Genomic DNA, 62,649 nt, shown 5'->3' with positions numbered 1-62,649 from the left:
GGCCGGCAGGGCGGGACGTGTTCAAACAGAGAAGGCGGGAAAGTGGCGGCGGGGGCCAGGGGCGGGCGCGCGCACGGGGCCGCGCGAGGCCAGGGCAGCCCCGCCCCCCCGCGCCTGCCCAGTGCCCGCCCCCGCCGCGGGGGGCGCCCTGGAGGCCGTGGGCTTGGGCGCTGGATCCGGGTGGGCGCGGGCAGGCGGGAGGGGGGCAAAGGGAAGGCGCGGGGAGGGAATCCGGAGCTCAGGGAGTCCCGAGCGGCTCGAGCCCCGGGACCTGGAGCCCAAAGGCATCTTGGGCCATCCAGGCCAAACCTTTCCCATCTTACAGATGGGGAAACTGAGGCATGGGACAGGGAAGGCAGGGAGACCCCACCTGTGAACCCAGAGAGGCATATTCCCCAGACCAGAGCATCCCAGTACACCAGAGTTAGACCCTGAAAGGACTTTAGAGGTCAAGTACAATTCCTCTTGTTTTTACATGTGGAGAAAATGAGGCAGGAAGAATGTGCCTGTGAGCCCAGGGAATCAGACTCCGGAGTGTAGATCATTTGAGAATCTTTGGCATAAAGCCCAAAAGTACTTAAGGGGCTATCCAGTACAACCACCTCCCCCCAATCTACGTATGGGGAAGCTGAGGCACAGGGAAGTAAAAGGGTAGAATGCATCCATGAGCCCAGGGAGGCAGACTTCCCAATCTAGAATATATGAGAACTCTATACATAGAGCCCAGAGGGACCTCAGGTCATCAGAACAAACCCCACCCCCACCCCAATCATACAGATGGAGAAACTGAGGCACAGAGCAGAGAAGGAGAATAGAATGGATCAATGAATCTAGGTCTGTTGATCTTCAGAGCATACAAAGGCACCAGACTTAGAGCTGGAAGGGATCTTAGAGGTAAAGTTCAATTCCTTTTCTTTTTACATATGGGAAAACTAAGTCACTAAGAAGGAAGTAAATGGGATACATCAGGAGCTCCAGGTATAAAGAATGCTACAATCTTAGACTAACATCTGAAAAAGATCTTAAAGACCATCCAGGCCAACCCCCTCACTTCATAGAGAAGGAAACTGAAGTGTAGAGGGGCCTACAGGTCCAAAGACTTAGAGCCAGACAGATCTTAGAAATCTTGAGGTCTCACCTTTCGATTTAAAGATGGAGAAACTGAGGCCCATAAAGGTCAAAGGGTTGTCCACTTAAATCTGGAAGCACTTTCATCACTATCTTGGTCAACCACTTAATTTTACAGACAAGGAAACTGAGGCACAGGAAAAGGAACGATTATGGAAGAATCAGAGAGTCCAAGGCTTCTGGTGCCCAGCCTAGATTATAGGACTAGAAGGATTTTACAGATGAGCAAATATGAGACCCAGTGAGGGATCATAGATTTAGAACAAAGAAGGGATCTTAAAGGCCTTCTGGACCTACCTTCTCATTTAATTTATGGGGAAACTAAGGCCCAAAGAGATCTTACATTTAGACCTGGAAGCATTTTACTCCCTCATTGTATAGATGTGGAAACTGAGGCTTGGGGAGGTCAAAATCAATTTGCCCAAGGCAAAATGGGTAGAAAGTAGTGGTCATATTTGAACCCTGGACTAGCAACTAAATCCATTTTTCTTCCACTAGACCACAGGAGGAACTAGAGTTCAGCTTTTCTAAAACCCAGCCCAGAAGGTAATAGGATCATAGATTCAGAGCTAAGAGACCTTAAGGGTAATCTAGCCCAGACTTGTTTTTCTGGTGAAGAAACCAAACCTAAAAGGGAGAAGAAAGAGAGTTAAACAGAAATGCAGGGATTCTGATCCCCAGGCCAGCTGATGGACCATAGGATTGGGAGCTTAGAGCCAGGAGGGACTTTAAAAATCGGCCAGTCCAACCCTGTCATTTTTTCAGAGGAGAATACAGTCGAATTCCCCTTACACTTTTAAACAGCTTTTATGTACTAAGCCCTGGAGATACAAAGACAAAAAAAATCAGTCCAGAGAGAAGGACCGAGAACTGAGGGCTCCTCCCTAAGCCGATGTATCAGGGAATCAAGCATAGATTTAGAGCTAGAAAGGTCTAGCGAGGTCATCTCAGGCCACCCACTTTCTAGAACGTGAGGATAACAGCCTGAAGAGGGGGCAAAATTCAAACCCAGGGATTCTGAACCCCAGTCTAGGGGATCACAGATTTAGGGCTGGGAGAAGCCCTAAAGGCCATCTAATGAATCCCCTTTTTACAGATGGGCAGTCTAATTCAATAGGCATTTATTAAGCATCCACTATGTGCAGGACTGTATTCTATATGCTAGGAGGAAACAAAGCCAAGAAGACTGGGCCAGACTTGGGAAGGTATTTTAATTCCCTTTCAAATGGATCATAAAGAACATAGATTTAGAGCTGAAAAGGACCTAATATAGATAATCTGGGCCTATCTCATAATTTTACAGATGAGGAAACAATCTCATAGAGATTCTTTCAGAAGAAGAATAATGCTCACACTGGCCCGAAGGGGGGACTTCGGTGGCCATGCCTAGTGCATCAATAACTAATCAGGGGCCTGAGAGAATTAATGCCATCCCCTCAATGGCTTGTCTGGGGTTATTCTAAACAATGTGCTGTGAGTGATGGTCTTGTCTACAAAACTGGATTAGAAATTCATGAGAATCATCACTGGGGGGAGCTTAGAGGTCATGAGCACCTTCGTTCTAGGGTTCACTCAGGAAGGAGCACCCCAGGATAACTCAGTAACATCATCTTGGTGTGCACATAGCAGGCACTTAGCATCCAGGCCCTCCAAATACAAATCTTGACAATTTTGTCTGCCTCCCCGATGAGTAATTTGTGAGCAGTTTTCACCCCAGGAGAGGCAGCAAGGTACAAGAGAAAGGACTGTATTTGGAACCAGCTACTCTAGGTTTGACTACTTCACAGATGCCCAGAATCTGAGGGTTAGGAGGGAATTCAGAGAGAAGAGAGGCTAGCCTGGAGCTGAGCTTCACTGCCTCTGGCATCCTATTCAGTGGCTGGCCAGCCAGCTATGATGAAGATCCCCAGTCAGGGACTGCCCCAGAGGAAGCAATTCATTCTTCTCTGAGCAGTTCTTATTACTACTAAACCCCCAACACTTCCATCCTTCTTGGGGTTTTTGAGTGCCTTTGGAGGCTTGCTTGTTGATCTGTCCTCACTTTCCCTCCAGGCCTACTTCTTATTTGCCCTTCCATTAAAAACATTGTATCTCTTTATAGAACTGGGAGGAAGTCCTTTGGGCAGTTGTTAATCTTTTTTGTATCATAGATCCCTTGGACTGTTTGGGAATACTTTGTTCCTCTTAAAACAAAGTTTTTAAATGCACAATATAAGAAACTTTGTATTAAAACCAATTATATTGAAATGTAGGGGTAGTTTTTTTTCTACCCAGTTTCCTAGAACCCTTAAAATCTATCCACCAACACCTTTGCCTAGTTAAACTCAATTGTCCAGCTTCATTCATTGAAGCCCTTTGTTTCACAGATTGAAAATAAGACCTGGAAAAAGATAAATGATGTGCCTAAAATCATAAAGGGTTTAAGTAGCAGGACTAGAATTACTTAGGTCCGCTAATTCCAAATTGAACACTGACCAGCATGCTGTGTCATGTTTGGATAAGTCAATTTCTCCTGCTCTTTGGTTTCTTCATCTATAAATTGAGGGATTGGGGTAGAGTAATTGCAACCAACATTTATTAAATGCTCCCTACTGGCAAGGTAGCTGTGACAGGCTGATAAGAGGAGAGGGCATGTTGGAGCAAGGGGAAAACCTCAGATGATATATGCAAGAAAAATATGAAAAAAGAGCCCCTGAGTGATCTGAGATCCTTCCTCATTCCAAATTCTGATTACCAATTGATACCTTAATTATACTACACCAAAATGTAAGGCAGTGGTTTTAAAAATGTTTTGATCACTTTTTCAACATAATTGGTTTGTAATCCTATGCTTTTTATTTTATGCATTTTTTTAACCCTTACTTTTCTGTTCTACTAACAACTCAAGGACATAGGAGCAAGAGCTAGGCAAATGGATTTAAGTGACTTACTCATAGTAATACAGCCAAGAAGTGTCTGAGGTCAAATTTGAAGCCAGACCCTCCTGTATTTTATGCATTCTAAAACATTTTTATAAGAAGTAATCCATAACCTTCGCCAGACTATCATAGGAGTCCATACACAGAAAAAGTTAAGTGCCCTTAATGGTAAGACAAGTCACATCCTTTCTCTGGGCCTCTGTGAATTGAAGAGGTTGGACTAGGTAATTTTTAAGGTCCCTTCCAGATCTGATGTTCTATGATCCATAAGAACTGAAAGGTTCTTTTGTCTGGCAGTTGCCACAGAGGTGTCCACCAAGCACTGCTGATTTGGCAGAGGATACAATCAATTGTGGCCTCGAGTATTTGTATAAATAATGAGTTTTGTGTTCATTTTAGTCTGCAGTGTGCTTTGAACATTCCTCACTTGTGGGATTGCCTATTTGTAGGACAGGAATCGTGTTTTTTATTTCCTTTCTCAAGACTGATATTGTGTTCTCTAAGGGAAAAGATTCCTGTTTCTACTTTCTGTTGGCCAAGCTGGAAAATGATTTCACATTCTCTTTATAGCTCAAAGAAACAAAACATTCTAAATTCTGAATGCAGCGCATTATTGATATTAGGGAGAATTTGTATCGATGGAGGTTTTTCAGAATTGTTTTTATAAGTACTATTGCCAGAAATTCTCATTTGCTTACTAATGGGTTGTTGCTTTAGTTAGTTGTGCCTCTTTCCAAGTATAAAGACATCTGTCCCTATCCCGACTTGTCTGTAGCTCAGAAACTTACAGAGCCGGTAGGGACTGAGAGTGCTGCAGAGACCCTAGGGGAAAGGCAATGGGGCCTGGCCGAAGGCTGAAATTCTGTGCTGGCATGAGAAGAACCTGGGACAGAAGGGAGAAGATGCCCTCCCAACCACTAAAGCCCTGGAACTCATTGGGAGCTAACAGATATTCGGGATGTGTTGGAAAAAGCATCTGTAGCTGTACTGGCCGATGTTCACAGCTTCCCAAAGACGAGCTTGGCACGAAAAGGAGGCAGTCTGGAAGACAGCATCTTGATTCTCAGCAATTCCTGGATCTCACTTAGAATGTCCAATTTATAGATTGGACTTTGTTCTTTTGCCATAATCAATTAGAACCCCAGGAAGAAGAAACTGTTTAGTGTTAGCTGGAACTGAAATGATTTTTTAAGTCCAAGTTTGAAATTTTTAGCATTTTACATATGTGTTTTTCATTTAAAGTGGTTCTATAATATCAAATAACCCCCTTTCCACATCATGTATAAAAATGCCAAAGGATCCATAGAACTTCTTAAATATTTTTCAGAATCATCTGCTTGGGTGCTTAGAGTGCTTCTTTCTCTTCTAGAGTATCAGCTTCTCTCCTGACTTAAGTTGGGTCAGTTGTATTTTCTTAGCCTGCAGAATTAAGCATTCCTTTAAAAACCAGCTTCAACATTTTGATCTTCATTTCCATGTGTTTTGCTGTCTTAAAGGTTTATCAACCTATAGTCCAACTAAGCTCCCCATTTTCTTATAAGAAAGACAAAACTATTTTTTTAGACATTTTTCCTGAATTAGTAATTCTCAAGATCTGCCCCCTGAGTTTGACTCCCTATTTTTATTATGAAATCCAAGACCTGTTAGGGAACTCATTATATCAATTGGTTATAAATTAACTAGATTCCACCTTTTTTCACCCTGATCTCTAAGCCAACAATTGCATACTGGATTAATGTATTGTTTTTAAAGACCATTGAAATTAATTTCCCATCATTAGGGCTAAAACAGACCAGTGTGCATTTCATTATAGATTTCCATATTTAGACCATACTTAATTTAAAAAGTTGTTAAGCATCTTAGCATCTTTTTCTAATTTATAAGATTACTTCTGCATATTGTTAAGAAATCATTCAGCAATAGAATTCCTAGGAACATTGTACAAAGTAGTCTGTGCTTACCTCTCCCTGGATGAGTAGTTCCTTGTTGATCTCTTTCTCATCACAAGCGATTTTTTAAATCCACTGGCAGTTTTAAGAAGCATTCTTTTTGTAGGCCTAGTAAATTATCTCCACCCTCTTCTCTTATGCTTTCCTTGAAAACTCCCATCCCAACTGTGGAACCTGTTATATGGCTTATCAGATGCTGTTGGGTTTTTTGACATACAAACAAGGTTTTGAGTGTAATTTCTAGGCTCCAGCTTTGTCCCAGCTTTTAAAATTTAAGAGAGAAGAGGAGGCTTTGTTTCCTCTTTACATGTCAGTGACTATATCAGTTTTGAATATTTCATAATTGTTTTCTGTTCAATTTTTCCAGTTGACTCTTAGGTTCTTACTTTCCCCAAATTGCTGTATTTTCTTACCAATGAAAATCTTTGTCAGGAAAATTATATATTTCTGATAAATTCATCACCTTGGGACACCTGTTAATAAGTAGCTCTAAAATTTTTCAGGACTAAAGAGGAGATACATCTTTCATTACTCCATTGGTGCCATCACTAGCTAGGTGGAAAGGTGAAGAGATTGGGGCCTGGTTTAGAGCTAGGATAACCAGTACTGGCTTCAGGGATGTAGGAAACATTACATATGTGACTTGCTTTCTAGTGCTCCACCTCCCCCCCTTCTCCAAAGTCATATTTCCTCTTCTTTCCCAACAATAAGGTGAAGCCTGTAATTCCCATAGTGTCGGTCTGTCTGACCTCTCTGGCTTCCATTAAGTCTGTTCTTCAATTCTGCTTCCTGCTTTATAAGATAACAGAGATCTTTTTTAAATTTTTATTTGCTGACAAAATATTTTACTTATAGCTTATCCATCTCAGCATCATATTTAAATCTGCTAATACAAAAGGAATATATGTATATATATAATAATGTATATATAAAACAATTATGTAGGATTTTAATTCCCCTCTTTTTATCATGTGACCCCTAATATCTCCTTGATATTAGGGGTAACATGATATCCTTAAAATAGTGGAGCATCCTTAAAATTTCTAAGTCCTGTTTTACTATGAATGGGAATTTTTTTTTTTAAACTTCCAAGTCAGGGAAAGAATCTTATTTGCTGATTTCATGAGACAATTCCAAATATACCTAGTGTGTATTAAGACTTTTTGAAATCCCCTGAAAAGATATGAGTATTGTTCCTTTGTGACATCTTGTGTTCCCTAGGATATCTGATAGACTTCAGTTTTTTCTGTATTTAAATTTTAGTAAGACCATCTTTGATGTTTAAAAAAAAAACCCTTAAATACTAGCATATCTTTTTCATTTAATTCTCAACTATAACTCTTCCAGTTACTGTGAATGCTAGTAATACATGACAATCTTAACATTTTTTGCTGATTCAGATTCACCTACATTCAGGAAAATAATATCCTCCCTTTTTGCCGAGACAGTCCCAATTAAAAATCTTTTCACTAGTACTGAAAGATGCCATTGAGCCATTTAGTATGAGTCACTCACTTTCAACTGTTTTGATAAATTCTTAGCCTAACAAAGTCCTTTTATAAAAATTCTGTTCTAAAGGGCTACATAGCATTGCTACAGCGATATGCACCTGTCTGTTGAAATCGCAGTACAATAGATTCCTCTCTGTCACCATTTCAGCCAATGTCAGATCTTTTTACACTCTTTTGTATGTACAGTGTAATCTGCTTCTCCGACAGCCTCCTGGATCTTTGGCGTCTGTGACCATGAATGAACCTAGCCCACTGACTTCAGTCTTTTCACCCTGCTCAATTATCTCAGTCCCTCTTGACAGGCCTTTTTTTGCATAGGAATTTGTACTTCCAAGAAGCACAACTTTGAGTTATGAATCAAGCCACATGATTAGGCCTAGTGCACCTTCTGCACTTGGAACCCCTCTAGATTTACAGGAAACATGAGGAGGTGACAAGATGTCCCCTTATTTCTTGCTGCCCTTTCCTTCAGTGGATGACTGCTCATTTCCATCTGGAAGCTTTCATGGCCTCCGCAGTGATTCCCCTCACAGGAAGGTTTTCATTCTTTGTTTCTCAGGCCTGGTCCTGTAGCGGGGAAGGAGTCTGGAAACGGCGCCACATTCTCAGTCCTGCAGGACGGCCATGGCTTATGATGACTCCAGGAAGAAAGAAGGTATGACCCCTTAATCTGAGAAGCGTTCCAGTGGGGGTGCCCTCTTCAGTCCCTGCAGCCCACGGAGTGAGAGGCCAGGACTGAGAATCACATCTTGCTCCCTCCTAGGATGGTACAGAACACTGTTCTTAGGATGCCCAGTCTCTACAGCATTCTCAGGCTGGGTCCATGGAAATGAAAAAGCAAGACAGGGGGTTCCAGCATGAGAGCCACGAAATTAGCTTGTTTTCCTGGGCTGAGTCCCTGCAGCACTCTTGGACCTTGCCAGCTCCAATGAGCAAGAAATTGGGGATAGGAGTCACAGTTTGGCCTCCCACACAGAAGCAGATCATACTAATCTTTATTCTTCTGAGCCTGCCCTTTGTAGTGCTCTTGACCACTGCTTGATTGAGAACAAGAGACCCCACCCAAGGGTGGATGTTAGGTTTTTTTACACCTAGGAAGTGTCTTTCCCTCAGGTCTTGGTTCTGGTATTCCAGCTAGGGAATAAAAAAATGCCCTTTTTCCCTTGGATCCAGGTACTTTACTCTGATGAAATTAGCAACCATGATAATTATGGAGTAGAGAGGCTGCTGCTTTACATGTGTGGGGATTTAAAAGTTTTTCAAAGTTTCTCATTTTCCTTCCTCAAATACTTATGTGACTTTCAGATTGCTTTGATGGTGACCGAAGTTTGGAGGACATAGGACTGGCAGCTGGCCGGAGCCAACGAGAAAAGAAACGTTCTTACAAGGATCTTTTAAGAGAAGAAGAGGAGATTGCTGCTCAGGTCAGGAAGTCCTCCAAGAAGAGGCTGAAGGTAAGGCATTGGTCCTTCAGGGTAGGGCAGTTATGTCCTCTCTTTCATAGCTAACAAAGAGAAAGCTTCTAGGGAAAGCTTCTCTCCTGTGTTGTTGGGGTTTTTACCCCTTTTTCCTTTTTTTTATTTTTGCTTTTTTAAATTTTGTTTGTTTGTTTATCTATTTCTAAAGCCATGAATTGACAGAGAGCCAAGCATGATTTCTAAAGGGTTCTTTGCTTGTCTCCTTGAACAGCCGTCAATGCCTATTCCTCTCCCTTGGTTCTAGGAGAGAGATCTCTTCTCCCTGGGCACGGACACGCACAAGAGGAGGAGGAAGCATTCCTCCGGCGAGTCCTGCTATGGAGGTGAGGACAGGAGCGGGGCCACAGGAGTCGGGGTGAGGGAAAGGGGTCCCAATGTTGCTGACTCAGTGGCCTATTTAACAGGACAGTGGTTCTTGTTCTGATTGCCGATAAACCAGTGTGAAGGAGGAGAGAGGTGGAGGGCTGGGATTGTGGAGGATTCAGCATAGAAGAACAGTCTTCATTTGTGATACACCAGGTACCAGGTTCCCTCTCCCTCCCCACCATCCACTTGTCTCTTGCCCATTCCTCTCTAGCACTCCCTTTGCCACATGTGGTTCTCATGCCCTCTGGCCTGCACCTGTGGGTCACTTCTCCCTCTTCTGGAGCATAACTACATATCCACTCCTGACTAAGACCAGTTCTTCTTGGCCATGTAATAAGCACAGCTGAAGAGACTAACCCTTTTCCCCAGTGGGTTTGGCCTGGACACAAAGCCAGATGATGCTCTGAATTCTAAATTATAACCTACCTTAATCCCACAGCTCTGTTCCATCCTCCGGGGTGTGTTCTGTTTGGTTGCCTGTGAAGACTTATGAGTGGCCTGCTGCCTCCCAGGTCCAGAGGCAGATGGTCACATCAAGCCAGGATGTGCATGGGCATTCACTTCTGAGTGCTGCGATCCATTTGGAGGGTCCCCCCCTCTCCCCTTCCTATTGGCCTCTTTCTTCTTCCTGCTGGTGGGTGTCTGGTGAGAAGGGGGAGCACATTAGAAGTTGCCTCCCATCATTCTGAAACTCTTTATTTTGATGATTTTCAGATCTTTCTCATTTGGAGTCGTCACAGAAGAAAAAGAAGAAGGTGGTACCAAGTCCCCCATCCTCCGATACAGCCATGGACCTGCTAAAGGCCATCACATCCCCCCTGGCAACAGGCTCCAAGCCCCCCAGAAAGACTGGGGAGAAATCCTCGTTTTCTTCCTTTAGCTCCTCAAGCTACTCAGAAAGCAAAAAGGAGCAGCACCCCAGGAAAAAAGTGAGCAGCAGCAGTGGGGAGCTTTCCCTTGAGGACAGCGGCTTCCACAAGGCCAAAAAAATGAAGCCTCTTTATGTTAATACAGAGACCTTGACCCTTCGAGAGCCAGATGGCTTAAAAATGAAACTTATTCTCTCACCCAAGGAGAAGGAAGGTAGGACAGGTGATGAGGAACCTTTTCAGAATCCTCCTCAACAGGGGACAACCAAAAAATCCTCCAAGAAATCAGCTCGGGATGAGCAGGGCACTTTTCTCCTTGGGCATGAGCTGCACAGTTTCCTAAAAACAGCCAGGAAGAAGCACAAGCCAGCCCCAGACCAACATCCCTCTCCTGGACGGGAAGGCTTTGGGTCAGATGCTTCCATCTTTCCAGAGTCACACGCCGCTGACTATGAGCTCTCAAATGTTGAACCTGCCCTGGAGTCAGGCTCATCCTCCGGGGGTGAGCTAGAGGCCGGTGAACTAGTGATTGATGACTCTTACCGGGAGATTAAGAAGAAGAAGAAATCCAAGAAGAGCAAAAAAAAGAAGGACAAGGAGAGGCACAAGGAGAAGCGCCACTCCAAGTCCAAGAAGGGCCCTGGACTCTCTACTGCAGTCACCACTGTGGGAGAGGCCACGAGCACCAGCCCTGCACCCCCACCCCCTACCAGCACGCCTTTCCCTGGAGTTGTACCTCCACCACCACCGCCGCCACCACCACCACCTCCACCACCACCACCAGTCTTCCACACTGATGGACAGAGTGAGAAGAAGAAGAAGAAAGAAGAGAAGGAGAAAGAAAAGGCAGAGAAAGCAGAAAAGGTAAAGAATTGGCCGGCTAGGTTGAAAGTAGCCTTGGACAACTTGCTTGAGGCTCTCTAGGGCCAGAGGAGTTCCCTTATTAATCACTAACAGCTTCTCTGCACTCAGATGCTCTCCCACCACATCCCCATGGAGCTGCCAGGGCTGGCTCGGGCCAGTGCCGAGGATGGTTTCCATAACTCAGCAGTATTGTTGATGGAAGAGCAGTGTCAAAACAGGGACAGTTTTTAGAGGTCAAATGGAAATGGCCAGAAGTGATAGAATAGTAACTAGGCACATTAATGAAACTCTTTGATATCTTTCCTGGGGATTACAACCAAGGTAATATTCTTAGGTGGGAATTAGATGTTTTCTATTTAAATTCATTGTTGTTTGAAATGCAAAATCACCTGGAATTGACATTGGGACAGAATGAGAGTTCTGCCTAGTGCCTGTACAGTAGTCTATGATTGTATGATCACAAATTCCGATTCTCTGTCATTCCGTAGAAGGGGAGTCCAGTAGAAAGAGTTAAAGATAAAACTACCAGAGAACACAAATGACTTGTTTACCCAGAAAAACAACTAATATGTCAAATATTAGAGAGGAAAGAGAAATTTCATTCAATACCATAGTTTAGTACAATGTCTTTCTTGTAAAAGTTGCCTTTTTTGAACAACGAAGTTATTTCTCTCATAAAGAAAAAATCCTGGCTAATCTGAAAAAGTATTCACAGGGCATAGGTATGATGATGTGAGCCACAGTGGGGAAAGGCCACTTTGGATTTTAGGCACCAGTGGGACATGACAGCAAGGCTATCTGCTAGACAATTGGAAATAGAGCCCAGGAGAGTTTTGCCAGCAATGGCGATCGAAGACCTCAATGTGGAGGTAAGGTGTAAAGCTATGGACCAGCATGATCTCCAAAACAAGAGAAGGGGATGAGGAGAACACAGCATCAGAGACCCATCCCAGGAATGAAAGTTTCAGAACGGAGGGAGGAGTAATCAGTGCCTGGTACCTCAGGCTAGTAAAGGATAGGAAGTTGCCAGTGACTTTGGATAGAACCATTTCATGAGTGGCAGGAGTGGAAGCCACTATGCAAAACATTGGAAAGGAGATGGACAGTAAGAGCATGGTTGCAGGGCTGGGTCTTTCCTTTAGAAAAGAGTGGGGAGGAGCCAGCTAGATGGCTCAGTAGATAGAACTCCAGGCCTGGAAGCAGGTCCTAGGTTCAAATCTGTCATGTCACTTTCCAGTTGTACGACCCTGGGCAAGTCACTTAACCCCAATTGCCTAACCTTTCCCTTCTGTCTTAGAATTGTTACTAGGATAAAAAATAAGGGTTTAAAAAAAAGAAAAGAGCTGGGAAGATTAAGAAGACCCAGGGGAGCCAGACTATAGTTATTCCAAAGAAAAGATGTCACTAAGGAAGCAAGTCCTCAGATGAGATGAATTTCAAAGTTAGAAAGACAGGTTTAGCCCTGGAAACATAAAGGGAGAGAAGAAAATAAGGGAAAGAAATAAATCAGGTAGAAAAGGACTGTCAGTGTGACTTTAGGCTTTTCTCTCCAAGACTTACTAACTGACTAACAGTAGCAAAGACTGACCTAGTGCCTACTATGTGGCAAGGCAAGAGGTATTCAAGAGTATGGAGTTAAAGTCCCTGATCTCATCCCCTCCCCCCCTTCCTAGTTTGGATCAAAAGTATCTAGAAAAGACCTAATGAACTTGGGGAATAGAATCCTACAAATAGAAGAAACTTCTGAGACACTCCCTTAACCATAATTTTCTTCTGTCAGACTCCCAACAAATGGTCATCCAGTCTCTGCCTGAAGACCTCTAGTGTAGAGGCAGCTAATTGGCACAGTGGATAGAGTACCAGGCCTGGAGTTTGGAGGACCTGTGTTCAAATTTTTCCCCAGATACTTCCTGGCTATGGGACCCAAGGCAAGTCACATAACTCCAATTGCCTAGCCCTTGCCTTTGTTGTTACTAAGACAGAAAGGAAGGGTTAAAGAAAAAAAAAAACCTCTAGTGTGAAAGAATTTATGAACTCTCCAGGCAGTTTACTCCTTACAATATCTCTAGGTATGCAGAAGTGCTTCCTTCCTTCTATTGAGATGAAATAGAACTCCCAGTACTTTGGTAATTCTAAGAACATCTTAGGTCTGTTGACTATTTGAAGTTCTTACAACAGTACTTTTAGGTAAGCTAGACAAAAAGTTTTATCCCTTTTTCAGAGGAGGTAGTTTAGGCTTAGGTTAAGTGTCTTGAACTCAAATTTTCTGACTAATCCAAAGGCTCATTTAACAACTTTTGTGGTACCAGCAAGCAGAATGTCTCACTCCTCTCTAATGAGCTTTTCAAAAATACCTGGCGATATCTGCTGCATCCTCCCAAATCACCTTTTCAAAGTGAAGCATCCCCAACTCTTTCAACCAGTATCATAAAACATGGCTTGTTATCTCCTCTTCGTCTTGGTCCCTCATCTTTAGATGGCCTTCTGCTTGTCACTATCCCTCCTAAAGTATGGCATTAAGATCTGAAGGGAATGAGGAATGGCATTTAGAGAACAAATGTGCTGAGGGTTAGGGAAACAGGCAGTCCATAGGCTGGGCAGGAGCACATCCTTCGGGACTTCTCAATGGTGGAGAACTCAGCGATGAAATCCCAAGAGAAGCCCGTGGGGCAGCTGCAGCAGGGTAGAGATCAGTGAGCTCCAAGACCCTGAGGCAGAAGAGTCTTCACCTGGGACAGTGAAACATGGCAAAACAAGACCTGACAATGGAGTGGGAAGGGGGAGATAGGCCAGGGAGCCAGAAGTAGGTGAAGAAGCCAGCCACCCACAGAGATCAGAAGAAGGTGGTGTACACTTTTGGCAGAGAAAGGCCAGCAGAAAGTAGCTTTAGGAGAAGACAGAATATTAGGGAAGAAGGTGTCTTCAGGAAAGAGCCAGACTGGGGGTGGGAGTAGAGGAAAAGGTATATACAAAAAAGAGATTTGCTCTTGCCCGACCCCATGATTGAAGTAATGAGGTATTCTACAGGACAGAGTAGAAGGAAATAAGAGGTTGGTGGCGAGAAGAGATAAAGAGATAGAGGGTATATCTAAGCAGGGAAATGTACATTTTAGGTCAAGAGAAGATAGTACCCTAACCTAGTTTCTTAAAACAAGTTCAGTAGAAGTTTTAGGGTAGGAAGCCAGAAAGAGATGAAGGGGCTGGGGATATATTTAATAATTTAATAATATTTGATATTAATAAATATTTAATAAATCATTAACAGCCATAAACTTTAGAGATTAGCTTAAAACTACATGTATTACTTTAAGCCATTTCAGAAACATTATTAGCATTCTCTATGACTAGAGATAGCTCTGAGAGGTAACTAAACTTGAGATGAAATTATATACCCATTCAGGGATGAAACTGAGGCAAGAAGCAGTACGGTCACACAAGACGGTATTTCAATAACAAAGATAAAAATGGGTTCTAGGTGCCTGCTCTCCCTGGTCTAGGCCTGCCTAAAATCCATACTATCTCATGACTTAGATGTGGTTTCTAAAGTACACCATCTGTTGCCACCACTATATTTCTGACTGTCAAGGAAAGCGTTGTAAGACCCTGGAAACATACTTGAAAAACATCATATTTGCTATGTTTTCTTTTTTTAAAGTTCCACAAACTCTCATTAAACACCTCCTATCTGATGGCTGTCCTTCCAAGTAATTCTATTAGAGTATTCTCAGGAAGAAAGCACTGTACTTTGTTCAGCCCAATTTTATTAAAAGGTGTCCTACTATGTGCAGGGTGTTAGGCTGTGTGCTGGGGCAAATACAGACATGGTGTTTGCCCTTGTGGAGCTGATTCAAAGTGGATTATGGTCAGTTTGGAAGAGAAATCTTGTCTCCAGCCAAGAGGGAGAAATCTAGAGAGAAGAAAATGAGAGAGGTCTGCATGGAAGGTGTCAACTATCTCTGCCAAGAACTTACTTTGTCCCCTTGAAGCAAGTCAGCTCACCTCTTGGGCCCCTCCTATCTGAATAGAAGGAGCTGCAGTCAAGGATGACAGAGTCTCCTTCCAGCATAGAAAGGCCAAAACTGTGAGATAAGGGGAAAGAAAAGGCAAACCAGACATCAAGAATGGCATGGACAAAGGTAGAGAGGCAGGAAATCATGGCATACATACATTCATACAAAGAAAAACCAGGTGACCTGGTACCTCATGACTAAGACTGGAAGCACAAGGCAGTACTGAATTCAGAAGACCCGACATTCAGGTTATGACAGCATTGGAGCCTTATTTTATAAACACTAAGGTGTCTTCTAAGGGTTTGAGGCTGAAGAGGGGCCTGATCAGGTCTGTGAAAAAAAAAGATTAACTTGAAGCTTTGTTATGCATGTCATGGAGGAAGCCGTTTGCATCCAGGGAACACAAGGGTTTGAATTGGGACAGACAGAAGCAAGGCCTGTGACAGAGAAGTGACAAGACTTAAAGGCTAATTAGATATGGGCCATAAAGGTGTAGAAGAGTCCAAAGTTAGCACTAATGATACTAAAACTTAATTTATCCAGAGCCAGAAAGCAGCCAGCCAAAAAAGCCCTCTGAGCAGCCAAAGATGTATCGTTTACTAAGACAATGTAAGTTATAAGTAGCCAGTGTGAAAGAGAGGGGGCTGTGTGAAAGAGACAGGCACTCTGACAGCACTCAAAAATGATTACTTCTAGCAGGGAAGGAAAGAAAACCTCAGCCAGAGATAGCAGAACTCAGAGTATAGGATTCAGGTCCTTGGTGTGAGGCTGACTGTCCCAAGGGCCCAGCGCAGTCAACAGTGGTCCTAAAAAGGACTCTGGACCAGCAAAAGGGGGCTCAGGGCCAAGGGAGTAGGATTCTCATCCGTCGGGGCAGTGGAAAGAAGGAAGGAGGCAGGAGAGAAGAGGCATAGTAGGAGAATGGGTCATTTACACAGTGTAAAAGAGGATATAAAAATGATTTCTTTCTAGAAAAGTTAAAATTGTTTAATACTTTGCTACTTATAACAATTAGCTCTTAGCTTTCCAGTCCTTGGCCATCCAGAGAGGGATCCAAATTTTTACTATTATATTCCACATCTGGAAAACTCATAAAATCATAGATCTAGAGCCAAAAGGCATCTCAAAGGCTATCTTGGCCAACCCAATAAGGTAGTATGAGGCAAGATTTGAACTTGGGTCCTCCAGCCCCAAAGCCAATATTCTCCATTGTATCACAGACATGAAAAAAGAAGCTTCTAGAATATGACTCATTGGTCAACTCAGGTCTTAAGAGCTGCCTTCACAAACTGGACTCTGGATTTGCCATCAGGGCTGAGTGGCTTGAGATATTCTAAGTGCTGGCTATCTCAACCCCTGACCAGGTGGGTGTGCACTTCACCAGAAAGAAAAGCGAGAGAGTACATCTCTTGTTTCAGGGCTTCGGCTTCTGACACTCCTCTGGGTCTGCCCTGATCTTTGAGGCTGGGCCTGATTTGCTGCCATTGATAAGAAGTTCATTGTTTAATAAGCTACTTTGCTCTCCATTTTTTCCAATGTTTTTCCTTCTTTTTAGCCTTTTCTCACTCTTCCTTCCCCACCAAAGTATTTTAGTCTCACATGAATTGTTCTCCCAGCTTCTCACACCAGTAGTTGTGTTAAGTATATTTTCTACTTTGTATTCAAGACATGTTGCAAAGGCAAAATCAACTGAGCTTGGCAACAAATTGGCCACAATCTTGTCTCATTCTGGATTACACTCTGAGAATAAAAATTGAATTGAGTCTCCTTAGAAAAAGTTAAGGGGGACTCCGCTTATGATTTCTATTTACAGGACGTAGTATCTGAGGTAGTTTTCAGTAACTTTTTTTTAAAAGCTATATGTAGAGATCTGATACCTTTTTCCTTGCTAATAATTGTAATTCTTGGTACCAGGGTTAAAATATAATTACCAAAAAAGCATTGACAATGGCAAGCATGCATGTAACATATATATACAAACATACACATATAAAAATACATATGTTTGGGGCAGCTGGGTAGCTCAGTGGATTGAGAGCCTGGCCTAGAGACGGGAGATCCTAGGTTCAGATCCGGCCTCAGACACTTCCCAGCTGTGTGACCCTGGGCAAGTCACTTGACCCCCATTGCCTACCCTTACCACTCTTCCACCTATAAGTCAATACACAGAAGTTAAGGGTTTAAAAAATTAAAAAAAAAATACATATGTTTGTCAGCTAACTTATATAGCTCGGATACCAAATCTTTATCAGATTTTTTTCTGTTTGCCCACTTCCCCCCTTAGCCTAGATGCATTAATGCCTATGCAGAAGCTTTTCCATTTCATGTAATCATTTGCCCCCTCCCCAGACCTGTGAGAGGTCTACGATCTGCTTCTCTTCTTATTTATTTTTTAATGGTATGATCTTTAATGTTAGGGTCAAGTATCCATTTAGAATGCATTGGGGAGTGTGGTGGAAGGTGTTCGTCTAAACCTCATTGTTGCCAGCCTGTATCTCTCCCACTTTCCCAGCACTTTGTGTCACATAAGAAGACCTTGCCTAAATTATTTATGTTTTCTACTTCATCAAACACCACATAGCTCCATTATCTCTGATTCTCCTTTGTCTAATCTGTTGCATTGATATGCCTCTATTTTTTAACCAATAACAGTTTTATTGACTGCTGCTTTTCAGGGCAGTTTGAGGTCTGGAAATGCTTTTCCCTCTCTGTTTCTCCCTCATTTTCATTATTTCCCTTGATATTTTCTCTTCTTTCTCAAATGAATTTTGTGGTTATTTTACCAAGTTCTATGAAATATCCTCTGATAATTTTATTACTATAGAATTAAATGTTTAGATTTACTTAAGTCATTCCACATTTATATTATATTGGCATGGCCAAGGCAGAAACTATGACTATTCCTCCAGCTCCTTAAGTTGTTCTTTATATCTTTAAGGACCACTTTGTAATTGAATCTTTATCAGTCTTTTATGTACTTTGATAGATTGTTTCCTTTTAATTTTTACCTTCTGAAAGTGTAGATTAGCTTTGTTCCAAGGAATAGTTCCCAGAATGGGGAGGGAGAAGGGATCTATTCTAAAAAGAATGTGATGCAGAAACAAAAAGTAGCAATAAAAATGAGATAAATTTTAAAAGAAAGTACCAGGGCAGTCGGGACCACTTGTGGCTTACAAAAGTGATGATCAGTCTGAGATATGACCGTTTCTTGGGGTCAGAATCCTAAGTATCCATTAAATCTTTTTTTTTAAACACTTACCTTCTGCCTTAGAATCAATACTATATATTGTATAGTATTGTATTGTATATGATATAGAGCATATACAAGAGCATATAGAAGAGCAATAAGGGCTAGGCAATGGGAGTTAAGTGACTTGCCCAGCGTCACACAGCTCCGAAGTATCTGAGGCCAGATTTGAACCTGGCACCTCCCGTCTCTAGGCCTGGCTCTCAATCCTCTGATCCCCCATATCCATTAAATCTTGAGATTCATTTTCTCATGGCATGTCTACCTTTCCATGAAGGCAGTTTCCTCACCTCATGAGCAATGGTAGCACCATGGAAATGGGTACATGCATGGTCTTGCTAGGGGACTGTTTTGAAAGGCAGCCTTTGATCAGATGGCTACATGCTGGTGATTTTTTTTTTAACAGTCCATTATTTTATGGCAACATGACATTTACTGATTTTCACAGAAGACTCAATCCTTTAACTGATGGAAGTCCCTTAAGTACCTCAAAGCATCAGAGATTCACGAAATGACAGTCTCTTCTCTAATGTCTAAATCTGTTCCTACCAATGGAAAAAAGTGTTTTCTTCCCTCATACTAATGGTAGTAGGAGGTGTGTTAGAAAGAGGGTGAAGACTAAAGGCTAAACTGACTACATAAGCTAGTCTGAACAGAGTATTGACTTTGTTGTTTGTTTTTAAACCCATTGTATCTTAGTAACAACTTTTAAGAAGGGCAACGACCAAGCAGTTAAATGACTTACTCAGGGTCACACAACCAAGAAGTGGCTGAAGTTAGATTTGAACCCAAAGCCTCCTAGCCATCCTAGAGCACTGTTGGATTGGAATCACTGCTTTGCTCCCTTGCAGGGGTCTCTTCAGTTTCCTAATACATAAAATGAAAAAGCTAGACTAAATGATCTCTAACTAAGGACTGGTTCAGATGTATGAGTCTTTCTAAATTGACAAGTCAGTCGGTTTCACTTAGAAACTGAAAAAGCAGAAATGAAAACGGTTTATTTTTTCCCCCAAGTCATGAATAAATAAGAAGACAAATACCATATTCAGCATTCAAAGTTTCTCATTATGACATAGTCAATTTGCCTGAGTTCAAAACCAGCCTCACACACTTCTTAGCTCTGTAATCCTGGGTAAATCACTTACCTCCTATCTGCCTCAGTTTCTTCACATGTCACATTGGGATAGCACCTATCTCCCAGGGTTGTTGTAAGGATCTAGTGAGATAGTAAGTTGCTGTATAAACGCTAGCTTTTGTGGTAGTGGTGATGATTTTGTTAAAATAGCACCTGTTGAAGAAGATAAAGGTCCAGAATACATCATTTTATTACTTTGTTTCAATGAAACAATTGCAATGGCTTGATTTTTGTGGTGGAGATTATCCTGATAAAGTAGAGTCAGTGGACCCAGTGCTACCCTTGTGGAATGAGATGTAGCTCACTTTCACTTCACAAGTACAATTAAATCAGGCAGCTGGGTTGCACAGTGGTTAGAACACCATACTTGGAGTAGGAAGGACCTGTGTTCAAATGGGACCTCAAACACTCTAGCTGACCCTGGGCAAATCACTTAGTCCCATTTGCCCAGCCCAGACAGAAAGTAAAGGTTTTTTAAAAAATGAAGTACAACTAAACCATCATTTAGTTTCCTAATGTAGTTGCACAGTTTAATCTGGGGGAGGGAAGAGGAATCACCATTTTTAAATATACAGTGTGTTTCAGTACATAGAATGTCAGTGATGACAGAAGATATCTATCTCATAGATAAAATAGCCTGACCTCCTCGTTTGATGAAATGAACTAACTATGAAATCATGAAGCTGGTCCCTTGAGCTGCTCTAGCTCAGAGGTGCAAAAAATGTGTAATGACTATACTTTTGAGAAAAGCTAGCCCATTTTGTGCCTTTTGTGTTTTCAGTGCTAAATCTATCTCATTCCAGACAGTCAGCAAGCATTTATTAAATACCTGCTGTGTATGAGGCACTGTGCTAAATATTTGGGATTTTAAAAAAAAAAAAAAAGACAATTCCTGCCCTCAGAGAGCTCACAGTCTGAAGAGATTCCTTCATTATCTCAGCAAACAATTATTGTGCACTTTTGTACCCAAGCATTTTACTAGGTATTGGGGTGGGAAGGTGGGATTCAAATAAATGATACATGATCCCTAACTTCAGGGAGATTATAACCTATTATGTAACATCTACTTCTGAGCTATCAGTGAAAACCTTCATTTAGGATCCTTTCCCTTGATGGAAAAGCACAAAAATCCTTTCTCCTTTGTCGTCCCTTGGGTCCTAGGTTCTAATTATGTCTTGCCCTGTTCTCTTTTTTTCTCTGGGGCCAGCCAAAGAAGAAAAATATGTCTGCCTACCAGGTATTCTGTAAGGAGTACCGGGTCACCATTGTGGCGGAGCATCCTGGAATAGGTAAGGACCCATCTCCCTAGGGCAGACCACTTCCTCATCAAATCTAAGGGTGCTAAGGCATAAAGGTTAATTGATTGATTGGGGAAAATACCAAGTGGAATTCCTCCTTCAGCTTTGACATTACTTAACTAGGTCAGATTAGCATCTGAAATGTCATATTCCTAGTGGCTCTCAATGTATGGGAACATATCTAGGCATTTGTCTTGGCTCTCCTTGGCTGCCACAGAATTTCCATTCGTAGGAGGACTTTGACTGGAGCTCTTTGTCACACAATTTGCATCACACCTGCTCTTGTTTGTATCCCAAAAGTCTAGTTATTATAGAGGTCAAGTTATAGATCATTGCCATAGATAGCCCTGTTCACTTTCTAAGCAGCTAATGTAGTGGCAAAAGCCCACCAGGAGAAATCAGGAGCCTAAGTTCTAGACCTAGGTAAGCCTACCACAGCTCTCTAAGCATCAACTCCCTCATCTGTAAATTGCCTGCCTGCCTCCTGCCCCTCATAGGTAGTTGTGATGATCAAGTGAGACAACAAGGAAAAAGTTCTTTAGGCTGTGTGAAAGGCTGTATGTACTGACATCCATTTGTGACCATTCTTCTCAGTGTCTTGATGAATAGTTTGGGGACAGGAGGATAGAGAGAAACTTCTTGGCTTCTGTTCTCTCAGGAACTTGACATTTAAAGGCCTAATAGTTGGCCCAAAGGATCCTTCCTTATTCGCTGGTTTTAAAGCATAAGTTGAGAGGGCCTGTTATTCCAGGTTCGCTTGATGTGTTGAAGAGAGAGGACCTTTGGGAGCCAGGCTGCTTAGGGATCTGGGGCAAGATTCTCTCTAAGCTGAGCTAGCAGCCAGTGCATTTCACTCAGAGACAGAGGGGCTATGACTTCAAGTTTGACCTGCCTTAATACTTCCAAACTCTCTTCTCACCTATTTTTGTACCTTTTTTTTTTTAGTAAGAGTTGTTAACCCATATTAGATTTTGACTTTATTTTTTCTTTCTGTTTTCTTTTTTTTTTTTTTTGCCAGATTTTGGGGAACTTAGCAAGAAATTGGCTGAAGTATGGAAACAACTTCCAGAAAAAGACAAACTGGTAAGTGTCAGAGTAATCATTTAGCAGCTTCATTTGCTTGTAATATCTCTAAAGACCCTGGCTTCATCAAGGCACACACTGCCTGCCTGGAAAGAGTATTGAGCCCCTTTGGCTTTAGGTCATGGATGCTCTCAGGTAGTGGGCTCAGGTGCCTAGGGAGAGCCAGCCAGAGCTCACCACCCCTTAAAAGGGTGGCCTTCAAAAGCCCCAGGCTACCTCCAGTCTCTAGAAAGCCATGGAGTACTGACTTTAAACCTAAAACAGTCACTTCCTGGAACCCTGCACTGGAGCTAGACAAAATCTTTGAGGTGTTTGAATTCTCGAGAGGTGAGGTGATCTGCTTAGGGTCCTGCAGCCAGTAAATCAGAGAGTGGATTTGAACTTAGGGCTTCCCAACTCCAAGTCAAGTATCCTATACTCTCTGCCATGCTGCCTCTCAAAAGATTTTTTAATAACTTGATCTGAGTATTCCCTCCTCCAAGGAAGCTTCACAGCCTTTCCATAGCTCAACAGACTTGTGGCCAGAACCTTCTGGAGACAAGTCCTCTTCTAGTGCCCTCAGTAAGGGGTGTTGGTCTCAGAGATGGCAGTCCCCTCTTGAGCAGAATAGCTCACAACCTCTCCTTGCCTTCTCAATATGTCTGATTCTAACCCATATCCTTTCATCAATCTCTCCTTGAGGATGGACCCAGGGCCCCAGAGAATATCCCCTGACTCTGGAGAGAGTTCTGTCCTGTAGTGCTCCCTCTGCCCCCTCCTTTTCCAGGCATTCATGTCAGTCATGGTGTCTTTATTTTTGTCCACACATGGTCCTTGATTCTTTGGAGAACACAGTGTTTTATGCTTTGTCACCATGCGTCATCATTGCACTGAGAGTATGGTTGAAAAGATGGCCCTTGGAATTAGAAGAAGCTTGGACTTAGTGTGCCCAAATCCAGCCTGTCCTCCACTGAAGACAGCCTGGAGCTTTTGAAGGTCACCCCAAGGGATGGTGAGCTCTAGCTGGCTCAACCTTGGCATCTGAGCCCACTATCTGAGATTGTCCATAATCCAAAGCCAAAAGGGACTCAACCTCCTAGACAGGCAGTGTATGCCCTGAGTATGGTGCAGTGGCTTCCCACGTTACATGTTCTGAGCAGCCAACTCCTCTGGCTGAGGTAGAACCAGCATCATAGCAAAAGCCTCCCTTGCTGGGCCACCGTCCACCTCGGGCAGATGTCAATGGAACTGAAATAGAGAATTAGAAGGGATTCCCCCAGTCTAAATCATGATAACTCAAAGGTTCTGCCATTCAAAGCTACAAAACATTTTCCTTGCCACAACCCTGTGAGGGAAGCATCATGCAGATATTATCCCCCCTACTAAAGAAGAGGAAACAGCCACTGAGAAGTGGAATGGCCCCTATCCGGTAGACTCCCGGCCCAGCCCCCTTCCCTCTGCCAGGCTGCCAACCTCTACCAGGACACATATCCCTATGAGAGGGGATTCCCTGACTGGAATGGTCACTGTTGATTGGGGCCCAGGCAACTCCATAGTTAAGGCATCCTCCCTTCATCAAGCCTCATTTTGCCTCTTTGCTGCCCCTGTACCCTGCTTCTCATTCTGCCCTCTGGGGCCAAGCAGAGCATATCTGCCCCTTCTTCCAAGGCAGTCCCCTGGTTCCCACAAGCCTCCTTTCTCCTTTTCCAGAAGATCCTTAGAGGCTGTGGTCTCCAGCCCTTAACTTGTCCCAGATGCCTGGGACTAGACACTGCCCCTGACTGTGACCTCTCTCCTTCTGGACACCACCAGTGCTCACACCATTGCAACCTTCTGCTATTGTTTGGGTTACATGCACTGTGGACTTGGACTAGTCTTGCTATCCAGTAATACCCCCGACTGTCTTTCATGCACACTGTCTATCCCCGTGTTGGTTCCCCACAACAACCCAAGGAAAGACACGAGGTATCATGTTGTTCCCTTTTAACAAATGAAAATATTGAGGCCCGTGGAGCTTGTGACTTATGGGAGGACCCAGTGACTGGCTGCACGTGTACTTGTGCCTTTGATGATGGACCGAGGAAAAGGCTTTATACTGACCTCAGTTACATTTCACCCTGTTAGCTTTAAGTCCAGCTGGCCAGACTTAGTTAGGCCTTCCCATTTTATGTCATCTTTCTAGTGGAGGTGCATATTCCATCCATCCTTTTGTCAGTATCATGGATAAAAATGTGGCCAGCCCAGGGCCAAGGAGAGATCCTTGTGGTGCTATACCAGAGACCACTTTCCTGGTATACATCAGTTCTTTTAGTATACATCTTTTGGCCCAAATATTTAAATCAGTTCCAAATCCAACTAACTGTTCTATCATCTACCCTGTATCTCATTCACAGAATATACTGAGTGATTTTGTTCAGTACCTGGCTACGATCCAGCTACACTGTATCTACCAGTCTAGCCTACCCAGGCAGCAAAGGAAATCAGATTAATGTGTCATGACATTCTCAGGACAAAACCAAACTAGCTATTATTGACTTCCTACTTTCCTTTGGATGATTTTTATTTCTTTTAATGAACTTGTTTTTCTATGGGGAAGAGGTAGCTAGAGGACAGGGCCTAGTGGTATCACAGGAGACAGTCTGAGGGAGAAGTTGTTGAAGGTGCGTGGCACTCTGCCCAATTGACAGTGGTGCAATGGTGACAGGAGCCCCTTTTATTTCCAACTAAAGCTTCTTCAAGCTCAGGAATTCTTGGGATGAAGCAGGGGTCTGACGCGGGAGACCAAGTAAGTGGCTCTGTGTTGAGGAGGATCCTAAGCAACTATGTGAGAAATGGACTAAGTCAGGCTCTATCCAGGCCTCCCAGTGCTTACCACAGAGTTTGTGGTAGACTTAATCTTATTTCCCTAAGTACTTACAGTCCTTCCCCTGAATAAAACAGTCTAGACCAGTGATTCCCAAAGTGGGCACCACCACCCCCTGGTGGGTGCTGCAGCTATCCAGGGAGGCGGTGCTGGCCACAGATGCATTTATCTTTCCTATTAATTGCTATTAAAATTTTTTTTTAATTAATTTCCAGGGGGCTAAGTCATATTTTTTCTGGAAAGGGGGCGGTAGGCCAAAAAAGTTTGGGAACCACTGGTCTAAACTCTAGATTTTTTCCAAGAGCTGAAGTCATACTCAACAGCCTGTAATTTCAAGGCACCATCCTTTTCTCTTTAAAAAAAAAAAAAAAGTATCCATCTCAGATCTGTCCTCTCCCTCCCATTCTCCACAGTCCTGAAAAAAGTCTCTTGACAGAAGTCCAACAATGCCCCAGTTCTCTCCATAGCCTAGAGTACAGTGCATTCAGGCCCAGGCCTTGGAGCTCACAAGAGAGAAGACGGAACATTTCTTCAGTATCAACTGCTGTCATAAGCTGCCTGTTTTTAATGGCTAGGGAGAGTGAGCCCAAGAGTCAGAGAGCATCCTCTGAGAGAAAACTACAGTATGAGGCCTCAGAAAAAGCATTGGAACCACAATCCCATCTGGTCCTTCCTAGTAGCCATTTGCAATTGTACCAGGAGTAAGGAGTAATCACCCAGTTTTGCAGATGAGAAAACCAGACCTCATCAAGGAAAGGCAGGCTCTGGGAGGCCAAAAGTGGCCTGCCCACTGTCAGCCACAGCTACACACATGCAACTAGCAAGGTGGAATTTTAACCCGATCCCTTCCTTTCCAGAGTCTAGAAATTTCTAATGATCAGAGAGCAAGTTTGAATTCATTTATTCATTAAACATTCACTTAGTAGCCATTTATTAATGGCCACTATGTTCAAAATACTATGGATTGGAGGGCAGCTGGGTAGCTCAGTGGATTAAGAGTCAGGCCTAGAGACGGGAGATCCTAGGTTCAAATCCAGCCTCAGACACTTCACAGCTATGTGACCCTGGGCAAGTCACTTGACCCCCATTGCCCACCCTTACCACTCTTCCACCTAGGAGCCAATGCACAGAAATTAAGAGTTTAAAAATATATATACTATGGATTGAAGGAGAATAAAGACATTGCCTCAGCCTTGAAGGAACTTTCAATAGTAATAACTCACATTTCTATAATTCTATCAGACTTATAGGGCATTTTCACCACAACAGTATTGTGAGGTAGATAATAAATGAATTATTCTTAGTTCCCCTTTATAGATCAGGAAGCCTAGGCCCAAGGAAGAATTCAATGACACTCAGCTGATCAGAATCAAAGCAGAGCTGGCCATTAGTCTCTTTACTCTCAGCTTCATATGCTCTCTGATTCCCCACACCTCTCTCACAGTCTCTCCTAGAAACAACCCAGCATCTGCTAGGGCCACAGTACAGAGGAGACAGAAGATGCATCAGAGTCAAAAGTGCTGTGTGAGAGCTCCAGAAAGCAAAATTATTGCCAGGCCTTGAATGACAATTAAGATTTTAGAAAGGGGAGGGTATTCCAGTCAGAAGGAATAGAGATTAAATCTGGCTGGCCCTGGAGCAAGCTCTCTGCTCTTGAATTCCCTGGGGAGGGAAATACTGTTCATCAGAGTGGGTTAACCGTGGACCCTGGCCTCACCATCATTCCCCTTCATTGCTATAGCCATAAAAGAGCTTACCAAGAGCTTTTGTCTTGTGAATTTAAATATAGCCCCCAAATTGGCTGAAAGTCAGCCTTCCATTCTGCCAATCCATCTCATGAGATCCCCAACACCGGGGTTCCCCCTGTGTATAGACCCTACGTGGACCTCATCACTGGACTTTCAGCTTGGGCTTCCCAGTCATGTCCAGCCTGCCCATTTTAAAATCTGCCTTTTCCCTATTATTCCCTTTACCTATCCATCCTTCTCTTCTGAAACTGGATTCCTTCATCATCTGTGCAGGTCTGGAAGCAGAAGGCCCAGTACCTCCAGCACAAGCAGAACAAGGCTGAAGCCACTACAGTGAAGAGGAAGGCAGCTGCCAGCTCTGACGGGGCTGTGAGAATCAAAGGTGGGAGTGATCGAGTCCTGTTCTTGACGCCTTTCACAGAAGGGTCAAGATTGAGAGCTGAAATGTCCTCTCCTCCTCTTCCTCCACAAGTGGAAAAAAGCATCCTCCAGCTAGCTAGCTTACCTTGCCTCCTCCCCCCCAGGCAGATTGGGGGCCAGAAAGGTCTTGGTGCTGGAAATGGGTATATTTTAAGAGAGAAAACAGGGAAGTTTTCTGTGCTGTCCATAGTGGTCAATTCAGTAGTTAAGTCTCATCTTTCCATTTTCCTCCTTTGGCTTTAGCTTCTTCTGCTGGAGTGATGTCGCCTCATAAAAAGTCCCCTTCCAGCACTGTGGTGTTATCTTCCTCCCCAGCCAAAGTCCCTGAGACAGACCCCATCGATGTAGCTGCACACCTTCAACTCTTAGGAGAATCATTGAGCCTCATTGGTCACCGCCTGCAGGAAACAGAGGTGAGTATGGCAATCTGTCCTGTAGCCAACCTTCCTCATTGTCTCCCCACCCTTTTTGCTCACTCCTTGCCCCTTTTCAGTCTGGCCTCTGCTTTATGACTTGAGAAGGGGTTTTTCTCAAAAGTCACCCATGACCTCCTGATGACCACATCTGAGTCGTCAACTTAACCCATTATAGTTATTCATAACCCTCCCTGCCAAATTAATCTTCATATATTTACACTGTCCAAAATCTTTGGAGAGGCTTTCCTTTGCCCACTGAATTAAATCCTTCACCTGGCTGAATCTGAGGCCTTCAACTCTATTGCCTCACCTTGAACATGCTCAGAACCTGTTTTCCCTTCATAAGGGGCTGTCTCCTCATTCCTACCATTACTGACGTTGCCTATAGTAGTGCCTTCCCCGTGAAGCCATTCTCCCATTTGTGCCTCTCTTAGGATCTTTATAGTCTGCTTTCCTGTTATAATCATGTAAATACTTAGCTCTCTCAGACTGTAAGTTCAGTGAGGGCAGGCATAGCCCTGACCTCTTTTGTATCCCTGGGCGCCTGGTGCAGACAGGGGACTTCAGAAACATATATTCAGTATTTGAGGGCATGGGCCTGGGGACTTCCTGTCTCACAGAATCCACATTAACTGGCTTTTATAAATAAAAGCACCAAGAAAAATGCCCTTCAATTTAGTTAGTCAGGGGCAGTGTGATCTAGAAGAAAGATAGTTACTTAGGAGTCAAGAGATCAGGGCTTCTGGTGTGAATCCTAGAGGATAGCCCATGGGGATACCATGGGACTGCTGCTACTTTGTAAGTTTGTCAGACTCTATATCCTTTTAGTGGTTGCTCTAAAATCTCATGATTTCTTTTTTCTTTTTATTTTTTTTAACTCTTGTTTAAAGTCTTGGAGTCAGTTCTTTGTGTCAGTTCCAAGGCTGAAAAGTAGTAAGGGCTAGGCAATGGAGGTTAAGTTACTTGCCCAGGATCACACAGCTAAGATGTGTTTGAGACCAGATATGAACCTAGAACCTTCCATCTCTAGGCCCAACTCTCAATTCACTGAGCCACCCCTCCCTTATAATTTATTCAGAGAGTTTTCTTCTGCCTTCATCAAAGCATATGCCAGTTTAGTTTTGAAGTGATTCCTCACAGCCCAGGGGCTCAATTCCCAAAGACCTATATGTTCACCTGACCTTGGAGAGTTTGAATTTTCCTACAGTGCTTCCCAAAAGGCTTAAATAGGAAAAGGAATCATTTGAAGGCTATGTGGAAGAATTAATCTGTTTGCTTCATACAATCCCAAAAGCCTTCTACTTCCTGAAAATAGGCAACCAACAAGGGCCTGAACTTACCAGCCACGAGTCATGCATGGACTCTGGACATCCTTGTAAAGTGCTTGCCCTTATTTGTCAGGTAACCCACAAAGTAACTTTGAGGTTCCATGTCTTCATTATTTCCCTTAACTTCTCACCAGACCACACACAGCTGGGGGACTCAGTGGATTGAGAGCCAGGCCTAGGGATGGGAAGTCCTGGGTTCAAATATGACCTCAGATACTTCCTAACTTTGTGACCCTCGGCAAGTCACTTAACTCCAGTTGCCAAACCCTTACCACTCTTCTGTCTTGGAACCAATAATTAGTATCAATTCTAAGACAGAAAGTATCGATTTTAAAGGGAAAAAAAAAAACTTTTCACCAGATCATCCTCTCTGACTAACTTCACATTTGAGTCTTCTGATGGGTTTCTATAGACTACTTGAATAATTTTATCACTTCTCTTAGTACAATTGTCATTTTTCAGCCAAGAAATCTTCCTGAGCTTATAGAAGGTTTCAGCCACTTTGGGGAGGCAATCAAAGTCAATATGAACTTTATTCAGCAGATGAATGCAGTGGTTGACCTGGGGGCTTTAGAAAGACAAAGGGATTCAAGAGGTGGATCATTTTTATCCTCAATCCCAGGAAAGTCAGATGTCTCCTGAATTTTCTATGGACCATGCAATGCCAGTGACCCCCTGCGTGTTCTAGTGAGGCCAGTCAAGCATTTATTCTTTCCTCAAAGGCTAGTGGTCCTCTCCTCGAGAAAAGAAATGCGAAGTAAAACAAGGGGAGTCCATCCCTTCCTTATCTGGGCTTCTGTCTCCAATGAGGTTAGATGAGGTGAGCTTAAAGTCCTCTTGGTGCCCTCCACTCCTTTAGTCCTTGAAGCACTAAATTTCTGTGTCTTTATTCCTAGAGCCTCACTGAAGTTTCATTGTTAAGCAGCACTAACCACAGGTGATCTAGGAGCAGTACATCCCAGTACACCACCAAAAGTCAACATAGGCACATACTCACAGCTGGCCCAGGGCCCAGGACACACACAGACTCCTAGCCCAGGGAGGATGAACTGTCTCTGTGTCTCCCTTGGCACCTGGCCCAGCATAGCCTGCAGACAACAGGCAAGGCCTGGGACCGATGGGGACAGGAGGAGCATAGTTCAGGAAGGATCTATCTCCTGAGAAACACCTGACTCCCACTGAAAGAACCAGGATGGTAACCCTCCTCTATGATGTGGGGAAAGACACCCAGGCAGGACCCTGGCTTCTTTGGGGCTCTAGCCCAGGCTTCCTGGTTGAAACAAGGCCATGAGGCTGGGCTGCCAGCAAGGAGGACGGGTGGGCAATTCCTGTAACCCTGGGGGGGGTGGGATAAGGGGGGTGATGAGAAGAGTCATCATCTAGAGTGTTTGGAAGGTTGGCGGAATGCTTGACAAACATCGCTTTTAACCCCCACAACCTCTCCAGGTGGCTGCCAGCTTTGCTCACATGTCACAGATGTGGAAACCGAGGCAGACAGATGTGAAGTGATTTGCCCAGGTTGTAAGGGTCTGAGGCTTCCCGGCTCCCAAGTCAGCACACTACCTAGATAATTATTAAAATGTTTTTCAACAAAGCAAAGTAGTATCATTGACAATTCAGAAGTGTAGGTAGTAAAGTTGACATCTGTATGGCAGTATTCTATGGTTACAATATACTTCACATGTGGTAGCCAGTAGGCCACTGGGTGGTGCTAGGGATAAAGTCCTGGACTTGGAGTCAAGAAAGCCTGACTTAAAACCAGCTTCAGATACTTCTTAGCTCTGTGACCCTGGACAAGTCACTTTACTTCTGCCTCAGTTTTCCTGTCTATAAAATGGGGTAATAATAGCACCTCCTTCCCCAGGTTGTTATGAGGATTACTTTGCAAATAAAGCAAAGATTACTTTAAAAAGCTGTATAAGTACTATCATTATTTGATTCTTACTATACCCCCTTTGAATTGGTGCTATAAGTATGATTGCTTCCCAGATGAGGAAACTGAAACCAAGGGAGATAAAGCCAGCTGGTCAGGGTCACCTAGGTCCCCAGTGACAGAGCTGGGCACAGGCCTGCTACTCCTGTTCATCCAGACCAGGCTCAGAAGCCCACAACTCTTAGGTCAGCTGGGAAGGAGGAGAACACAGCCTGAGCCCTTGCTGACCTGGCTGGGGGCAGCAGCATCCTGACCTAGGATAACAGTACTACTAGCTGGCATCCACATCTCGGGGAACAGTTACAGTGTGCTCGATATCTTAGGATCCTCTTAATACATTCACTGCAATAGAAAACCTAAGGATTATTCCCATTTACACATGAGGAAACTAAGGCTTGGAGAAAGGCAGGATGGCCCAAGATTACACAGTGTGGAAATGGCAGGGCACCATCCCCGGCAGCCCAGACAGTGCACTGTCAGAGAATCCCAGGATCCTCAAGCCCCGAATTCATTACACCTCGTGTACTCATAACAGCCCAGGACCCCCAGCATCTTGGAAGGAGACCATCCAAGGGACGGAATGGCTCCTAGGAATGACAGAAGTTTGCCATCCCTTCTTTTCAGGGCATGGTGGCCGTTTCTGGAAGTCTTTCGGTGCTCCTAGATTCTATCATCTGTGCTCTTGGCCCTCTGGCATGCCTGACCACACAACTGCCTGAGCTGAATGGCTGCCCGAAGCAAGTCCTGGTGAGTTGTGCTTGGCTCGGTGTCTGTGGCAGGCCCTGGGGGAGCTGTGGGGGGAGAGTTCTGTTGTGGGGGATGGTGTATAGGAACCCTTGTACATTCTCCAGACTGTCTGCCTGAGGGAGGGAGATGCCAGGCTTAGAGGGAAACAGTGAGAGCTGGTTCTGTAAACAGAACGTAGAAGGGAACAGAAGCAGCCAAGCTTCCCCACAGGTATATGACAGTTGGGCCCTCTTACCTCCTTGTCCTCTTCTAGGCCTCCCTCACTCCCAAATGGGGGTGAAGGAACATTGAAATAGGTATCTCCCTGTGGTACAGAGCCTCGAAGTCCCTCCCTTGGACCCTTCCCCCAGGTCCCTCACTAATTCTCCCCCTTCCCAGCTCTGGACCCCTCACTGACCCTCTCCCCAGCTCTGAACCACTTACTGATCTCCCTCTCTTCCCCTGCACAATTGCTTTCCAAAGGCTCTCACTCAGGTAGTTCTATGTTCTTCCTTTCCAGTCAAACACTCTGGACAACATCGCCTATATCATGCCTGGACTCTGACAACTAAGGATTCTGGGTCACATACTCGCCCTGCCCCATTGCTGGCTCATGTGGACACAGACTGTTCTAGCGCCCTGTGCTGGCTTCTGGGTGTAGGTTTTAATGTTTTTAATCCATGTACCATATACACATAGGATTGTAACTACCTACTTTTAACAATTTATGGAAAGTGAAGGCTCAGCTAGGGAGAGCCTTGGCTTAAATGTGGGTTTGGGGTTTTCATTTTGTTTTGCTTTTTTTTCTCCGGTGGTGGATCAATCTGCCTTAAAATCAAAGAAACTTGGGGGCCTGGGGGTGGGGGGAGGGTTTGTTCTGGGCACCGAAGGCACCTCTTTTATGGACAGATAAAATATGGTGGTTTTGTTCCAAGCTGAGTGTTGTCCCCCAGACCTATCATTGACCGTTTGCCTTATCTATCTTGTAGTCTGAAGTGTATTAGGGAAGAGGGAAGAGAAAACCAATCCTTTCAGCTCAAGGTGACCATCTCTTCTTCACTCCCAGGTGGGAGGTAATAGTCATTTCCATCTGGAGAGAAAGAACAGGCTTAGGCAAGGGATAACTGTAGCTCTTGGTACCATTGTTAGTCTGGATGGAGCCAAGGAAGTAGGAGCCCCAGGCCCTCTACAGCTGGGTGTGCCAGCTCTGACATCACTGGATCCCTCAGGGGATAACAAGTGGGACCACTGCCAGAGCCCCTCGTTGAACTGCACTTATTCTGAACCTTCGCCAGAGGCCTGAAGGCTCCAGGCAGAAATCTGGAGTCCTCAGCAGCGTTAGGCAGGGCCGCTGAGGCCACTCCTGGGTCACTGCTTCAGGTGTGCGACGGCAATAGAAAACGTCAGTTTGCTCAGCCTAGCTCTCCCTCTTGGCCCATTGTCTGGGGTCTCCTAGCATGCAAGGACTGAGCATTCTGCACTCTGCTCATGAGGGAGCTGCAGGAAAGCACTTGATTCCTAGGTAGTTTTGTACATGTGTGTATGTGTGTATGCGTGTGCGTTTTAATCATGTATATTTAACGCTTTAAAATCGGTTTAGTTTTTAATTTATCCTGTAAATTTCTGTATATATAATTTAATAACAAAAGACCTCCACCAGCAGCAGCATGGAGAAGATTCAGATTTGTTAGAATTGTCCCTCTTCCCATCCCTTGCCCCCATTCTCCCTCCAGGCTGCCCTGGAAACCTTAACACACCTGTAGCTTGAGGCATTTCTTGACAAAAAATCATTCCAAGGATTCTGACTCCTTATGGAGAAACATGTGGGCTGTGCAGAAGGTGAAGGGCTAAGGCACACATGTGTGTGCATTTGTGTGTTAGAGAGAGAGAGAGAGAGAGAGAGAGAGAGAGAGAGAGTGTGTAAGTGTGAGAGAGAGAAAGTGAGAAAGTGAGCGACAGAAACCATGACCTCTTAGCCTTGTTTCCACACAACCAAAATAACTTCATCTTCTTATAGGAAGAAAAGCAATTAAAGTTTGGGGGCAAGAGGTCTGCTTGGTTTTGGTCTGACCCTTGTGGTCTGCCTCCTAGCCAGCTGCTTGCTGGCTCTTCTCTGTGGAGCCTCTCAGGCTGCCATCCCCCATCACACAGCCATGATATCACTGAGCTCGGCTTTGGGATGGTCACTAGTTGCTGTATCACCCCACCACCACCACCATGACCCCGGTTGCTGTGTGGTTTAATCAAAGAACAGAGAGGAAAGGGAAGGGATGGAAAGCAGTTGAGTTGGCCTCTTGACCCAAAGCTTTGTTGCACACCAGTAAAAGCTTCCATTTTGACAAGGAGGGAACGCTGAGACTTAGATCCAGAACCTGAAAAGGTTCTTTCTAAGTTTGCCATTTATAGAGTAAGGAAATTACGATGTGGGTCCATTCTTTGTTTTTGTTTTGTTTTCAAAACCGAACCCTATTGTATTTGTATTTAAAATTTGTACACATTTGTATAATAATCTGTACCTCGTGGCATTTGGTACTCTTAGAGGGAAATCTTTGGATTCAGACCTACTTACAGTTTTTATATCATTGCTTTGGTTTGGTTTTTTAAACAAATCCTAGTGGTTTGGTCCAAATCCCATTAAAGTTGTATAAAGAAATAAAATTTTGTACTTATATATTAAAAAAAAAACCCACATTTTTAATATCTGGAGTATCGTCTCATCTGTTTTCTCTGTGCTGCAAAGCACTAGGTATTAGACTCTTCTGCAATGCATACCATGCCCCTGATCTCTTTGCCACTGAGAATTCCACCCTGTTTTTCTAATAAACCATCAAACTTGGCCATTCTCCTGATCCCACCTCCACTTGTGCTGTCAGGTTTCACACTGTGAGCATATTCTTCCCTCTCCATATGTCCCTGCTCAACAAAAACTCATTTTGAAGTGGATGAGGAAATAGATGAGGGAGGTAGAGTGATTTACCAGCTAGTGTTGGGGCCAGGATTCAAACTTTGATCCTCTGACCATCACTTGGTCTCTATCACCTTAGTTTCCCCATCTGTAAATGAGAGTTCTGGACTTGATCCTGTAACTCCTCTCTTCAGCCTTTTCCACCTTCCCCTGTTGCTTCTCTTTATGCCAAATGACTGGTTGGTGCCATCAGGGATTAAAGCATCCTGTCATTTGTGAAGCAGCTCATGCCTCCCCACCTCCCCTGGCCCTGGGCTGGCAAAGGTTGAGGGTGGCCTCATTTAGAGTTTAGCATCAGGCAGAGTGAATCGGTGTCTGCCCAAAGCCTATTCCTGCTTCTTCCTGGATGGCCGTTGGGCGCTGCCCTTCTTCACATTTCACTGTTCATGTTAGTGGATTTCTTTCCCTCCTTCCTTCCATCAGCCTCAAATTGTTGGGAATATGAAGATTTGTCTAAAAAGCTGGAAATGCTGGAAATAAACATTGCTCATAGACACAACAGAGTGAGAAATTCCAAGGCCTAGGGGGCCAGAACTCATCCCTCTTTTTGTTAGTTTGTTTTGACTGGATCTGTGATTTCAAGGAATTCCTTCTTTGCAAAGCCAGTCAGCCCATTCTCTACCATGTAAAGTCTTCAAAATTGTCTAGAGAAATGACTCCCAGAGTTACCCAGCCAGGATGTGTCTGAGATAGGACTTGAACTCAGATCTTCCTCACTCTGAGGCAACCGTCATCCACTAAATCATACTGATATGGGCAAGGCCCACTGGGGTCTCATCTAAGAAACTGATTGACAACACAACCTAACTCCACAGCGAGGGAACAAGCTTTACTATAAGAGAATATGGAGTGTATAGATGGGTAGTGAACTGTAGAGCGAGATAGTGTAGATAATTAGGAAGTGTGCTAGTAAGCAAGGGAAGGAGGGTGGGAGGGGACAGGAAGGTGGGTAGGGGTTGTCAGGAATGTTTTTTGTCTTGATTAAGGAAGGGTCACTGGTTCGGGTGGTTGTTGCCCTCCTGTGTCTCCAGGGAACTGATACCTTTTTATCTGGTCCCTTTGGTCTGCCTGGCTTTACCAGTGGTTCACTCCCTTTGCCCACCGAGGGGAGTGAAGGAGCAAAAAGCAGTGTAAATAGGATGCTAATGATATGTTAAATACCCTGGGGCAGCTTCAGGTCAGGTTTTGCTCTTTCTGCACAGACTCTAAAGAAGGTAGTGAGAGTAGAAATTGAGCATCGTTTGAACCTGGTCCTATGGGACTGGAAAAGGGAACCATAGGTACTTGCTGTTCAGAGACCCCCAAACCAAGGACCTGGGTTATATCTAAAGACTGATGTGAGGAGTTTTTCTGAACAACTCCTATGTCTTGTCTGAAAGGTGGCCCCATACTAATCAACTAGTTATTGTTTCTAAGTTCTTTTGATTGTGTACAGCTACTTGGCAGGATTTGTGGGACATTTCAGCCTACTTCAGTACTACTTCCCTTGCCTTTGTCGTGGGCTAAAATGTAATGGAATTCAACTAATATTAAGCCCCCTTCATGTGTCTTCAAGTCATCGGAGACACAAGGACAATCCCTACCCTAACATTCTACCAAGGGTGGGGTACAGTCTAGGCACAAATAAATAACAAAGCAATTTGGTTGAAGAGCTGGAAGGAAAGACCTCCTGGGTTGTCCTTTGAAAGAAACTGGGGGGGGGTGGGGTCTTGTTGTTGTTCAATCATGTCTGACTCTTGGTGACCCCATTCAGGGTTTTCTTGGCAAAGATACTGGAGTGGCTTGCCATTTCCTTCTCCAGCTCATAAAGTGGAGATGAAGAGGGAGTGAGGTCCAGGCAGAAAACACCGCTAGCCCAAAGTCAGAAGAGGGTTGTTTGGGGAATGGGGAACAGGACCATCTGAATAATGCAAAAAGAGGAGAAATGCCACAGAACTGGAAAGTCAGTGAGGTGGGAGTCCAATCATGGAGGGCTTTAAATGGTAGGCTGAAGACTGTTTGCATATTTTCTTTTCCTTTTTTGTTCTTCAGTTGCTTGAGTTGTATCTGACTCTTGGTGACCCCATTGGGGTTTTCTTAGCAAAGATACTGGAGTAATTTGCCATTTCCTTCTCCCAGCTCATTTTGCAGATGAGGAAACTGAAGCAAGCAAGGTTAAGTGACTTGCCCAGGGTCACACAGCTAGTAAGTGTCTGAGGCCAGATTTGAGCTCATAAAGATGAGTCTTCCTGATTCCAAGCCCAGTGCCCCATCCTCTGCACCACCTCCATAAATAGGTATAGAAACTAGCCAGAATTAATTCATCAAACAATAAATGTGTATTGGCCACCCAGGCAATGGGAAGTAGAAGGTTTCCTTCCCTCAGACTGCAGGCATGGGGCAGTAGGGGAGTGACTGTACAACTCCAGATAACTGAATATTTATCAAACCAATTTGGGAGCTGTGAAAGCAGACTTGTGTGATAATGGGAAGCCTGTTAGCAGAGGCCCATTCGGAACAAGGGCTCCTGATTTCTCCAGTTATGGGCTGTATGCTCTCTTCTCTTAGGCTGTGAACACCTGAGACCAGTGACTGTGTTTTGCTTTCCTTTGTATCCCAGACACTTAGCACAGTGCCGGGCACACAGATACTTAATAAATGTTTGTTCACTTGACGTCTTGGAATCCTGGTGTCCTTCAAAACTCAGCTCATGCATCCTGTCTGTGAAGCCTTTCCGGATTCCCTCAGCAGCTAGTCTGCTCCATCCCTAAAAGACCTTGCTTCCATTTTGTATGTATTCTATGTATGTGCACACGAGTATATATTGCCCCCCTGCAAACACATGTGCACGCACACACACGCACATACAATGTGAGCCCCCTGGAGGCAGGTTGTTTCACTTTTGTCTTTGTATCCTGTGCTCCAAGCACAGTGCCTGGAACACTGGGAGTTTAATACATGCCTTCTGATTGATTATCTGGTCCCATCCCACCCCCTCAGCTTACAAGGGAATGACTTGTTCAGGGTCACAAGTCAGTAGTATCTTGACATGGTAGAGAATGGGCTGACTGGCTTTGCAAAGAAGGCTGTGCCATCTTGCCTCATTTTCATCTCCTTGAAGGCATCAGGTGACATATTAGTGACTGTTTTGTGAGTAGAAATAGAAATAAGGAAACAGAGCCAGTCAGGTAGTGAAAATGAGTGGTAACAATAGGCAGGCCCCTCACAGTGTGGCCCTGGCATGCCTAAAACATTCAAAGGAAGGCCTTTAGCCCATGTGATCACTCCAACATGGAGGACTTGTGGAAAGAGACAAGAATTCGTTCGATCAAGAATCATTAGTTTTTAATTTAAAACCCTTTAATTTAAAACTTCTATCTTAGAATCATCACTAAATATTGGTTCCAAGATAGAAGAGCAATAAGGGCTAGGCAATTGGGATTAAGTGACTTGCCCAGGGTCACACAGCTAGGAAGTGTCTGAGGCCAGACTTGAGCACAGGATCTCTCATCTCCAAGCCTGATGCTCTATTCACTGGGCCACCTAGCTATTAACTGTCCCTCGATGATCTCTTATTAAGTTCCTACTACATGCCAGGAATCATCCTAAGCCTTGGGGATGCAAAAGGAGGCAAAAGATAGCCCTTGCCCTCAAGGAGCTTGCAAACCAATGGAATTGCCCAGCATCTGAGGAAAAAAGGAAGTTTTGATCTTATCAGTGGATGGTCCCAGATCAACTTAAGTATTGGAAGACATCAAACTTAGAGAGGGAAGGACAGCCTTGGGTCTTGAATGGCTCTTCTGCCTAATTATGAGACCAAGTATTATGATGGAGAGATCCCCAAGAGTGGGAGATCTGAGCCCAAGTCCTGACCACCACTTCTAACTGTGTGAGCTTCCACAAATTCTTATCTTTCTGTGATCCTTTCCTTCATTGATGAAAAATAGAATAGAGAAATGAGGAGCCACCTGGGTGCCCATTAGGGGGATGGCTCAAGAAATTGTATGTGATTAGAGGGAAATAGTCCTGTACCATAACAAAAGGTGACTTAATTCTACCGAGAAACATGTAAAGACAATGATGCCAAGGGGAAAAGCAGACATGTATGTAAACAGGGTGTATATAAACCTGTGTAGAAAGAGAGAATATTAAATACCTGGTAAATAGAGCCAGTAAATATTGATGCCACCTTATTTTGAACTCAGTGCCAAGGGTCATCACTTCTGGCCACAGCAATCAGAAGGGCAGGATTGAAGGATACCTGCTTAGCCACCTCTTTCTATCATTTTCCTCATCTAGGGCGAATACTAGCAGCCAGAGAGCTGAGGATGTTTTTTGGCCCCTGGACTATCATATACCAGTCCCTGGTCTATAAGTATGTATGTAATAAGTCTAGAATTGAAAGGCCTTCTGGTCCAGGCCCTTCATTCCAAGTGAAGTAATTTATCCATGTCACAGATAACATGCATCAGAGACAGTATTTGAACCTGGGACCTGTCACACCAAAGCAGATGCACTTTTCACTGTCTCCCATTGTCCCCTCCTTGAGGGAAGTGTATTCTCTGGTTTTTATTTTTAGTTAGTTGACTGATTGGTTATGTCTTAATTCTGTTGTACTTCTGGGATTTTTCTGAGTCTGTCTTTAGTTCTCATCCAGCCACTCTCTGCGACCCTGCAATATTTGAGTGGCCTCCCCTGAACCAGACATATACAAAAAGGCAGCCCCATAATGGCAAAAATGACATGATGTCAAAAATGTGCTCCACAGCTCCTTCCTAGCCATGCCAGAGGTGGGCACATGGCTTAGCAATATCCCCCAGTAGAATGTGAGCTCTTTAAGAACAGGGCCTGACTTTATTTTTTTCCTTTTTCTTTTTAATGATTATTTGGAGGTGAGTTTGGGCAATCTCAGAGTGTTCCTTACTCTGCCATCTTGGCTGCCAGAAGTGGAAGTCTCCTGACTCATTTTTCTATCTGTATCCCCAGCACTCAACACCGCTCATTCATTCATTCATTCATCTCTGGGCCTCGTTTTCCCTCTCTAATAATGCCTGCCTACCTTACAGTGTCGCAAATGTGGTATAATGGATGTAGTCCTTAAGTGGGAGTCAGAACTGATTCAGAGTCTCTTTACTAGTCATTAGCTAACTGGGTGACTTGGTAAACTCTCAACTTGTTTCCTCATCTGTAAATTAAGGTGATAAGGACCTCTCTCTAAGCTCCCTTTCAATTCCAACAGCTCACATGGATAGCACATTAAGGTCAGTTTACAAGATACTTTCCTGACAAAAACCATCCAAGGTAGATAGCTCAAGGATTATCCCCATTTTATAGATGAGTTAGGGAGGCTCAGAGAGATTCTCACCTGTCCATGGTCACACAGCTAGTAAAGGGAAGAGCCAAACCATTACTGAAGTCCCTTTAATGGCTGTTGTGAGCATTAGATATAGATGGGAAAGCACTATGAAAACTCTTAAGGCCTATGCAAATGGAAGGCCCTAGTACCAAACAGTCCTACTCTCCAGGTCTTTCCTGATTCCTCCAGTTGTTTGGGCTTACTCCTTCCAATCACTTTGTAGATATTCTTTATTCCTTTTTCTGTGTACATTCTCTCCCTCTCCCCCAGTAGAATGGAAGCCCCTCGAGGGCAAAGAATGCTTCCATTTTTTTCTTTGTATCTTCAAGAGCTAGCACAAAGCAGCTCTTTAATAAATGCTTGTTGAATTGAACCATAATAATAACTAACAATTTTATAGCACTTTAAGGTTTCCTCTGAAGCCTGAACAGATTTCAACTTCTATTTAGGTCTTTAAAAACCACATTATTGTAATCAATAAATACTTAACATCTAATAATAATAAAGAAAACTCATTTTTATGATTCTTTTGGGTTTATGGCATCTTTCTAGCAATAACTATGAGACAGCCAATTCAAGTGAATTGTCCCCATTACACAGATGAGGGAATAGACTTAAGCAGAGGGTCAGACAGCTAATAAAAGTTTAATTATCCCCATTTTACAAATAAGAAAATGGGCTTAGAGCAGTGATTCCCAAAGTGGGCACTACCGCCCCCTGGTGGGTGCTGCAGCAATCTAGGGGAGCAGTGATGGCCACAGGTTCATTTATCTTTCCTATTAATTGCTATTAAAATTTTTTAAAAATTAATTTCCAGGGGGCTAAGTAATATTTTTTCTGGAAAGGGGGCGGTAGGCCTAAAAAGTTTGGCAACCATTGGCTTAGAGGGTGCCAATAAATCCCCATTGTAGGCTAGAGGGGTTAGACAGCTAAGAAGATAATTTGAAGACAGGCCACCTGATTTCCATGTTGAAAGAGCACCTTGCCAAGTGATTCCCTCACCCCTCTCCATCCTAAAGGAGTTCCAAATCCTGGCTTTTCCTTCTTTTTTTAGAGCTGGCAGAAAGGTTTGTTGGAAAGGACCCAGCAGGAAAAGGCAATTTCACTGCAGACAGGAAGGACTGGCTACGTTCTGGAAAAACACCAAACAATCTAGCTGTTGTAGTCCTTGAGAGACAGACAAAGAGACAGACAGAGAAAGAAAGGGGGAGAGAGAGGGAGACAGACAGACAGAGAAACAGACAGAGTAGGAAAGAATGACTTCACAACTAGAGACTTACCCACTAGGTAATTTTACCAGTGCTAAGGACAACAGGGAAGCCAGTCCAACTCTTAGCAACTTTAGGTGTCCCCATTCTCCACTTAATTATTCAAAGAAGTTTTTTTCTGTGTGACCCTGGGCAAGTCACTTGACCCCCATTGCCTACCCTCACCACTCTTCTGCCTTGACTCCAAGACGGAAGGTAAGGGTTTGAAAAAAAAAAAGTCTTTTTTTTAGGACAGAAACTGAGACAAAGAGAGGAAGATGGACTTACCCAAGGTCACACAGCAAATTAGCAGAAACTTTGGGATTAGAGCTTAAGTCACTAGGCTGTATGACCACCTCCCTGACCTGACTCTCAGGAGTTGCCCCAGGGCAGGGCTGCTCCTACCTCTCTTGGCACCTAGGCAGTGCCAGCAGCAGAAGAGGTGCTTAATGTTTATTGACTGACTTAAACAGGGAGGGTGAATGGTTGCTGATTCCAAAACCGGCCCCTTTCCAATATCCCTTCTACCTTTTCCAGGTTCTCCCCTCCCCCCACCCTGTACCATCCTTTCAGCAAACAGAGACACCAAGGCTGGAAGAACCATTAGGAAACACCTCGTCAAACTATTTTTTATAGGTGAGGAAACCGAGGCCCAAGGTGACAAGCCAGAACCGGCCCTTTTCCTGCCTTACAAAGCACTGGATGTCCTAATGATTCCAAACATCGCCCCATTATACAGATGAGCAAACTAGGGCTCGGGGGCAGTGAATCACTTGCTGTGTATGTAACCTTCAGCAAGCCACATCTCCTCTCTGGGCCAATACTGTAAGATGAGGAGGACCTCTGAGCCCAAGGTGCAGGAAGAGAGCCGAGAGGTTGCCCTCAACAACCCCCGACTTTTAGCTTAGGAGGATGTGGCCTAAAAAGGGCCACTCCTAGTAGCTTCAGGTGAGAGCCGCCCCATCACCTCTACTCCCCGCCTCCGCCTCCGGCCGGTGAGTGACACGTCACGGGGGCGGGGCCTGTGGCTACGCCCCCCGGCCAGCAGCTGAGGGGGCGGGTCACGTGACGGCTCCACAGCCGTGGCGGTTGCTGTCAGCTGATCCCTTGGGCTTGGAGGGGTGGCGGCGGCAACCATGGACTTTCTCCTGGGGAACCCATTCAGCTCTCCTGTGGGGCAGCGCATCGGTAAGTGCTCCGCGCATCCCGGCCTCCCCAGCGCCGGCCTCCGCCTCCTGGGGACTCCTCGGGCTCGAAGCCGCAGATCGAGGGGACTCCGGGGATCCTCCCCCCTCTGCCCCCCGAGAGCGTGGAGTGGCAACGTCCGTGAGCCAATAGGAAGTGTGTCTGTGCTGACTGGCGGGGGCTCTGACCTATAGACTTCTCAGGGGACGGGCTTGGAGGCTGCGTCTTACCCAATCAGTGCCTGAAGGGGGGGGTCTCCAGAGCCTGGCAGAAAGTTTTCTCTTAAAGGGCCCGCAGCGTCCCCGCCCCCGAGGCTCCCGCCGCCCGCGTGAGGCCAGCCCCGAGCTCTGCACCCGGGGCCAGGGCTTTAGAGTCCTGGCTATAGTCACCCGGGCGGCAATGGGAGACCTGGCCCCGAAAGGGACCTTGGTAGAGGCAGCGTGATCTAAGGGAAAGAGCCTCCAAAGGCAGATGATCTGAGTTCAACTTAATCCGTAGAACTGGGTAGCCCTGGCGAGTCACTTGTCACCTCCCTGAACCTCAGTTTCCTCATCATCAGAATGGGGGTAAATGGACTGAGTGGCCCTTGGGGGTTCTTTCCTGGTCTTCATTTGACTTCCTCTTTCGGCCTTAGTTTCCCCATCTGTTAAACGATGGGGTCAGACTCAGTGGCCTCAGAGGTCCAGGCCTATGGATCTTTTTGCCTCCCTGAGTCTCAGTTTCACCATCTGTAAAACAGGGACAGAAGTGGAGGAATGGATTTAAAGGCTTCTTAAGAAGTTCTTCCAGATCTAGATGTGTTCTACATTTGTGATCCTCTCTGGGGGACCTTGGGGAAACTGAGGCCCAGAGGGGGAAAGTGTCCTCACACAACTAAGTAACAGAACTGGAATTTGAACCCAGTCCTCAGATTCCAAATCCAGAGCTGTCTTCCCACTGGAGCATGCCCTGAGAGATGGAGATTCACTCACTGAAAGTCTTCAGATACAAAGGGCAAACTCAGGAAGCACCGGAGAGGGAGCCCTTCCCCCACCAGGTTTCACCATCTGGGCTGTAACCTCTGCCTGTTTGGGCACCAATTCCGGCAGCTAGGTGTGGCCCTGCCCTAAGTGGACCATTGCACCCTGCCTGGACAACTTTGAGTCATTCATTCCTCCCAGAGAAAAATAGAATCCAAAGGCAGCCTCTAAGATGGGCAGCAGAGATGCCCCTAGCTTCTGGGGCCAGCCCCAGCACTTAATAAACAACTTTGAACAAAGGCATCACTGCACCTCAGTTTCATCATCTGCAAAATGGGGATTCAATTCCACAGTGAAGAATTAGTGGATAAGCATTGATTTAGCACCTACTATGTACTGTGGAAATGTTTCATCCTGGAAGGCTCAGGAAATAATGAGGGTGGGAGTGTACAAACAACTATGTTCAAGCCAGGCTAATAGAAAGAACTCAACTGAGGGAGTGGTAGAATGAAGGGAATCTGAAGGAGGGGAGGGGGAAAGCTTCCTGGATGAGGTGGGATGTGAGCTAGACCTTGAAGGAAGCCAGGAGAGGAGATGAGGGAGAATGGCCTCTAACTTCCTACTATATACAAGACATTGGACTGGGGAAACAAAAAGCCCTCAGTCTTCCTTGTATCCTCAGCACTTTGTATATATGGTGCCTGGCACTTAGTAGGCACTTAATAAATGTTGGCTGACTGGCTGGCAGGGAATGGCTTGGTGGAGGGAATAGAGTACTCTGGAGGAAGAGCAGCCCAGCTGGAGTCCTGCCTCTGACCACTTATTACTGATGTGTGTAAGTCTCATCATCTTTGGGCCAAGTTCTTCATCTGCAAAATAGGGAGATTAGAGCAGGTGACTTCTGTGCTTCCAGTTGATTTTTGGTCTTCTGAATAAAAAGGCATAAAGTAAGTATTTACTGTATGCGAAGCATTGATTGGAACATTGGGGATAAAATTACAAAAATCTAGACATTCTCTGCCCTAGAGAAGCTTCCATTTTGTTCTGCTGAAGGAAAATCACACTCAGGGGAAGGGAGGCTGAGGAGGCTGTTTTTGTTCAGAGAAGTCATTGAAATGGTAAATGGAGCCACTGAGCAATTGATTAACTTGTTCTGTCCACAATGAGTGTCATATGTATACAGATGAGTGAAAAACAGATAACATGGGGAGGAAATTGCACTTAAATGGGAGGGGTAGGAGGAAAAGGGGAGCCCTAAGGGCAAATGAATCAGGGAAGCTGTCTCCCAGGGGGACTGGCACCTCTGTTGAGGCTTGAAGGGAAAAGAAGATTCTGAGAGATAGAGAAGAGGCTGGTAGACTCCGGTTGTAGGCTTGGGGATAAGGCTGCTGGGATATTGTAATGCTGATTACCGGGAACCAGAAGTGGCTCAGTCCAGTTTGGTGGCAATGAAGAAGCCAGATTGTGGAAGGCCTTCAAAGCCAGGCTGTGAAATTTGTGTTTGAACCTAAGGGCATTAAAGGAGCCACCCACCATATCTGAGCAGAGGAATATTGGTTGCTGTTTCCAGGGTGATCAGTAAGTCAGCACCCATTTATTATATGCCAAAGGGCTGAAGATACAAAAAAGAGAGAGAGAAACAGGGCCCCAGCTCTCATGGAACCCCTATTCTAATGGAGGAAACAACATTGAAATAACTGGGCATATAAAACATGGAAAGAATAGATAGAAGGTAACCTCAGAAGAGAAGGCATTCAAAGCTGGGGGACCAGGAAAGGTCTCTTGAAGAAGGTTGGATTTGAAAGGAGATTATTCTAGGTATGGGGCATATCTAGTACAAAGGCTGTTCCCCACCTCCCTCCTTAATTTTTTTCTTTTTAAACCCTTACCTTAAGGGTCAGCTACGTGGCTCAGTGAATAGAAAGCCAGGCCTAATAATGAGAGATCCTGGGCTCAAATCTGGCCTCAGATACTTCCTAGCTGTGAGACCTTGGACTAGTCACTTAATCCCCATTGCCTAGCCCTTATCACTCTTCTTGCCTTAGAACCAATACACAGTATTTATTCTAAGATAGAAGGTAAGGGTTTAAGAAAACAAACAACCTTAATTTTCTGTCTTAGATTTGATTTCAAGGCAGAAAAGCAGTAAAGGCTAGGCAATGGGGGAATACGTGACTTGCCCACAATCACACAGCTAGGAAGTGTGTCTGAGGTCATATTTAAATCCAGACCTCCCATCTCCAAGCCTGAACCACCTAGCTGACTCACTAGGAAAGGCCTCTTGATGAAGGTAGCATATGAACTGAGTCTTGAAGGAAGCCACGGAAGCAAAGTGCAGAGATGAAGGAGAGTATTGCAGTTATGGGGTACAGCTAGTACAAAAGCTACTCCTCCTCCTCCTCCTCGAATTCCCCATCCAGCCCCCAGAGGCATCCTCCAGTGAATGAACACTGATCTTAGAACCAGATGGGCCCAGACAGGGCCACCTAGCACATTAAATGACCTCTAGGGTGCTTTCCAACTTTAAATGTCTGATCTCCTGATCATTCCTCTCCTCCAGCTAATTCCCCGTCTCTGGAATGCTGGCCTTTGTGGTTGAAAGAGCACTGTTCTCAGATTCCTCCCAGGGTGGGGTGATCCTAGCCTTGGATGAGGCCTGGGCTCCAGGGAGACCACCTGACAATGAGTCAGTCTCTGATCTGGAACTGGAGGGAGAATGAATGTCCAGGACGCCTGGGTCTTATTCCACCCCTAGTGCCAGACAGCCCCAACCCCGATTTCACCTTGGCAGGATTGGAGCTTCTTTGTCTGACAATATAGCCCCGATGTTTTATACTGATAAAAGGCATCTGCCAAACGTTTTCTGGAAAATGCACCTTTCTGAGCTACAGCAGTTCACACTTACAGAGGATCGTTCTGAAACTACCCCTTCGCATTTTGCCAAAAGCCAGGACTTCTAAGAGGCAATTTCAGCAGGGAAGACAGCCAGGAGAAAGGCATAATTTGGGGGATACAGCATGATGAGTGAAGGACAACAGATCCACCTTTCTGGGAGAGTGTGTGACAGAGAATAACATTTAAGAAGCCTAGAGAGGCCTGGAGATATGAGGCCCTTAGTTCAAATGTAGCCTCAGATACTTCCTAGCTATATGACCCTGGGCAAGTCACTTAACCCCACTTGCCTAGGCCTTACCACTCTTCTCCTTTGGAACTCATGCTTGGTATTGATTCTTTTTTTGTTTCTTTGTTTTGTTTTCAGTGGAAAGGTAGGAAGGAACTAGGAGCAAGGTTGTGGAGGGTTTTTAATGCCAACTGTAGGTACAACTATCCTTCCAAGTAAGTTGTACAAATACTATCTCCATTTTAATACTGATAAAATAAACAAGCTGAAGCCTCTAAAGAAGCTTCCCAGCATCAGGTGGCTAGTAAGTGTCAAAAGCAGGATTTAAACACAGCTCTTTCCTCACTCCAAGTCCAACTCCTTGACTTAGACCAGTGATGGCAAACCTTTTAGAGATGGAGTGCTATGGTGCCCCTGCCCCCCCCCTTTACCCCACACAGGGGAAAGAAAAAGCTTTCCCATTGGGCTACTGGGCAGGGGGGGATATGAAAAAATGTCTGCCTTTGTAGTAATAAATTGGGGGAAGGGGAGCTGGTACCCACAGAGAGCCAAAAGTTTGCTGTCACTGACAGACCATGATGTTTCTCGGATGTACCAAGTTTTCCTCAGAGTCTGCATGTACCAAAAGACACAGTGGGAGGGGGCTCATGGAAGGCTAAGCTCCTTCCCTTAGCTTGAGCTGTTTAGTTTCCCTCAGTGCTGGTCACTTCTCCCAGGAGGGAAAGCCCGAATTTACCTGAAAAAGAGAAGACCTTCCCCTCTTTCTCCCCCTCCCAACCTCTCCCCCACCCCCAAGGGCCCAGGGAAGATTCTGGGGCCCCCTGGAGCCCAGGCTGGCAGGGTAGCTGGGGCTGGTTCTAATCAGTTACTCTTGAGGGTCTGGATGATAATGGAATTAGGACACTTGTATCCACCTTCCAAGTAGATACTTGTATCAACTTTTCCATCCATTGTTTCTTTTTCCTACTCATTTTCTGAGCCAGAATTGACAGACTTGAACTTTGAGGGTCTCCTCCATCCTCGTCCCTGACAAATGATGGGCTCTTCCAGCCCCCCAGGGTCCCCTGTGCAGAACTTGGCCCTCAACTCTGCAGGCTGACAAACACGGTTTCATTCCTGCTAACCTTGTTCTCTGGCCAGGCCCCCTCTAGCAGCAAAGGGGATCCCAGCTTAATCAGTAATCCCTTGCCTTGTGTTTGGGGGTCATCTAAGCTTAAGTAGGACAGGGCCTGCTGGCACCAGTGTTTAGGGCAGAAAAAAGCTTTCAGGGAAGCCTACAGTTCAGGAAACCTAGACAGCTAGGCAGTTTAGTGGTTAGAGAGCCAGGCCTAGTAAATGGTGGGGGGATGGAGAGAGAGGAGGAGGAGCCCTGGATCCAAATCGGGCCTCAGATACTTCCTACCTGTGTGATCCTAAGCAAGTCACCTAATCCCCATTATCTGACTTGGAACCAGTATATAGTATTGATTCTAAGACAGATAAGAGTTTTAAAAAAGAATTACTGGAGCTAAATGAAGAGGGGATTTGTAGCTTCCATTCTTAGCTTGGTCTTAGCTTTTATTCTGCTCTGCCTAGAACCTGTATGACTTTGGGTAAATTTCTTACTCCTCTTTGCCTCAATTTCCTCATCTACAAAATGGAGATAATTCAAGTGTCTGCCTCCCAGAGATGTAACGATATTTGTAAAGAACTCATCTATTTAGATGCTAGCTAATCTATTACTTGCCAGGACCCCAGCACTACTGAGGTGGCCTCAGACCCTCCTTGATCTAAGTTCCCCTTCCTCCCCTCTCCTCTTACATTATATCAATTCAGGTAAACTGTTTGGTGGGCTTTTTATTTAAGTTAAGTGTGGGAGACAAAAGAAAAACTCATGGAATATAGAACTGTCAGATTATAGAATAGAGGCATCTCAAACTAAAACCCCATAATTCCTGGGATACAGCATAATGCAATGGAAAGAAGATTGTCTTTGGAGTCAGAGGCCCTGAGTTCAAATTCAGCCTCTGATAGCCTGTGTGATCTTGAACAACTTCTGTTTCCTCATCTGTCAAATGAAGAGGTTGGACAGACAGCCCTGGATGCCCCTTCTCTCTAGATTCCTGACCCTGTGGTCAGCACAAACTTCCTAGGCTAAAAGCCCCCTCCTTACCACCCAGTGTCTCCACCATATTGCCTCAGGGAGGAATCCAGCTGAGTAAGTTGGTTTCTCTGCTTGGCCAGCTGCCACAGTCTTGAGGTACCCTTTTGGCAGTTCCCACTCATTTCTGAAGCCAGTATTTCTGGCTGCCATTAGTCTTCCACATTTGCGAGGCTCCACCCAAATTGACTGAATCTCAGATTGCTTTTGCTTCCCATCTTCCCCTCAAAAACAAAAGACAGCAAAAACAGGGAGACTATGTTTTGTTTTGTTTTTTTAAGACTTTACCTTCTGTCATAGTATCAGTTCTAAGAGAAGAGCAGCAAGTGCTGAGTAGTCCAGGTTAAGTGACTTACCCAAGGTCACACATCACATATTTGAGGTTAGATTTGCTCCCAGGTCTTACACTCTATCCACTGTGCTACCTAGCTACCCATTCTACAGTTGGACAGTTCAAATAATTAAGGAGTTTTCTCCACCACTGAAATTGCCTTCTATAATCTCAATGCATTGGTCCTAGGTCTGTCTTCCAAGACCAAGTCTACCCTTTTCCATATGTTTCTTCCAGTACTAGAAGATATAACTCATCCCTGGCTTTCCCCAAATTATAGAATGTAAGCACCCGAGGGTGCAAACAGTCTCATTTTTTTTTTAATTCCTAGTTCATGGCACACAGTAATTACTTAACCCATGTTGACTGGTCAGTTAATTTTCTTCTCCAAGATAAACAACTATCACCTCCCTGGTTCTGATCACTTCGAAGCCTATGCATCCTGTTATACTCCTTCTGTTTTTCCCTAATGGTTGAGTCAGGAGGGTAGCTAAGTGTCAAAGTAGATAGAGTGCTGGGCCTAGAGTCAGGGAGACTCATCTTCATGAGTTCAAATCCATCCTTAGACACTTACTAACTGTGTGACCCTAGACAAGTCACTTTGCCCTGTTTGCCTCCATTTCCTCATCTGTCAAATGAGCTGGAGAAGGAAATGGCAAATCACTCCAGTATCTTTGCCAAGAAAACCCCAAATGGGGTCATAAAGAGCTGGGCACAACTGGAAACAACTTAGCCACCACTGAGTATGGAGGGGAAAGAAGGAAGAAGAACAAAAATTATTTCTCATCTTGCAAGCCTGGGGGTTTGGGTAGATGATATTATTGACAGGATTAGGGAAACTGAGCAGCTCAGCATAAAGGGAGGAGCTTAGCATTCCGAAAGGTCCCTTCCCATTTTATATTTTGGCTAATGATGGCAATGGGAAATGTTTGTGGAGTCCCTATCTAGGGAATGTTTAGTCTCTGGTCAGTGGGACACTGAAGTGGAGATTTCCCTTGGGCAAATGGAGATTTGGGGATGATCCCCTTCTAACCTCTAAGAGGAAGGACTACCATTTTTTTTTACCTGGAAGAATGAAGGTGGGATTTCATGATTCCAAAGGAAGGCTAGCTAGGTGGAGAAAACACAGCTAGGCCAGAGAATTGGGAAAGCAAGTTAAGGGAATGCGAAATAATCTGGGCTTTAAAATAATATACTAGATTTTTAAAGATCTTTTGTTTTTATATCACTGAGATTTCCCCCAAGTCCCTCTCCCCCTCCCAGAGAACCATACAATTAAACTGATTTTTTTTTTAAACCCTTGTACTTCGGTGTACTGTCTCATAGGTGGAAGATTGGTAAGGGTGGGCAATGGGGGTCAAGTGACTTGCCCAGGGTCACACAGCTGGGAAGTGGCTGAGGCCGGGTTTGAACCTAGGACCTCCCGTCTCTAGGCCTGACTCTCACTCCACTGAGCTACCCAGCTGCCCCATAAACTGATTTTTAAGAAAGAGAAAAAACATTGGAATAACCTATATCAGATTGTTTATCTGTGAAGAGTGGGGAGGGAAGGGAGAAAGAGGGATTGCAAAAGGTCAAAAAGCAATTGTTAAAAAATTGTTTCTGCATTTAATTGAAAAAAAAAAGGAATAGGCAAAACCAGGTTTTAATTAAAATTTAAAAAGAGAAAAAATTTTCAATAAAAGCAATCAACACATCCCCAAAACCTGTCATTCTCAGTGTCTCCTATCTACAGACCCCTGAGAGGGGGCTGGGAGGAGGAGGTACCTACTCTTATCTCTTTTTTGGATCCAAGTCTGTTCTTTATATTTTTGCAGTGTTCAGTTTTAGTTGGTTTGGAGGTATTAGTTGACTTCAGAAGAATTGGAGGAAACATCAGTCCCTTACCTGGAAAAAACCACAAGAGGGGCAAAATAGAGGTTTTCTAAGTATTTGAAGAGCCACCATTTAGGAATAAGGTTGATTCTTCGTGGCCCCAAGGGGCAGGAATATGGGGTGGGAGTTAGAAAAACTTGTAATAAGGTAGAACTTGCTGGAAAACTAATTTAAACTCTACAAAAGTGGAAATGAGCTGCACTAGAATAGAGAGTGGGTTTTCAATCCCTAGAGGTCCTCCAGTGGAAGGAGGATGGATGAATTCCAAGCTGGGATGTTTATTCTAGAGGGAATTCCTATTTAGCTACAGGGTGAACAAAATGGCTCTGAGTCTTTCCCAGCAGACACATTCCCAATCACACTAGCAATGGAATACCTTGCAGAACTAGACAAAATAGTAACAGAATTCATTTGGAGGACCAGAAAGTCTAAAATGTAAAGAAAAACAATGACAAAGTAGGAATGAACTTCATTTTTTAAAACTCCCTTGCCGAATCAATGCCGAAGAGTGTTAAGGGCTAGGCAATGGGGCTTAAGTGACTTGCCCAGGGTCACAGCTAGGAAGTGCCTGAGTGAGATTTGAATCCAGGACCTCCTGTCTCTGGGCCTGGCTCTCAATCCACTGAGGCACCCAGTGGCTCCCTAGGAATAAACTTTGATCTCACTTCTAGTTCTTATGTTATAAATAAGTAACCTCGAGCAGATCACTGGAACAGACCAACCCATAAAGTGTCAGGAACAAATACACTCAAAAAACTGGGGCTGGCTAAGTCTCCCTCCCCCCTCCAAAAAAAAAAATTGCCTGGAGAACCTCCTACTTAATATGACTTCCCTGGAAAACAGAAAACCACAACAAACAACCTAGTTAGAAAATTCATCTAAAACAGAAGGACAGAAAAGACTCAGACCAGGTACCCTTCACAGCTTCGAGGAGGGGGCTGTTTGGAATTTTTACCCACCTGTGAGATTCAGCTATTCAAATAACAGTGTTAAAAACTGAGGGGAATAGACTCTCCAGGGTCTGGTCATGAAAGAGTCAGGCCAGGTCTACTCCTGACCAGCTGTGTGACCTTAGGCAAGTCATTTAACCTCTCTGTGTCTCAGCCCAGCATCAAAATATATTGAATTTCTGCCGTACTCATCTGAGAGTATCACAGAACCAGGGAGAATAATGGCTGTGAAAAGGCCTATGGGATTATTATCAGCCCAAAGCAGCCATGTGATAGGTATTCAGTGAAAGCCTGTTGAATGAAATAAGACAGTTCTAGAACTGGAGCCTGGAAAGAGAGGAGAAAATGGGACAAAGCTGGCAGGCAGGAGTGAGAGGGCTGTGAGCAGAGAATGTCTTCAGTGTCATGGAGCCCAGAGAACTGTTCTGGTGTAGAAGCAGAAAGGCAGATGCCAGTGGAGAGAGGTCAAGATGCAAGAGAGAGAAGGATATGGAAGTAAAGGTAGAAAGTCAGGACCCCAAGAAGCTTTATAAAAACTGCTATGAAGTGGAATATTTGAGTGGAGAGAGATCCTGCAGGATGGCAGAAACAGGGCAGTTCTTGGAGTAAGGGACTTCCTAGGTTTGAAAGCTTCCTCCATTCCTCACCAGCAGATTCTGGACCAATCACCTCAAATCCCTGGGTTTTCTTTTTCTGGTGGGGTTGTTGGCCCTTGCACTACCAGGGGCATTGTTTAATTTACTATTTCTTTTTGGCTTTCATGGTTTAAAAAACTTTGAAATTCTCTCCCTCCCTCCAGCTCTCCTCTCTCCCACTCTGAGAAGGTAAGCAATATGATCTCATGCTCAACATGTGCAATCATGCAACACTTTTTTTTGGTGTCATTTATTTATTTGGGGCCTTCATTTTGTGAAATCTGGAGTTCCTGGGGCATTGTAAGGAATTCTCCAGATCTGTGAGCTTTTCCATATTAGTAGTCCCTTCAGCCATATAGTTTCACCCCATCCCTGCCTGCCCCTTCTGTGCCATTTTTGCCCAAGTTTTGCCATAAATTTGGGGGGGAAGGGATGTCATAGGGGAAAGTTTACTAGAGGCTTTCCTTCCTTTCTCCTGATATTATGACACTCTGAGGAAAATACTCTATAACTTTTAAAGTGCCATTTTAAAAAGTGGTGGTAGCTTTTATCATGACTATATATACATGGTCCTCTTAACCATGATTTTGCTTTCCATGGTTTCAGTTATCCACGGTCAGCCGGAGGCACCAGATCCCACCTGCTACAGCAGTCTGCCCCCTGTTCAAACCTGCTTCCATTTTCACTTTTTTAGTGGGGGTAGGAGGTCATGGAGTACCAAGCTGAGGGGTTTCAGCTACCCGAGGTAGGTTTTGGAAGGATATCATCCTCCTTGTGTCCTTCAATCATGCCAGACCAATCAGATGTTTTCATAGTTTCAGGGCCCTTCCAAATAAGAGCTGCCCCAGGATCTCTTCAAAGGGGTTTAGCATATACCAATACTATTAGGACATTCTCCTTCAATGGAATCCAAACCCACAAATATCTCATCTATATCCAGCAATTTGGACAGTCCTGGTGTTAGCCCTGTTTTACAGATGAAGGAACTGAGGCTCAGAGAGGGGTTTTACACTGAAATCACATAGCTACTGAAAGTAGACTCAAAACTAGGCTTGCAGGACTCTATCCAATGGTCTTGTCTTTTTTTTTTTTTTTTTTAACCCTTACCTTCCGTCTCAGAATCAATATAATATATTGTTTCCAAGACAGAAGAGTACTAAGAGCTGGGCAATGGAGGTTGTATAGTTAGAAAATCTTGAACCCTTGGAACTACATTGCCCAGAATTCTTTTCTGTATTTACCCACAATCCCTTTTCCTTTCTGTTTATGTGCCTCTTTTGCATGATTGTATATAAGTTTTCGGTAATGCTCCCCTCTCTCTTCCACATGAATTGAGTGGTGACCGGTCTTTGTTGTTCTCGCTCTCTCTTTCACATGAAGTAAGTGGGGAAAGTTCCCTGTGTTCTCTAGCTCTCTAGTTAAATATTAATAAGTCTCTATAGATATTATACTTTGGATATAATGAGTATTAATTTTAAAATCCACAAGGTTAAGTGACTTGCTGACTTGCTCTGGGTCACACACCTAGGAAGTGTCTGGGACCCAATTTGAACCCAGAACCTCCCATCTCTAGCCATTTATCTGTCCCCTTTTTTGTTTTTAGACCCTTACCTTATGTCTTAGAATTGATATCGTTCTAAGGCAGAAGAGTAGTAAGGACTAGGCAATCAGGGTTAAATGACTTGCCTAAGGTCAAGTATCTGAAATCAAAATTGAACCCAAATCTTCCCAACTCTAGGCCTAGTGCTCTGTCCATGGGGCTACCTGGTTTTCCCTTTCCAGGGGAATTTTCAAAATACAATTGACAGAGAACTTAACTTCCCCCTGTGTAAGGGCTATTCCTGTATTTGAAACCTCACAGTGATCTTTTCTTCAGACAGAACAACCACAGTTTCCCCAGAGCTCGTGTAATTCTGATAACAGCCCAACCTGTTATGGACTCTGTAGTTCTCCTTCGTAACCTTCTCCATGGTCCTCCTATTCTACGTTTGTTTCAGAAGCCAGAATTCAGCTGGTTGCCTTTTAACTGTTCACCACCTCCTACTCTGAAGAGTGAGGCCTTTGTGTCCCAAAGAAGAGAAGAAATTAGGGATGGGTAGGTGTAGTTGTCTTCTAGTTTTTAAGATTTGTTCTGGGGAAGAGGGATTTATTCAGCTTGTTCTGCTTGGTGCCAGAGGGCAGACCCAGGGGCCAATGACTGAAAGGGGCAAGTGAAATGTAGACATCAGGATGTCAAAATTTCCTAAAATAACTAACCAAAAGTACCTCTGGAAGGTAGTGAGTTCTCCCTGGCTGGAGGTATCTAAGAAGAAGCTAGACACCTACTAGAGGGACTTCTTATTCTGGTAGGAATTAAAATAAGTCACCAGCATTATGTATAGCTAGGAACCACCCAACAAGACAGGCCTTCTGACACAGAGCTGTATTGGAGGGTGGAGCAGGCAGAAAAGGGTGATGATCTCATTTGTTGAGGCCTGTGATTATAGTCTGTTGGTGACCCCAGGCTCTGCCAGTCCTTTCTGTGGCTTTAGACTCAGCATATCAGCTGCCAGTGGAGAAGGGAGAATGAATCATCCTGTTCCAGTGACAGTGGGGATCTAGGGGAGGGCCTGGCCTTCTGAATCACTGACTGGATAAAAGTTAACCTTGGGGATCAAGAGATGGGGCCCTGTGAGATCAGGAGATGGGCTCAAGAAAGGGAGTACTTGGAGAAGTGTCCCAGAAACAGCCCAGGGCAAGAATAGAGAGGATGAGAGGTGGGTGTTCTGTCCCTGCCACTAACCATACTGAACTACTCAGTGTTAGAAGAAACCATGTATAGGGGCAGCTGGATGGCTCAGTGGATTGAGAGCCAGGCCTAGACATGGGAGGACCTGGCTTCAAATCTGACCTCAGACTCTTCCTAGCTGTGTGACCCTGGGCAAGTCACTTAACCCCCATTGCCTAGCCCTTACCACTCTTCTACCTTGGAATCAATAAACACTATTGATTCTAAGATGGAAGGTAAGGAAGAAGAAGGAGAAGGAGGAAGAGGAGGAAAAGAAGAAAAAGGAAAAAGGAACCATGTGTTGGTTGAGTTCAGTCTAAGAAGAGAAATTAATTTTCAAAAAATAGAGGAGTTTGAAAGGACCTTCAGAAATTATTCTGGGTCACCCCTCTTCCCCACTTTACAGAAGAAGAAACTGAGGCCTGAAAGGAGCATGGCCAAAGCTGTGTGAAGAGACAGCTTTGAAGTCAGGGTTCAAAACCCGGCCTTCCAATTTTCAGTCCTGCTTTCTTTCCATAGTGCCACTCTGCCTGACAGGCAGCTAGGTAGCTCAGTGGATAGAACACTGGGCCTGGAATCAGGAAGACTGAGTTTAAATCTGGCTTCAGACCCTCACTAGTTTTGTGACCTGGGCAAGTCCCTCCCTTCACCTCTCTTTGCTTTAATCTACCAGAGAAGGAGACAGCAAATCACTCTTGTATCTTTGCCAAGAAAACTCTACAGACAGCAATAGCATGCAATGGCCCTCAACGCCAGAAAGCGTCAGACGTGACTTAACAGCAACACGCTACATGATCCAAATCAGCTATAATCATTTGCCTTTGAAGCCTGAAATAACCAAAAAATTGTCATTGGGGAGTGATTAGTGACTCCCCACCAGGGTGGTGGCCCCAGGAGGTTCGATTGCTGCTGCTAAAAAATAACAACTCATGTTGAAAGAGCCTAGGAGATATCTTCAGAATGAGGCTGAGAGATAGGGAATGGATTATTACCCCCATTTTACAGATGAGAAAACTGAGGCTCCGTCTCAAGACTGTATGGTTTATCTGAGGTCATACAGCTAAAAAGAACCAGAGCTCAAGCCCAGGTCTTTTTGACTCTTTGTCCAATACCTGCCAAGATGGCCTCTTCCCTTTGAACCCAAGCTGGTTTGTGCCCGCGTTCACACAGGGCTTGGGTTTCATGCTGTGGGGTCAAGCAGTTTCCAAGGCTAATCCCTCTTGGGAATCTAGGTCTTGGCATCTGCCTTGGGTCAGACTGATTGAACAGGCTTTGTTCTTCCCCAGTGGGGCAGAGAAAGGAGCAAATCCAGGATTTCCTCTGCCTTTCCTTGTGATAACTTCTTATCCAGAGGTCCCCTGGATTAGGCAAAGTTAACTCCTCGCCTCCTGAGCCCTTCCCAGAATCATCCCAACAGCTAAGGTGGCCTCTACGCTGCCCCTTAAAGACCTCCCTCTGCCTTACCAACCCCACTTGGCTATTCTCTTTCAGAAAAGGCTCTGCCGTTGAGTCAGCTCCTGGCTGCCCATTTACCAATGGCTATATGGGAGGTTGGTTAGATGGATGACCAGGCTTTATTGTTGTTTAGGAGTTTTCAGTCATATCCAACTCTTTGTGACCCCATTTGGGGTTTTCTGGGCAGAGATACTGCAGTGGTTGGCCATTTCCTTCTCCAGCTTATTTTATAGAAGTGAAACAGAGGCCAACAAGATGACTTGCCCAAGGGCACACAGCAAGCGAGTGTCTGAGGCAAGATTTGAACTCTTGAAGATGAGTCTTTCTGATTGCAAGCTCAGTCCTCAATCCACTGTGCCATTTAGCTGTCCCTGAGCATTTATTAAGCACCATCTATGAACACAGCACTGAGGAGACAAGATACAAGTAGACAAGGAGCTCATGTTTCCATCATATATGGGAGGTTTCAGCTGCCAGTCTGATGGCAGGATTTGGGTTGTGGGGGAGGAAGGAGCGCTTTTCTCTTCTTTGAAAGCATAATATGATCTTCCTTGTGGTTCCTCATTGGGGAAGGAGGGGCAGGGTGGGGCGGCCAGCTTAGGGAGTGGCAGCCAGGCAACTGGGACAACAGCTGAAAGTGCACATAGCTGTGACTCCCCAGGAATTAATCATTTGGAAAATATGTCCTAAGAAAGCACACGGGCTGAGGGGAAACCACTTGGAAACTTGGGAGCCTTTTCAAGCCTGCCATTGTCCTAGAAAAAACCTAAGGCTTTTCTCAGCTTTGAAGTTTAAGAACAAGACATAGTGTCCCTCCCGGATTAATATGACTAGGCACTTCCCTTTAAAGATCAGATACAAAGCCGGAAGGAACTGAGCCTCAGTTTCCTCATCTGTAAAAGAAAGATAATAACCTTCGAATTGCCTCTCTCCCTGGACCACAGGAGACAAAGTTCTCTGTCAGTGCCAGAACAGCCATTGCTGTGGACAATCATTCCAGGGTTTTGTGAAAAAGGAGGTGGGGCCCTGCTCTGGGAGGCTGCAGCCCAAAGAGCTCACTGGGTGATGGCCACAGTCTGTGTGGAGCATGTCCAGTTCAGGAGAGATTTTTTTTTTAGACTCTTGCCTTCTGTTTCAGTAACAACTCCAAGACCGAAAGGGCAAGGGCCAGGCAAATGGAGTCAAGTGGTCCCACAGGGTCATACAGCTAGGAAGTGTCTGAGGCCAGATTTGGTCTAGATAATTTTAGTAAGAATGTTGATGAGTCCTAGAGGTTTTTAATAATGATGTTGATGAGTTCTAGAGGAAATCCAGAGATCAACAATCATGGATCAACAGGCTCAGAGATGGGTCTATGTGACCCTGGGCAAGTCACTTAACCCCCATGGCCTATCCCTTACTGCTCTTCTGCCTTGGAGCCAATACACAGTATTGTTCTGTGATTGGATTTAAACACACACACACACACACACACACACACACACACACTCTCTCTCTCTCTCTCTCTCTCTCTCTCTCTCTCTCTCTCTTTTTTCTTTTTTCAAAAGACCAATTGATTTACCTGGAAAAGAGAATTTAGAGGAGGATGTGATCTCTTTTTAAATATCACACAGAATAGAGGATAGACTTCTTACCAAGGCTAGAATTAGGGCCAGAAGATGGAAGCTAGGCAGATTTGGGATTCAATATAAGGAAAAACTCAATATAAGGACCACCTAGACCTGAACATTACTCTCCAAACCTCTTGCCCCCACTGAATGTGCTGCCTTAAGACACTCAACTCCCTGTCACTTGCAAATTGTGTAATAGAGGCTAGGTAGCTTCTATCTTTAGGACTAGGTTCATAGAATCATAAATCTAGATCTGAAAAGGACCTTAGAGGCTATCTAGCCCAAACCCCTGATTTTTACAGATGAGGAAATGGATGTCTAGGGAAGCTAATGACTAATCCAAGGTCACACAGGCAGAACAACCTGTGTGTACTTCAAATCCAGATTTGTGTCAGAATCTGAACCCAGATTCTCTGGCTCCATTATGAGTCTAGTCTATGGTGACCAAAAGAGTGACCCTCATGAGCCCAGGCAGGGATGGAATCCAGTGATGTGGGCACTTTGTGAACTGAAATGATCTGTATCCAGGGCTTAACAGATATGAGCTCCCTACTAGACTGACCCAAGTCAGCTAACAATCATTTCTTTATTACTTAGGTTACAAACGCTTTCCCCAAAGGAACTCTGGGAAGTAAAGAACACGGGAATTCCTTTCCTCCTTTGTAAAATTGGGGTATTGGGGTTCAGAAAGATGAAGTAGCTTGGGGTGGTCCTGTGACCAGTAAATATCAACCAGCTGGGTGGCAGACTCTTAGAACTCAGGTCTGTTGACTCCCCTGTTCAGTCTCTCTGTGTCCTGTATCTGGAGAGACTCCAAATAAGAGAGACAGGGAGAGCATGCCTCTGCCCTCAGCCACATGGCTCCAGGCACATACCCAAGAGAAGGAGTTAGAAGTCCGGAAGGACTGAGCCGCCAGCTCTGGAAATCTCTCCCCAAATAGTGGAGGAGCCTGAGAGCTGCTTTAGTATGGCTGTGCTTAGCACCTCCCCTGCCCCGCCGCCGCTCCCCCCACACACAACCCCCAATTAGGAATCATTGGGTCCAACCAGTTCATTTCTGACTCATTGTGTCCACCCTAAATATATCTCAGAATTTGCCCCTGCAGGGGGGGTTCAACAGTGTATTTTTTTAATTGCCACTAATTAGTTTTTATTGAACAACTTTAAGTTAGTTCTTAACCTGGAATATGTGGACTTGTTTGTTTTACTTTCATTTTTCTATTATTGACATTATTTGATGGTTTGTCCTTCAATGACTGGTTTCTTCTGTAACCCTCCCAACTCCAGGCCTGGCGCTCTAGCCACTGAGCTACCTAGTTGCCCCATCATTTGTAGCTCTTAGTTCCTATGGGTCTGAAGGTCACTCATCTCAGAGACCTTGTCATGTATGCTTCATGGCCTTTTCTCCCTGGAGTGCAGTGCTTGAACCTGTTTCTCAACTGGATTTGTCAGGAATTTCACCCATCCAGATTTTGCCCTTCCAAATGTCCTGGTAGAAGTGGCAAGAGCAGATTGGCAGAATCCTGAGACAGAAATAAGAGGATCTATCAGTTCATTGGCCCGGCCTAGATCCGGAGTGTCTTAGCATCTGCCCAATTTAGAGAAAACATCATTAAGCCAGCAGCAGTCTGGCTGATTCTTCCAAGGTCTTTGCTTTCTATCTTTGTGCCAATCTCAGTGATTGTCTGGAGTTAATCATAATAACAGCTGACATTTATAGAATGGTTTAAGGTTGGCAAAGCCTTTTATGTCATCCACACAACAGCCCTGGGAGCTAATGAATACTAGGCTGATGACCCCCAGTTTACAGCTGAAAAAGGTTCATTGAATTGTCTGGGATCACATGGCTTGTGAGTATGCAAAGACAACTTCTTGGTGCCAAATTCAGGGCACCATTACTCAGCACAGTGTTTCATTTATCCTGGGAACTATTATTGGCAATTTTAAGAGCGATACTAACTAATAATGGCTAACAGCACTCCCTTTTCTTCCTTTTAAATCCTTTCTTAGAATCAATACTGTGTGTTGATTCCAAGGTAGAAGATCAGCAAGGGCTAGACAAAGGGGGTTAAGTGACTTGCCCAGGGTCACTCAGCTAGGAAGAATCTGAGATGAGATTTGAATCCAGGCCTGACTCACCAGCCCCTGAGACACCAAAGCTGCCCGATATAGCTCTTTAAGTTTAACAGAGCACTTTGTATATATTGTCACATTTGATCCTCCCAACTTGGTGAAGTAGAACTTATTATTACCCCTTTTTACAGGTGAGGAAACTGAGGTCACCCAGTCAGGAAGTGTAGGAGTTACTGAGTCAGCACTATATCGATCTGCTTTGCCACTCTGAGCAGTGGGGCTCAGGCTGTCTCTTGCCCTCCCTCCCTTCCTTTGCTTTCTCTGGCTTTCTGCACAAACACAGAGCAGCCAGCTAGGCAGATATTCAGGATGCCAGACTAGGAGGTCAAACTTTGATGTGAATAAAAAGAGGGAGTGGCACCCTGCAGCTCCCTTCCTGATGTAAAAGTCTGCCATTCAGGTGTGCCACGTGCTGCTCTGGAGAGATGCTGCCAGAGAATAGAGCAGGAGGAAGCAGATGTTAGATCTGATGCCCTGAGTGGCCGCTGCTCCTTCAGTTTGAACATGTCCCCTGCTCACCACCTCCTTCCGGCCCAGCCCACACCACTCTCCAGGGCCTCTTGCTTTCTGTCTCTTGCCTTTACTGGTTTCTTTCCTTTTCCTATCCCAATTTCCCTTCCTCTTTCCCTTTCTTTAGACTTGGCCTCTCCATGGATGTCCAACCCCTACACACACACACACACACACACACACACACACACACACACACACTCTTTCTCTCTCTCTCTCCCCCATCTCTGTGTCTCTCCCCTCCTCTCTCTGTACTTTTTCTCTCTCTCTGTACTAGCAAGTACCTTATTGAGGATCTTGCCTCCAAACACTCCCCTTTCTCCCTTTCTCCCTCTGCTCCCCCACCCAGAGGTCTAAAAGATCATCAGCTTATAGATATAGAACCAGAAGGGGTCTCAGGAACCATTTAGTATATCACCATCATTTTACAGGTGAAGAAACTGAGGTCAAGGCAGGCTAGGTTAGCCAGAATTACTAAGACAAGAGTCAAGGAGAGTGAACTCTGTGCCTCTGACTTCAGACCTAGTGCTTGAAATTTCCCCTGTACCTTAGAAACGATTTTTTTCAAACCCTTACTTTCTGTCTTAGTAACAACTCTTAAAACAGAAGGGCAAGAGCTAGGCAAACAGGATTGAATGACTTGCTCAGGGTCACATAGCTAGGAAGTCTCTCAGTCTAGATCTGAACTCAGACCCTCTCAACTCCAATCCTGGCACTCTATCCACTGGGCCACATAGCTTCCCCTCTTAGAAACTATTTAGACCAACTCTGCCACTTTATAGATGAGGAAGCCAAGGATCCGACCAGTTAAGTGTCTTGCCCAAGGACCCCCAAGAAGTCAGCAGCTAAGCCTAGATTCAAATCTGGGTTCTTTCCACCACCCCACACTGAGAGATTGTTGACTCCTGTTCTCAAGGACACCAGACTGGAGGGCCCCATGACATTGGCTCAATCTCTCCCATGAGCCTGTGAGTGTTTATCACTGATGATGATAATTACCTATAAATAAACCCATGTTATCCCCTCCGGGGACTGTGCCTGTCCAAAACAACTACAGAGACTCCAGAAACCTTGATTTTGTTCCCAAGCAAGAAGAGAAAGAGGAATGTGTAGATGTACTTTGTAGGTTTCCAAGCATCGGGCTCTGAGTCTGAAAGGGAATCAGTCACACTTAAACACTCAGTATACCGAGCACTAGTGTCTATGATAGTCATGAGGGTATTAAATAGATCCGTCCCCTTTTGGCAACATTGGTTTCTGTCGTTCTGCCCATGTGACCTGGCAGTCTATGGGAGGAAAGGGGAGAAGGGCCGGGGCCCCGGCTCCAGAAGTTCCTTTTCAACATGGAAATACCTATTTTAATTAAGTTTGGAATAAAAAAAATAATTTTTAAAGGCCCCTTATCAATATAGTCTTTTTTAAAATAAAACCCTTACCCTCCATCTTGGAATTAACACTGTGTATTGGTTCCCAGGCAGAAGAGTGGTAGAAGCTAGGATATGGGGGTTAAGTATTTGCCCAAGGTGGCTCAGCTAGGAAGTGTTCGAGGCCAGATTTGAATCCAGGACCTTTGTCTCTAGGTCTGACTCTCAATCCACTGAGATACCTAGCTGTCCCCTTATCAATGTAGTCTTTACTTCTGATATTTGGGTACAGGGGTATATAAACACAACCCCTAGACTTTCTCACTTGGCACCGAAATAGAACAGGGGAAGGGGCATATAAGGAGATGGTTTCTCAGGTCCGTTCCACCTCTGAAGGTCTGTGGGTCCAAGGAGCTTGGGTATTTTCTGACATGCCTTTCTTGAACCATTACTAAGACACAAAAGATTGGGTCAGGGCAAGGTGACTTCTGGATTTTGAATGGGAGGAAGACTCATTTCAGAGAGGCGCCTTCCCTTCCCGAACAGGCCTGTGTCCTTCTGGTCTCTGTAGCACGAGAGCTTCTGGTTTAGAATTGGGAATGATAGAGGTTGTCTAGTTATCTCAACTCTCACAGGCCTGGTGGAATACCCAAAGGCCACTGAGTCCAAGCCATTAAATTAATTCAAATTGCTAATATTATTACTAAACCAAAGAGGAGAAAAACCCTCCCTCACTTTAGAGAGGAGGAAACCAGGGTCTTGAGAGCCTTCATGCCAAAGCTGGTTCTCAAATTCAGG

General features: G+C 44.6%; 2 protein-coding genes across 4 annotated transcripts in view; both read left to right on the top strand.

The window, feature by feature from the left end:
• The first annotated feature begins 8,071 nt into the window (after window positions 1–8,071).
• Window positions 8,072–32,115, top strand: HMGXB4 (HMG-box containing 4). Of its 2 annotated transcripts, XM_044677605.1 has the most exons (10): window positions 8,072–8,161; window positions 8,812–8,960; window positions 9,229–9,307; window positions 10,065–11,083; window positions 20,683–20,764; window positions 21,792–21,856; window positions 26,720–26,828; window positions 27,110–27,279; window positions 31,168–31,290; window positions 31,790–32,115. In XM_044677605.1, exons 1-10 carry the CDS (start codon window positions 8,131–8,133, stop codon window positions 31,832–31,834), a joined length of 1,872 nt encoding a protein of 623 aa, XP_044533540.1. In that variant the 5' UTR covers window positions 8,072–8,130; the 3' UTR covers window positions 31,835–32,115. The 2 variants fall into 2 exon arrangements, with proteins under 2 accessions (XP_044533540.1, XP_044533541.1); XM_044677606.1 differs by lacking the exons at window positions 8,072–8,161; window positions 8,812–8,960 and adding an exon at window positions 9,389–9,503 and having other exon boundaries at window positions 9,224–9,307; window positions 31,790–32,092.
• A 9,736-nt stretch (window positions 32,116–41,851) lies between these two features.
• The window catches only part of TOM1 (target of myb1 membrane trafficking protein), a 47,655-nt gene continuing 26,857 nt past the window's right edge, over window positions 41,852–62,649 (top strand). For both annotated transcript variants that reach the window (XM_044677550.1, XM_044677549.1), the window contains exon 1: window positions 41,852–42,004. In XM_044677550.1, the coding sequence (XP_044533485.1) occupies window positions 41,953–42,004 (52 nt within the window). In that variant the 5' untranslated portion in view covers window positions 41,852–41,952. The remainder of the gene's footprint in view (window positions 42,005–62,649) is intronic.

Source organism: Gracilinanus agilis, chromosome 5 (genome assembly GCF_016433145.1).
Source record: "Gracilinanus agilis isolate LMUSP501 chromosome 5, AgileGrace, whole genome shotgun sequence".
Lineage (NCBI taxonomy): Eukaryota > Metazoa > Chordata > Mammalia > Didelphimorphia > Didelphidae > Gracilinanus > Gracilinanus agilis.
The sequence above is the reverse complement of the archived record's forward strand: the minus strand, read 5'-3'. Positions and strand labels throughout refer to the sequence as shown.

Bases quoted from the DNA above. Each gene is read 5' to 3' on its own strand.
- HMGXB4 (XM_044677605.1), top strand. From the start codon at position 8,131: ATGGCTTATGATGACTCCAGGAAGAAAGAAG. The intron at 21,857-26,719 runs GTAAGTGTCAGA...TCATCTGTGCAG, and splicing joins TTCCAGAAAAAGACAAACTG to GTCTGGAAGCAGAAGGCCCA. The intron at 31,291-31,789 runs GTGAGTTGTGCT...CTTCCTTTCCAG, and splicing joins GCTGCCCGAAGCAAGTCCTG to TCAAACACTCTGGACAACAT.